Here is a 69209-nt window from a genome sequence, read left to right on the forward strand (position 1 = left end):
GGTGGCAGCTGTCAATTTGGAAGAGCCTCTTGCAGTCTTGAAAATCAAACTTTTTGTTTTCAGGCCAGAACCACAGCAGCAGTATGGGCTTGTCTTTCTGTTGTGTCTCTGCAGGGTTGGGTTTTTTTGTAACAACTGATGTAATGGAAAAATTCCCCTGCTTTGTCCGCCGCCCTATATGAGCTGGGTGAGGATGACATTTTGGAGATGGGAATGACTTATAGTACATTAAAAACAGAGTTATGAATCCAGCCAGCATGAGAGTCACTGCCAGGGTGACTCGTAGAAGACGATAAATGAATGCCATAAGTATATTTACTCAAGTGCTTTACTTTAAATCAACTTAAAAGGATAATACTGTAAACAAAAGTATGCATATATATATATATATATATATATATATATATATATATATATATTGTAGTCAACTGCATTTATTTGAAAGTTTGAGTTACTTTACAGATGTAGATTATAAACACAAAATATAAATCAACCAATAAATTATGATGAATTATTATAGGCTTAGATACACAGCAGGACATAAAGTAAGTGAGCTCAACCTTTATCTCTGTTTGTTATTGTTTTTAATCTGTTGTCTTGCGTTTTAATGTGTTGTCAAATTTTAATTGTCATTGTATTTTAATAAATTTTAATCTATCTATCTATCTATCTATCTATCTATCTATCTATCTATCTATCTATCTATCTATCTATCTATCAAAACATCATAACTCAGATCTAGTACATTATTCACAAACTGGCCACTGTAGTCAAGGAATACTTTTACTTTTGGTACTAAACATATTTTCATGTTAATACTTTTGTACTTTTATTTAATTGAAATAAAAACATTTACACTGTAGTATTGTTCCTTTTAATAAAATAAAATAGCGAAATACTTCCACCACTGGCCATATTAAACCTGCAAGGAAATAAGAAACCTGTATCAGAATCACTGGAAAAACATTCCCTCAATAATTATTAGCAATAAATCATTCAGGTATTCTTTTTAAAGGTATCACACAGAGTTCAAAATGGTCTTAATTGTTTAAGTTAAAGGCCATAATCAATTAGGAATTCATAATGTTGAGGTCATGCAATTCTCGTTCCACCAAAAAGTGGTGTCAATGATCATTTTCAAAGTAGCAAAGGTGGAAAGTTTGGTCAAAATACTTACTTTATTGTTTTGCTGCTTGGAAGGTAAGCGTGTGGATATTCTGCATAATCCTGACTGAAGCTGCACAGGTGTGACAAGTAAAACGCAGCCCAAGAATTTCTCTCATCCTTATGGGAGCCACTTCAAATGGGCCATTGGACTGACGCTCCACCTACTAATGAGTCTAACCAACCCTGTGTCAGAGCGGGCAGTCGAGCACTTGGAACTTGATTTGACTTTTAAATTATATTTATATAGAAGTTGTGTGTTTAGTTATGACGCATTTTAAAAAATCATGTTAAAACATTCATAATCCCTCTAAGATGAGACAGAGACAGTCTTTATTTGATAATAGTTTGAATATTTCAAAGTGTTGTTGACTTTAAAATCATTTAAATTAGCGGTATACACACAGGAGCATTAAATATGATCATTGTAATGCTATGAAGTAAACAGCGCAAAACTATTACATCTACAGAATTAAACAAATGTGAAATAATCAAAGTCACCTTACCCCTGTAAAATTCAAACAAGACATAAACTATCACTGCCACTATCAGACATAAACACTGATTTATTTATGTGGACGTTACATGTGTAACAGCACACAATCACAGAAAAGTGCTCCCTTATTAAACCTATAGCAAATCATGTTTAACCCGATATATTTGCATCCTCATTCATCCCTCTCAGCTCCCCAGCTAACCTTTCACCCACATTAAGGTGTGCCTATAGAAAACTTAAACAAAGCATGAATGACCAAACGACATGACAGATTACTCTGAGCAAAGACTGCACACAAACCAACAGAAGCATCTTTGTCTCCCTCTCAGGCGGACCTATACAGAACAATCTCTGCATCGCACAAACAGATAACAGGTGACAGGAAGATGGATGAACCTGAGTGAGATGGACTTATTTCTGCAAACACTTCTGAACATTTGAGTTGGAGTCGATTACTCTGACAGAGCTGAAAAACTTAAGAACCCTAAAATAACACTAAAAAAAAGGTGATCAAAACTGTTGTATATCCATAGTTACTGTTTGTGGAATGATTTAAATGCAGATGGCTGCACAATCCTTTATCCTTAAATTGAGCAGCGCTGTTCTGCGGCCACCTCTGCACAGCCTACAGCAGGAATGGGACAGCACCTCATATTCGCATGGACACACCAGTCCTTATTCACCGTAAAGCACTCAACTCCTCTCCTTCTCTCCCCAGAGTCCTCTGCTCTGTCAAATCAGCAAATGGAAAAAGAGCCTCCTGGTTAAATGATGCTCTCTAAGCCAAGTTTTAGTGAAACAAAGGATATTACTCTTCCTGATGCTGCACAGATGTCATTCAGTTTATATTCCAATGCCTATATATAATGGGCGGCAGGATGTTAGTTTGACTGGTGCTCATTCTTCTTCATGTTTACTTTTGAAAACCTCCACCTGGCTAGCTAGCAGAAGTAACAGGAGGAGAGTTTACAGACTGAGGAGTTGATTTCCTCATCCCGATGAGTGACTGGCAGCCACACGCCACCACCATCCAACACCAACCACAAAAAGCTTCACCAACACTTGCAGGGTAGACGTAAGAGCCTAAGTTTAGCACACATTTAGCAAAGCTTGCAGAGAGGTGACTGGAGACGTCTGTGCCCACGTCATTTCCTTTCTTAGCAAAGCATAAGATGAGAAAAACAATGGAACTACAGCCAGCAAACGTTAGCTTAGCATAAAGACTGGAAACGGGAAAACCTGTTAACCTGGCTCTGTCTCCTACCTACCTCTAAAGCTAACTAACTAATGTTACATCAAGTTTTAAAAAAGTACAAAACCTAAAGCATAAAAATAGGTTCATGTGTGCGACTATTTTTATTTATAGCCAACCACAGCTGTTTCTCCCCATTTCCTGTCTTCATGCTAAGGTAATGGCAGCATGGGTTAAATTTAGCTTTACTAAAATTGACACACCACCTTGGGGAATTTCACCCCCAGGAAATCTTTAGGAGGGTATACTCTACAAGGGATAAGGCCACACAGGCTCAAAATCACTTGGCCAAACAAACAGCAATTTTATTAATACTATATTATATTTTACTGTTACCTGCCATTTTTTAAAAAAAGTATTGTTAATAAAAAGTTTGTCTCTGGCAAAGTGTTTTTGAGCCTGTGTGGTCTCTCTGCTTGTAGAGTTTACCCTCTTTAAGATTCCCTGGGGGTGAAATTACCTTAGGTAGTGCTGATGATTTTAGTGATTTTAGTAAAACTAAATTTAACCCTTGCTGCCTTGCCACACTAAGCTTACTAGCTACTGGTTCTGTAGGGAGATCATATAGCGTAACAAAAAAAAAATCCCAAAATGTCTGAATGTTACAGTAACACTAAGAGGTTATTTTAACCATCTTGAAAGCTTTTAACAGAACACAGCATTCCTTTATGCCAAGTTATTGAATGAATATTAGTGTACTAGTGTGCATGTGTGATTAAAGGACATCCTCATTGATGTTTTCACATCGAGTACCACTTATAAAGGTCATGAACTACATTGAATTCCTTGTCTCTTGACATGTGTTTGCAGGCGAGGCAGACAGGTTGAAATAAATTCATTGCCGATTGACAGGAGATGAGGCGTGACTGTGTAGAACTTCCTCCACTCAAAGTAACGCCTGTACGCCTCGTCCTTCATGTTGAGCAGAAACGCTGCCAGCGACTTTGCATCAGGAAAATCATTTATGTGAATGAAGGCGTCAGGGGGCAGGAACTGCTCATAGTTTTCTCTTGGCGGACCCAAAACTACAGGGACCGTCCCTGCCACGAGGGGCCCGTTAACCTTCTCTGTGATGTAGTCTCTGTGGATCGAGTTCTCAAATGAAAGGTAAAATTTACAGCTAGCAATGGTTGAATAATATTCAGCATAACTCAAACGTTTCCCTGTATAGGCTGTACCAAAGACGTGGATCTTAATGTGTTTGGACAGTTCGTGATAATATCTTTCTCTCAAAGCTGTTCCAGTGGAGTGGTCTTTGTTGCTGACGATCCAGCACACCAGTTTGTCTTTCTTGGGCAGAGCAAAGTCATCTTTCAGTTCTGTCTTCCTGATAGTGAGCTCGTTCCTCACCGTGATGTCAGCATCTCTTCTGTAGCTCAGCGTTAAGTTGAACAGGTTGGCCAGACTCGGTTTCTTCACTGTGTTTGTTGGGGATTCCACATTGAACCAAATCCACTTCTGAAAAGCTGGACGTGGCCCCTGCGGCATGTTACGTAAATTCCAGTCTATGTTTTTATGGAAGAAAATAACTCCCTGTGCTTTGCTGTAGAGCGATCTGTCAGCTGTCAGAATACAGCTATCAATGTTGAAGTAGATAGAGCAAGCTTTAAGATCAAACTTCCCTCCAAGAGGCCAGAACCACAGCAGGACTATGGGCTTTGCATTTGGATCCATGCCTTCATAATACTCCTCAGATGTAGGTGGGCAAACAGGAGATGAAGTCTCAAAATACAGAAAGAATGCGAGAACAGCGCAAATGAGGCCAAGTGCAGCCATAATCGTTAAGTATAGTGTTTTCTTGGGAGCTGGTGTCATTATCTGTGGAAGCAAAAAATAATTATCACTTTGATAACTACACTGCACTTGGTTGCAGAAGTAAAGTGCCATTCATTTCTCCTGTAGTCAATGTTTCATGACTCACAGTTGGAGCAACTCTACAGCTTGGACAGGCAATAAACTCTTCTTGTTAGAAAGAGAAAGAGTTTATGAGTTTATTTCAGAGGAATTCAGCAACCCTGGCAACATTTTTTTTAATGTCAGCAAAACATAAGCATGAGAAGTTTCAGTTGGTTGCAATCTTTAATCTTACCACTAGATGCCACTAAAACCTGAACACTACACCTTTTAAGAAATACATTAAATAGAGTTATTGTAAGTAACTTGTGGAACAGCAGCCATAACTTGTAAAGAAATTGCAATTTCTCTCATTTAAAAAAACCAAGATGTCAATATTCTCATTCAGTAAAGCTTATCAAAGTTCATTCTGTTCTCACCTTTACACAGAGTATACTGGTCCTATGTCTCCTTCTGGTTGTCGGTAGACCAACTGTGGTAGGCGTTTGACACACTTGAATACTGAGATATATGACCTCCTGAGCCCAACGAGAGAAGCCAGTTTTATTTGCTTAGTGTTGACAATGCCTAGAAACGTTCTCACATGTTCCTGTAGACTGCCATTATGATCATCCCCTCCGTCATTCAGTATGATTATGGTCAAGGTGCTCCTTGACAGACAAACAGATAACATTGATAACACAGTTCACAAAATGACTATCTTGTGAAATTGTGCACTTTAAACATGAAAAACTGATGGTCAACAAAGCAGCGATGTGCACCTGCAGAGGCCACTCAACTTTGTTAGACAAATGAAGGGGCCCCACGGAAAGCATGTTTACATATTATGGGCACGTGCAATTTGTAGTTCAAGGTGGAAGTCCAGGGCACTTCTTTGCCAGCTATTGTGAGAAAACTTTTTCTATGACTTGTAGACAATTCAAGAGCAATGACTTGGGGGACACGGTGACTCCACACAGACCAAATAATAGATAGTCTTGTATGGATAAACCAAACCAACCCTACCTTAAAATACACAATGGTGAGCACACACCCTCTGAGACATGCTTTTGGAGAGGCTGCAGAAAATGTTGTTGATGCCAAATAAGATCTATAACCGATACCAATACAGCATATATATATATATATATATATATATATATATATATATATATATATATATATATATATATATATATAATATATATATATATATATAGAGTAAATCCTAATCTCTGATTGGCTGATCCTGCTCAGAGCACATGTGATTTATCATGTGATCCCCTGAGAGCAGCTCTAACAGTAAAGGTCACTTTTTCAACATGCTGTTAGTTAGAGCAAGTCTGATAAATGTGTCTTATTGTTTACACACACCAAAGAGCCCTTCGAGGACTTACAGTAATCGTAGCGTCTTTTCTCCGTATGGAGACACTGGATCTTAAATAAAGCTTTCCACTGTCAGCATGCATTTCCCAGCCCTGTCTAAGAAAAGATACAAATTTCAATAATTCCACGTATGGTAGGTTAGTCTCATCCTGAAATAAAATCAAAGCATTTGTGTGTGTGTGTGTGTGTGTGTGTGTGTGTGTGTGTGTGTGTGTGTGTGTGTGTGTGTGCATGTGGAGGGTTTTAAGAGATCAATGATCAGTCAACTTAATACAGAGTAAAAACGGCTACCGCAGTACACACTATAATCGAGCTGTGTGTTTCAGGGCTGTGTTTACATTTGGACTTCATGTTTTCAGCACCAGGATTATTAAAGTGGGCCACGACTAAGACGAAGATGATGACAGATGTAAGAGGTGTAAGAGGTGATTTTATGTTAGGCCATTTCATCACAGGGACATATGGACATAAAGCAACAATAAACTAGTCAGGGTATCCTATAGAAAGCTTAAGTGACACTGAAACACCAGAACCAGAAGTCCAGTATGCGAAGTACTTTCCTAAAACACAACTGGGCACTGCTAACATGGCATGTCCAACCTGTTCTCATCCCAAGTCATATATTGCAGCTTTGTAAGTGGACTTCCCCGTCTACATATTATGCTCCCTGTATCTGCTCTTTACATTTCATTGCTACTGTGATGCAAACAAATGCACATGGTGGGATTACGCTGCACGTGTTTATGTTTGGGCAACAACAGAACATGGCAGATACATCAGAAAATACACGTACTGGGATGGGTGGTTAGGATTAGCAAAATGAGGCACACAGTAAGGTGAAAAAGCATCACATTTGGACAGGAAGCAAACACCAGACTCCCACATTAAAGTCTGGGTTGTTTTGGACTCATCCACCCAACAGCTTCCCTCTTGCTCCTTATGTTATGTCGTAACTGGTAACTGATGCCATCCTGCTGGGTATCATGCGGACACAAAAGGTTCTGTCTGGCCACGTTCTCAAGTGACGCTGCCCGTCTGTGTATCGTCGTGCTGACGCTGCAGGTGCCCTCCAGTCGTCCGGTCTGCCAGCATATAATAAGACCATGCTGGGTCTGCCGGCTGTGTTTTCAGCTGATGATGTTCAGAGGCCTATCATGCCTTTCTGTTTAGCTTACACCAAAGACACTGCAAAAGCTGTGTATTTGGTGACTTCGGAATGAGAACAGGCTGGAAATATCACCAGACTTTTATATTTCTGTTTTTGATAGCCTTTACAAACATTTCTCACAAGCCCAATGCCGACCTAGACATTTTTTCTTGATAGATTACAGCAAAAAGTAGCAAAGATGAAGATGTAAGATTTATTTTTGTCTTAAACTATTGTTTTTTTTAATTAATAAAAAATTAAATTCCAATAGCAAGCATTGTAGTGGATACTCATTTATCTAGATGGATAATAAACCCCAGGAACATGTTTGACTTTGCCAAAAAACTAGATTAGAAATTGCACTGAGTTACTTCTGGCCAGCCTGGATGTGGCATCAGGACATTGGCTGTCTGTCACGTTTCTGGAATATTTGGTTACGTTTGCATGTTTTATAGCAGCGGCTTTGGGAGAAAGTCGCTGTTCATTTCACCAACAGACTTTTATTAGTCTGGGATAAGATGCAGCCTTTGGCCCATTGCCTGACCCGTACAGAAGCTTCTAATCAATGGCAGACTTGATGACACACTGAATTTCTCTCTCTCCCCCTTTACTGCCTTTCAAACAAACATACATTCACCTCCTCAGTCTCCAGCATCTCAGCCCCGATTTTTTTTTTTAACCCAAAACAGCAGAGTTTTGAGTTTTTTTGAGGTTTTTTTTAATGTTGGCAGTGTGGTAGGGCTGTAACCTTGCTGTCCTGAACACTGCAGTGCGTTAAAAATAAAAGTGCTTAATGTCAGGTCCTCTGTCCCCCTAATGATTTCATTGATGATAACAGCTCCAGATGGCTGGTTGTGTATTGGCCAGACAGGAACCTCCATGCTAAAACTAGAATATGTGAATAAAACAGTGCAGAGCTACTTTGGAGTGTATCTTAATTTCTGTGTGTTGGTGTGGGCGAGGATTCCCACATGCACTAAGGTTTAGGTTGCTGTGGGTTAAAAGTTCAAAATAAATGGCAAATTTCAACATGCTTTCCACATTGTTTTCCATCATTTGAGGTTTGACTGTTGCTCTTTTCGTCATGTCACCCAGTGTAGCCAGAAGGGAACTGCTGAACTAACAGCAGAGGCTTACAATTCTCATACTCAGAGAAAAATCATCGTATGCTAGTCCTAAGCAGGAGAACAAATAGGGGAAATGTTTAGTATTCCATTTGAATTTTAAGCTGAACAATGATTTTTTCTAAGCCTAACCATGTGCTTTTGTTACCTAAACCTAAGGAAATAAACCTAAAAATGATGTGTGTTTCACCTTCATTTAAAGTTTATTTTGAAAAAGACCGTATGCATGTTACAAGCAGAGACTGTGCATTTCCTGTGAAAATTAAAATGTGTTGTGAAAAAGACACAAAGCGTATAACAAAAGTAAACTGGCCGTCCCTGAGCATCCAAGACAGACACGGCCGAATACTAGTGCATCCTATTTGGACATTTAGGTCCACTGAAAAAGCAGCCATATTTGAGGACTTTGAATGAGAACGTGTTGCCTCATCGTCTGCAATTGTATTGTTTATCTTGATGAATGAACCAGTAGCATCCACATTATTGTGGTGGATGGAGATGTGCATTATTTTGCGTTTTCTTTTGCAGATAAAATCCATGCTACATTTGGATGAAAACCTGGCTAACATTTGCAGACCAAAAAAGCTAGCCATTCATTTTTACACTCTGGCTTTTGAGGGGGAAAAAGTGTTAATTATTGAACTTTGTTTTATTGAATTTTGTTACCTTTGGACAGAGCCAGGCTCGCTGTTTAATATTGGAAAATTATTTGATCTGCTAGGATATTATGAAGAAGTAATAGTGAGTGAGTGAGTAGTAGTGAGGAAAACTATTAAATATTTAAGTTTCATTCTTTTATAGCATAAAGTTTACTCATTTTATTATTCTCTACTTATTATTATTGTCTATTATTGCCCACTAGTCATAAACACAGAAAGGAAGTACAGTATGTTGTTGTGCTGAAGTCTGCTGTGTAAATAAATGAGCAGACGGCAAAGCAACATGGCTGTTTAACTGCTATCATTCCCATTTCCGTTCAACACATATGGCTTTTTCCCATTCATCCTTCAGATTTGGTTATTAATAGAAATTAGTGAGGATGAACAAAAGACCAATATGCTCTACAGATTGTACTAAAGCAGTATTGATCTTCCAATCTAATTCTCAGCAAGAGCGTGTATAAGTTTATTTCTCGAAATGTCAACTTTTTCCTTAAAAGCTATCATGCAAAAAGGTACACGGTGAAGAAAAAGAGGGCAGAATCGAAACATGTCACATTCAATTCATCAGAGACAACTCCCAAATGTTCCTTTTTTCTTACCCTTCACTCAGTGGATTATTTTTGATAAATTACCGGCAGTGTGTGTGTCTCTGACTGTGACTGGATCACAGGGGCGGGCATCTTTGTCACAGGTCAGGAGAAACAGGTTTGGAACCAAACGCAGAGGCAACAGAGGAGGCAGCAGGAGGAGTTCAGTGGTTTCATTAGAACAGGGCTGACCAGAGGGAGTGCCGAGGCAGGCAAGTAACAAGATTATCCAAATGCCAAGAACACAAAACACTTGAAGAAAACTAAACTAGCACCAAAAGCTGGAAAGCTCAAAACAGATGACTCAGAGCTCAAAACTCAAAAAAACAAACTTAAGACTGAGAAATGCAACTCACTGGGAAAACACGGAAAAATGAACTGACAAAGAACAGAAGAACTGGGCTGGTGTACATAGGGAATGAATGATTGGAAGTACAAACAGGTGAGCAGGAGGTGAGTGTGAAAAGTCGTTAGGGAAAGGTGAAGCAATCAGGGCGGGGGTAAAACAATCACTAAAGCAGGAAGACACATAGACAGTCAGTAAACCAGCGATGACACGTGTAGTGAAACTACAAAATAAAACAGAGAACGACCCGAACGTAAACTCAAAATCAACTTTAAATGGTCATATTTTGTATTTAGTTTAACTCTTTGAAACCTGGGCTTTCAAAAATGGAAGAAGGCAATAATCAAAATGGGGAACGTTTTTTCCCACAACACAACACACTCACTCATATTCTCATTTTAACACTGTAAAACAGCTTGAGTGAATTGCAGTACATGGCCATAAAAACCGAGAAAGTACAACAGAGAGGTGGAAACAGAGATAAAATTCTTCTTTAAAGTGAGACCTATTGGATACATCACCGTGACACTCTCATTCCTACTGGGTTGATTGAGGGGATTTTAGTCGCATGTTTCTTAAGATACAGTTTCTTTTTAAAATTAGTGTAAAAAACAATTCAATTTTTATTTTTCAATTATTAATTAATTAATTTATTATGATTGATATTATTATTATTATTACTTATTTATCCATTTTATATGTGTATTATTTATATAATTTTGATTTATTTATTTATTCACTTCATTCTTTTTATTTATTTATTATTTACTTTATTTGGTTATTATTATCATTATTACTACCAGTATTATCATTATCATGATTATTGTTATTGGTTATTGTCTTTTTGTTGCATTTATTTATTTATCCATTTATTCCTTTACAATATTACTGCGATTCTCCCTCTTGGAAATGTTGGCTCCCCCTGCTGGGATGTACTGGAGTTTGTTGCATGTGTGGATACAATTTATTACACATGAGATCTTCTTTGTGTTATTGCCAATGTACATACTGCAGAAGTGCATCCATCATGTGGCAATAATAAGAAACTCTATATCGGAGTGCTGCCCTATTTTGACTGCTCCCAGCTTTTTAAAAAAAATATTTTCTGAACCTACATATTTCTTGTAATTTGCAGGAAATTTCTGGCAAGTTGCTCATTGCCCTTGTTACCATGTTTTCGGAAAAAAAAAATCAACATAAATAAATCTTTTAAAAAAAGGTATCTGAAAGGGTTAATTACCCTCAGAACGCCAAAACCCTTAAGTGGGTTTAAAAGTTGGGCATTTTCTTTAAAAATCTCCATAATCACACCATTTCTCATATTCAGAAACTGTAAAATATGATTATTTATGGTGAATATAGGGTCATGCATTTCCCCACTCAGGGAGGCTCACGGAAAACTACTTGTAGCTCTGAGGAGGTCACAACCCAGCGACCCTCTACTCTGATAAATAAAGCACTGTGAGGCATATTGCTTTCTGTTCGGCTGTTGCCTCTTCCCTGCTGCACTCTGAAGCTCAAGGGGGTTGAAGAGAATGATTCAAATCTGCAACTCATTTGAGCAGGTTGTCATTTTAACTGTGGATTGTTATTCCTGCGCTTTTCAGAATTGTATTATTACAATGATGAAAGCTGAAACTCCTGGGAAAAAATGACACACACCACTGTGCGCTCTCCACATACATATCTGGCCCAAAGCAGCAGAGTTGAGATACATAAGATATATAAACTTCTATCCAGCTAAGTGGATAAAAAGAGCTGTTATCAGGAGGTGCCTGGAACTACGGTGTCCCCAGAGGCCCATTATAAGCTTCTCAGTGGTGCCATCCACTCTCAGTGTGGCTCTGAATCATTAGGAGATACAGTATATGGCTGCTGGCCCATAATGAGCGCAGCACCAGGCAAACGTCAATCTGTCATTGCTCCCGGGAGACGGGAGGAGTGAGGGAGATCGAAGGCGCCGTGGGCCACTTGGAGTTTGCCTTTGTATCTCAGATGCTCCGGTGTAGGTGTGACATGTGCATCAGGTTAGACAGGTGACTGCTGTTAAATTGTCTCCTAGAGGAATATCTGAAGTGGTCTGACACTGTTTTCTGACGCTGGATCGTTACATGTTTCGGTCTATTAGTAGATGGCACCAATTCCCCTCGTTGTTCTTGAGAAGGACAGAGATTAAACAGCCACTGCACTCCCACAGCACAAGTCTTTCTATCATAGTGATGCGAATTCCTGATAATCAGGGAAGAAAATCCCACAGTGTCTGCAGGCATGCTCAGGCTGACGCCTGGAACAGAGAAAATTGGTTTCACGTCTTGTTAATTGAAGAAAGGCAGTTAAAACAATTTCATTCTCTGTCAATTTTCAGATAGGTTTGTCAAATGCATACCACCATTCATCATTCATCTAAATATGTCCTCATCTCAAGTCAGCAATATCGCAGTTTTTTTCATTTTCACACTTAAACATAAGAAAGAGGTACATCTACATCTACATGTCTTATGTCTTCTTTTATTCTACGTGAAAATGACATAGATTCAATTATGTCCTCCTGCAGGGGAAGGCAGCTCTATTTGTATAGCACATTTCATACAACGGGGCAATTCAAAGTGCTTTACGGAGCAAAAAATATTTATTTATTCATTTGTTAATTTGTAAGGGAACATGTACAATGGACATTAATCTCAGATTGTGAAAAGATGTATTGTACCAGATACAGCTTTTATCTAATTTCCATCCGCAGTCCCTGTGGCAGGCAGACACAAGTACGACTTACATTAGGAAGGGTGGGTAAACATAAGGTGGTGCACATTAAGACATCATATAAAACATAATACAGGATACCGATTTACAACAAAAAAGTAAAGACATTAAATCAAAAAAAGGAAAAATTTGTTACCAAATAATTTGCAATTTTAAAAATAAAACTTAATAAGAATAGCAGAAGTAAAGTCTGACCTGCTACATCATGAAGCATCAAGACCTCTCAGGTGATGTGGGACAGGTCTGCTTTGTGTCCCCCGAGTCAAGACCCAAAATAGAGCACTGTTTCATTTTCATGCACCATATATCTGGAACAAACTCCAAGAAAACTGCAGGTCTCAGTTCTTCTAAATAAAGGCTGGAGACTTTTTTGTTTGACGCCGCATTTTTTAAAATCAAATATTTATTCATTTCTATCACTGCACAATAACTTTTATTCCTGCATTTTATACCTGCCTTAGTCTTGTATTTAATTCCTAATCCCCAATTCTTTAATGGCATTTTTAATTGTATTAAATGTCCATTTATAATGTGTTTCTTTTGCACTTTGTCTCGATGTTTTGATGTTTCATGGAAAACACTTTGAATTGCATTGTTGACGAAATGTGGTATATAAATAAACTTGCCTTGCTTCAAGTACTTCAGATTAGCTCAGACTTGACTGACTACTAAAGTAAAATGCTTGATGCACATGAATGGACAACAACATAACTTTTACCTTTTATACATTAAGTGCATTTTCACAGTCACACAGTCACACACACACACACACACACACACAGCAGAGAGAGAGTTATAAAATATAGCATAGACAGCAGTCTGCCACTTAAGTCAGCCATGTGAGAGGACCCTGTTACACACACATCATTAACTCATTGCATCAAACACACACACGCACATGCACACGCACACACGCACACACACACACAGCAGAAGTTCGATAGTGTGTAAATTGTAAGTGTTTGTCACACATCTGTCTGCCAGAGGCTCCAGATGGTGTGTGGCCACACCTCTTTCTGTTCCAGTCAGAGGGGATATGGCAAGCTGGTCATCCATCGCAATCCTGAGCTCCAGATGTTTCCACACACAAACACACACATGTCTACACACCCACACACTGTAACTGCTTTGCTGTCAGACAGGAGTTTGGATTATTCATGGCTTATATCCTGTTGCATTTTTTTAAACATTTCCTTTCTTCGGTCAAGGAGCGAGAGTAAAACAGGAGAGGTTGTATTTCACCTCCTGCTGATGACTTAGGGAAAGTGCCTGAACCTGAGAGGATGGTGTGCATCAGTGTGTGTCTGTGTATGTGTATGGGATGAGGCTGGGTTGGCAGGAAAAGGAGGCAAAGGGGGGGGGGTGAATAGAGAAGCAGTGTCGAGTCCCCTGTAGAGGAATGGAAGGACGAAGGAGGACATGGAGGAATGAAGGAGAGAGGAGCTGAGGGATGAAAGAAGATGGAGAGGAGGAGGAGATGAAGACAGATTATGCAATCAATCGATAGATTGTTACAGTGTGAGCTCTGACAAAGACAACCAATTCTAAAATCAATCCACCCTCTGGGGCTCACAGCAAAGCAGCACTCCAGTCCGCTCTCCCTTATTGTTTCTCTTATTCTGCTCTTCCTTCTTTCTTTTTTCCTTTTCAATGTCTTCTTCTTTTACCCTTAGAAACCTGAGCAAATTGGCTTGATTTCTTGAAAAAAAAAATACAATGAGCAACCAAAGAAGAAATTACCCCCAAACTAGCAAGAAATTATTAAAAAATAAAATAAGACAAAATAAAAAATAAATGTATAAAAAAGGTTTAATAATAATAAGGTAAACAAAACTTGGAAAAACTGCTTTAAAAATCATCATTTGTAACATAACTTTAAATATGTATTTATTACAAGTATAAAAATAGTTTTTCCCTACCTTGTTTTACTTTAAAAGAATATATATATAATTTTTTTTTTACATTTATGGAACATTTCTTACCAATTTGCTCAGGATTCGAAGGTTTAAATACTCGTGAAGGGTGTCTGGAAGCAGCAAAAAAAAACTGCAGGTTTAAAAGGGTTAAATTATGTGGTAGAAGCACACCCTCCAGCTCCCCTTTCACCCCCTGACTCAAAGCCAGCACTCCCTCTGTCAGCTCCTGACAGGATGCCAGACTTGCTAAGCAGACGATGAGACAGTGTTGGTCATGGAAGGTCAAAGGTCACATGGGTGGCTCACTTAATTAGTGCCTTTACTGTGAGAGAGGTTAACAAAAAGGCTTTAAGAAAAAGGGATGCTGTACGATTAATTGGCACTTGTTAGTGTCTGTTAGCGAGTGTGTGCAGAAGATGAGTGCACCTTCAATGCAATGTGTCTGAGCTTTTAATCACCTGTCACATCTGTCAAGAAGCATGAAGTAGAGTAATCATTTCCTATTTTGTAAGGCAAGCAAAGCACCGTGTGTGTGTGTTTGTTGGCTAAAGCGATGAGCATGCAGCGTGAAAATGTGCATTTCTTCCGACTGCTGGGCATGTTGCTGTAGTCGGAGCCAGGAGACTGGTGGAGGAATGCCCTTGAACTCAGGACAAAAACGACACACCAAACAAGCTGGCATCGCTCCCAGTCTCTCAAAAACACAACTGGAGTCACAGAGAGAGAAAGAGAGCGAGAAAGGCTCTGATGCCACTCAGCGTTAACTCTTACAGAATGGGGTAATTTGAGGGATTTCTTTTTGTTAATAATTTTCTCTCCTTATTTTCTGCTGGTGAACAAAGCACTGACAGAGAGTAACAGAAAAAAATAGACATGACCATGGCAGACTAGAGCAACCCAACAGCAAGAAAAAATGCTGGAATTGCATGTTTATGCAAACCACTGATATGTTACATTGCATGTTATTATTTAACGCAACTTTCAACAATGTGCTGGTTGACATATGGTTATGTTTATGAAAAAAAAGCAAACACCTAGTTACAGTCAGGAAAAAATCGTGCTTTGGCTTAAAATACCCAGTGTGTGGGGCACTATCCTTGCAGAAAAAGCAGCATTGTCACAGTAAAAAAACAACTACTTTTATTGCCAATATCCAAGCAGGAAAAAAAGCAATGTCTCAATAAAAAAACAAACACTTGGTACCCATTGCTCAGCAGGAAAAGCAGTGATGTCTCAATAAAAAACAACTACTTTTTGTGCCACTATCCCAGCAGGAAAAACAGTGACGTCTCCGTAAAAAAGAAAAAAATCACATTTTGTGCATTAAATTCCGCTGCAAATGCAGAGTCAAGTTGCTACAAAACATATACATTTAGTGCCCAAAGAGCAACTGGTAACACAGCAATGATTTGTTAAATTCCAACTGGTTTTGTTGTTTGTTGGTCTCAAAACGTTGCTTGCAGTGGTCTGCATCTCACCTCAGTGTGAGCTTTCCGGTATTTGTAGCAGGGATCTGCTATTCAGAAATAACAAACCGTAAAATGCCATAATCTACCAATATGAATTAAAAATTCAATAAAGCCGTGTAATTAACTGAGCTGACCAGCTTTTGTCTGCAGCTTCATATTACAGTAAGTGTTCATGAGTTGTGTCAATCTTCTTTAACTCTAAGCAGAAATAAAATCAAAGACTAAATGTAACAAACAAAATGTAAAACATTCCTTTAGTTTACTCTCCTGTACTCAGTGAGGAAGACTAAAATAAGCCTCCCACACACACACACACACACACACACAACTGAAATCATGAATAATAACATCTTTCCTCCCTGTGGACACACACACACTTAGACACGCAATTGAGCGGCTAACAACACACAGAGGTATAGATGAGATCATTATAGCAGAAATCAATGTGGTGTCTTTCATCACTGTATTCTCGCACTTATTAAGGTCATTAGTCAAGGACAAACGCGCTTGTTAGCAGTCAAATGTGTGTTACAAAGTCAAAGGTGGTGTTTAATGATGCTGCAGCACTTTGTTGGTGTCTGCTTATGGCACTATGGTTTCAGTACGAACAATGCAATAAGTAGAGACGGTTATTGACAAAAAGGGTGTGGATAGAAACAAATAAATACATTTCTAATATATCTAATATATCTAATATATCTATTCTGACATATCAAACCCAATATTTAGAAGAAAATAATCACACACACAAAATATCTAACAACTACTTTGTGAAACATCTTGATAATTTCATAACTCTGCTTTTCCCCCCACCAATCTAGATAACTTTAAATGAATTTGCTACTTCATAGGAAAAATGTTTCTTTAAAAATGCAATCATCAGGGACATAATTCATTATATGTTTCAACACAACTGCAGAGAGAAATATCAGCAGCAGCAGTAACTTATCAGCTGTCACCTTTTTTTTCCTCACTGCAGCTGTCTGAGATATGCACAGTTCAACAGGGAACCAAAACCAAACTGAAGCCTCTCACATTAGAAAAGATGCTTAAACATGACATCCATCATCTTATGAATGGGTATTATTAAAAGAGAATGTAGTTCAGGGAACGAGTACAACACTACACCTGCCTGTCTTTTAGCACGTCCTGCTGCCTGTCTGTCTGTGCACTTTTGTTCCTCACATTTTATTTGTTTGTTTGTCTCTCCCTCTTCCGTTCTCTCTTCTGATGTGAGCTCACCTGTCAGTAAGAGGTGATTGTTTTGTTGAGGTCACACTGTAACCTTTAAATATTAAACACTCATTCATGCATTATCCATCTCAACAAACCCTCAGGGTGCCATGAGGCTTTGCCCCCCACCTTATCCTTAAATGACCACACTGATGCTTTTCTTTGTGCTTTTACTGTTAAACTGATCTTTATGTTGGTCTTTGAGTTATAAAAAAGAGATAGATTAACATCTATAAATAATGGTTATTATGTGTCAAAGACAGATAATATGACTGAAAGGGTGTAGGCTGAGCCTAGAGCATATTGCACCAACCTTTGTAACAATACAAAAAATGTTTTCTTTCCTTTTTTGAATTTGTACAAACTGCAGTATCTATCTGACTACAAAGCACACTTTGTACATTACTGTTTGGATTTATTGTGTTTTCCTCCCATCTGAATGGAATGAAAATCAAGTTTAGATGCCTGTGTCTGGGATGTGTGTTGAGTCACAAGTTGGTTTTACTGAAATTGCATATTGAAATACATAAATAAATTTCGACGGAACCAGTTGCACAGTGCACATGATACAGACACATACACATTGTCCTTTGTGTAATATATTCAGGACATGAGCTGGAACATTTTAAACATGTCTGTTGCATTTACCATCAAAAAAGTTATTTTTGGCCAAAAACGGTGGCTAGAGCTAAAAACACATTTAAAGCCAACACAGCTTATTATTGATCTTTGCAGCATCTGTGGTGGAAGCAGACAAAGCTGTCCATGTACCATTTAATTTTCTTCTGAGATTTGTCCTTTTTGGATGATAATTTAAAAAAACACTATCATTAACACCGATACTAACATAAATTAAACTAAAAATAAAGATTTTTAAACAAAAAAACTGGCATCAACAAACTCACTCTGAAACTCAATTGAATTACAAAATAACAATAATAATAAGATATACAGCCAAGTGGTTGTATGTCTCCATGTACCAATCAAGTTGCACTTACGATTTACATCCATGTTTGTGAAAACATGGACACTTCACACACAGAAGATCTACACAATCAGCACAGTTTCAAGGTGGTTCTTGAGGGTTCTTGAGTTATGGCCAAATACATGTTGTATGAGGTCACCTTGACTTTGACCTTTGACTGCCAGATTCTAATCAGTTCATTCCTGAGTCCAGGTCGTTTCTGCCATATTTGAGGAAACTTCCTAAAAGCCATTGTCAGATAGTACATTCACAAAAATGAGACAGATGCAAGGTCACAGTGACCCTGACCTTTGAACACCAAATTCTAATCAGCTCATCATTGAATCCAAGTGAATGTTTTGGGAATTTGAAGTAATTCCCTTATGTTGTTTTTGAGATGTCGAGTTTACAGGAAGGAGACAAAAGCAAGGTCACCGTGACCTTGACCTTGGACATTCAGAGTCTTATCAGTTTGTGCCAAATTTGAAGAAATTCCCCCAAGGCATTCTTGAGATATCACGTTCACAAGAATGGGACAGGTATACGTGTGTACATACAGAAGGACAGATGGACAGATGGATGGACGGAGGGACAGACGGACAGAGGGACAACCCTGTTGCCAGCACAGAGGAATACTAATACTAAAAACTAATGAAAAATACAAAATATGTAACTAACAACATTGATTATTACAACTCAAAATATACTCAATTTCTGCAGAGTCCCCATAAAACAATATGTTCAAAGCATTAGAGGTTGCAATAAACACTGATTTTATAATATTAGAAAATTCAGTCAGAACAGTATTCCCCTTTTCTTTTCCTTACGACATTCAGGTGCTCCGTCTATTCCAATCGTTACTTTGGGGGTACAGAAACAAATCTTTCAAGCAATCTCTCTAACATTTTCCCACTTTTAGATTTAAAAACAACAACCACGTTTACTAAATTGTTCCAGTCTCTCAAACAAATCTAGTAGACTTTGTGTTGACACTGTTAAAACATCCAAACTTTGTTTTCAGTCTATTTCCTGTATTTCCTAACTTGTATCTCTCAGCAATTGAGCAGCATCTGCTGTGTGGGCAGCAGCCCTGCCAAGTAAACAAGGCTCTTATTAACTATTAAACACTTCGCAGCAAGGACCGCAAAACACACACACACACACACACACACACACACACACACACACACACACACACACGCATTTACACAAAGATGCAGCACAAATGCAAGTAAGTTGGAAGAGTGAGTGAGAGTCCCAGTGCAGAGTCAGTAGCCTCCTTTTTCCTCCACTCACAGTGAAATTGAATCTCGCTGTCTCCGTCCTCTGTAAGGAGGTTGTACACTTAAACACCAGCGGGACAGCATCCCTCTTGTCCTCTAATGGACGAACAGATGACTGACTTAGTAAGCAGAGTGCGAGCCAGTCTGATTCAGCTCCACTACAGACAGCTGAGACCTTGAAACATGCTCATGTACAATCATATGAGTGTTTACAAAAAAAACGTCTTTCAGCTGAGTTAAGGACAAGTGTTAAAGAAGAGCTGAATGCTGAATCTACAAGCTACAAAAGTCCTGGGACCTGACCTTTGACCTTTATCTGTATAGTCAGAGTATTTATTATGACATGATAATCAAATGCAAAAATGCACCTTCACCTCTTCCTGTTTGTGATTTCCTCTTCAGCTACTTTTCATTTGATAATATGTAAGTCTAAAGAGTGCAGAAAGGAGAAGAGGATGTGAGATCCAGCAATTTTTTTTGTTCACTTCCTTCTTGTTATGTCATTACGTCTGTTTGCAAGGTGGCACCACAAGAGGGCCCTGTCACACAGTCAGAACATGTCAATGTCCACAAGAAAAATATGAATATACAGCTGCCACAGAGCAAAGAGGACAAAGATTACAACGTGGAAGGTTGGCTCAGCTAATTTCCATTACAGTATCTAAGTTCAAAAACTGCATTTATTTTACTCCAGTCATTCATTGTATACATTTTATTCCTGTAAAGTGTTATAAAGCTGAATAATATGTGATTGGGTTATGCCTCAAGGCTGCAATTAGCAATAATTTCATTCAATAATCTGCAATTAAAATGCTAAATTAAATTATTTATTTATTTGTTTGTTTATTTATTTATTTATTTATTTAATTTAATTTAATTTATTATAGTAATGCTTAAAAAATCTGTTTTGGGGGGTTTTTGTGCAGTTATTGTACATACGACCAACAATTTTAAGGCGTTAAAAGCCAAACATTTGCTTACTCTGTACACACTGTTTTTATACGCCATCAACAACAACATGTTAATAAAACACCATTGTTGTAATGCCTTTCATGTGTTACAAAAGTTGCGCTTTTTTATGAACAGTAAAACCAACGTTCCAGTTTTAACAGATGCTTTGCTTATGCTAAAGAAAAGTATTTCATTATCACTGTAATCACTGTTTTTTCATACATGTATCTAATTCCACCATCTGACACTACAATATAAAAAATTAAAAAAACAGAAATAAAATAAACGTCTTTATCAAGTCAAGTCAGTTTTATTTATATAGCCCATTATCACAAAACAAGGTTTGCCTCAGAGGGCTTTACAGTGTACGACCTCCCTCTGCCCTTAGACCCTCACATCACCCGAGGAAAAACTCCCCAAAAAGAACCCCTGTAACGGGGAAAAAAAAAGAGGAAGAAACCTCAGGAAGAGCGGTAGAGGATAGTGAGGGATCCCTCTTCCAGGACGGACAGACGAGCAATAGATGTCGTAAATAGCAAGTGAAATACAATCATGGCAAAAAAGGAAAGAGAAAGAGAGGGGGGGAGAGGGGGGGAGAGAGGGGGGGGGGGGGGGCACAGAACAATAGAAACAGATGCATGTCATATGTTTGTTTATTTATTTTATTTATTTAATTTAATTTAATTTATTATAGTAATGCTTAAAAAATCTGTTTTGGGGGGTTTTTGTGCAGTTATTGTACATACGACCAACAATTTTAAGGCGTTAAAAGCCAAACATTTGCTCACTCTGTACACACTGTTTTTATACGCCATCAACAACAACATGTTAATAAACACCATTGTTGTAATGCCTTTCATGTGTTACAAAAGTTGCGCTTTTTTATGAACAGTAAAACCAACGTTCCAGTTTTAACAGATGCTTTGCTTATGCTAAAGAAAAGTATTTCATTATCACTGTAATCACTGTTTTTTCATACATGTATCTAATTCCACCATCTGACACTACAATATAAAAAATTAAAAAACAGAAATAAAATAGTCTTTATCATTCTTTACGCTATGTATTTACAAAATTGAAGACAAAAAAAGACACATTGATATGATACCTAATACTGTGTGTGCGTGTGCGTGTGCGTGTGTGCGTGTGTGTGTGTGTGTGTGTGTGTGAGAGTGTGAAAACCTTACTATTAAAAATGAACTGAAAGTGAAACATCTATGCTCTTCAAAGCCAGACCAGACATTGACAAAAACACTAATTTTACACAGGAGCTGCTGGTCTACCGCACCTGAGTGGGAAGTACCTAATAAGCATAAGACTGAATAATGAGACTTGAATTATACTGCAAGAGTGGTGTGAGAGTGTGATAACAGATGTTTTGATATAGTTTTGCTTCTGTTCAACGTGGTCCCCAATCAATCAACATGTCCTCCGTTTGGAGGTTTGCAAAACAGTTCTTTTTCACAAATTCAAGGTAACACAGCATGACCAACTGATTTAAAAATGGCCAGTTTGTCAGTGAAGTATTCCTTTAAAACTTCACCCACGTCGACCACCTAAAACAGCAAAATGCTGCTGGCATATTCATGAATCAGTATTAACCATCTTAAATCAGAGTTTGAATGCAGGAATTTAACTTATAATCAAGTGATGTCATGTTGTTGTATTTGTACTTCTACTTACATCAATTATTTGAGTACTTGTTCTGACAATGAGTTTCAGTTTACTTTTGGTGATTGTGTTATCATTTCAACCGACCAACTTTTTACTTTAGCTAATGGAGGATCGGTGTTTCATCTTAAATCTTAATCTGGTGGTTTTATTTTCACACTCACTGTGATGTTTTATAGACATTTTCCATAAAGGAAAAGCAGGATTTCATTTGTAAAGTCCTGTAACAGAGGCTGATTTTGGTGAAACTGATGACTGTGTGTGCGTTCACTCTGACGGTGAAAAGTTTGCCCTGATGTTTTTATTCTCCACCTCTCTCCTAGCCGAGCCCTGACCACAACAGCAGCCCACTGAATGACACAGAAACGAGTTCACCCAGGAAGGAAACTCCCTGCTTTCCCAGAGGATGTCAGTCCAAAGTGCACTCCGACAGCTGTGTGTTTGTGTGCATGTGTTTATGAGAGAGAGGAAAGGAGAGGTGGACTGAGTCAATAGACACGTTAGCTGACTCCCTCAAGTGTACCACACAGCATCAAAGGCTGTTTCATAGTGATACTGCCAGCAGTTTGTTTTAACAAAAACACTCCCCCCCTCCTTTCCTTTCTTAAAGCAGATTCTTTTGTATTTTCAGTTTGCAACCGGTGTGAAAGACATCAGTGAACTGCTGAAACGCAAACCATAGATGAGTAGTAAGGATGACATATCGATGACTGACGCATACAGAAGGGACACACACACAACCTCACACCATTAACCTTACTTGGACAAATACATTCACGGATAGACACACACACCCACACACAGTTGTAGAGGTGATGTAATAGCTTCCTGGAGCTGCGGTTTCCCAGAGTGAATATCCAAGTGTTGGCCTTAGCCAAATGTTGGACGGTACAGAGCAACAAAAGAAACACAACTATATCTACCACTCCTACTGCTCCCATTATACTCCCAACACTCAGATCAACCTCTCAGAGCTGACTGTTCGGATACTACCTTTTATGACACACATGAGCCTAATGCTGCAAGCTTAAAGTTAAATTATAAATAGATACATCCATCATGCATCCCTAAACCTTTTAAATTCACGTCAATGCTTCATGCTGTTTCACTCAAAATGTATCCCCATTTCCCATGAATGCTGATGCCTCCTGTCACACTTCTGAGATAAAAGATTTTTCTCTCAAATGACAGAGGGAGCTGCTTCTTTTGCTCCATTACTCTTTCCAACAACATCAGAGAAACCATGGCTGTGTTATGATTTTCCTGCCTAAGACTTGATGTCTAATAGAACTGAATATATTGTGTTAAAAGGTTTCTTTGATAAGCTTTTTTTGTGAGTGACATGGAATTGATATAATTGCTTGTTCGTTTCAAAACTTATCAAAACAGGAACTGAGACATGAATTTCAGAGGAGCCTGCTTCTGGGTGTTGATGGATCCCCGGGGCAGTGGGTTCATGCCCAGCAGGAGGAAGAAGAAGCATATCGTTGTGAGGGAACCTGTCTGTATGCATCTTGTCTCTTGTCTGCACTGATAGGCAGTTTTGCTTGGTGTTGATTTGAGATGCAGCACTGGAGCTTATTGGCTTTAATTAACATCACATAAGGAGATTAGCTCAGCTGAAAGTCAATCAGAAGAAGCTTAATATGAAGACTTACTTAACCGAAGGAAATCACTAACAGAATTCTGCGGGTGTGAAGCTGTGTTTCTGTTCGGTGACGAGCTGTTTGGGGGGCAGGGGTGAAAACAAGCATGTAAGGTAGCTTATCACGTTTTATCACCTCAAAGGGCATCCTAGAGGGCATTCATTAGGTTTTCTCTATTGGGATGGCATTAAAGAGAGCACTTTTCACATTTGTTCTACAAGATGCGTACCCTAAGGGGCACTTCATTGCATTTTCTCCATTGAAAGAGTATCCCAGAAGGCACAGTATCACTTTTTCTCCACTAAAAAGGCATCATACAGGGTACATCATTGAGTTTTCTCCACTGGAAGGGCACCCTAGAGGGGGCCTTATCATGTTTTCTCCTCTTGAAAGGAACACTTGAGGGAACATGATCACATTTTTTCCACTGGACAGGCATCCTGGAGGGCATTCATCAGGTTTTCTCTCATTGAATAGCATCGTAAAGGGCACTTTATCGCATTTTCTCTACTGAAAGAGTACCCTAAAGGTCACTTCATTGCGAATTCTCCACTGGAAGGGCACCCTAGAGGTCACTTCATCACATTTTCTTCACTGAAAATGCACAGTAGAGGGCACTTCATCATGTTTTATTAAACTGTAGGGGTACCCTGGATGGAACTGTATCACTTTTTCTTGACTGAGAGGGCAACCAAAAGGGTAAATCATTGAGTTTTCTCCACTGGAAGGGAACCTTGGAAGAAACATGATGTTATTTTCTCCACTGTAAGGGCACTTCATCATATGTTCAGAGTCAACCAGTGTTTGGGGTTTTAAAGGTACTCCTACTCTATGAATTATTCAGTCTGACCTGACATTTAATAACAGCCAGTAACAAATGCTTTTGAACCCGTTACCTGCACCATTAAAAACTAACTCTGCAGCTTATTTAATTCTACTGAAATATGAGAAACTGTCTGTATGAAATCACTATCTTTGTCGATACTCAGGTTATTGTTTACTGTGCGTCCTCTCTCTGGTATCAGCTTGCGACTGTGTGAATTAATTAGTATCGCTTGCTGGGAAGGACAAAGGAAAAGTGCTGGGAAGTGGAGCAGAAAACTGATGCAGGTGATAATTTGATGGATTTTTACAATAATTTCCCTGACAGTGACACTGCTGTCGAACAAGTAACAACTTTTGGGGCGATGATCAAATATGACTAGTTTGTTATAAATTACTTGAACCTTTTTCCACCCTCTTTCCATTTTTAACAAGGCTACAAAAATGTTGAACTTCGATCAACCATTACTGCTTTCCAAGACATTTGTCTCTTTAGGACTAGTGAAATGTGGGGACATTCATGAAGACAAGAGGCTTTAGCCAATGAGCTGAAAGTTGCACTTCTGGCTTCTTCTAAATAATCCACCTGAACAGGACAGGATTGTTTCCTTTTTTTTTAAAGTACAGAATTTTACTTATGTCCAAATTACCATAATACACACTAAAGGACTGTGTTTCCTTCTGGGAATAGTACCCGGTACTTCCTGGCCCTGGGGTGGGGGGGGGGGGGCCACAATGGTCCCATTGAGGCCAAATTAGTCATCTGCTGCAGAACTTTTGCCTCATTGGTAGTGGGTGCATTACCTGGAAATCAGAGCTTATTCTCCACGAGTTCTGGGTCACCTCACATCACCCACCGCAAAGTTGTGTCAGGGAAATCTAAGTTGGGTGGAGATTCAGAAGAGCCAGTGGTGAGTGTGGGTGTGTATGTGTGGACTGAACCACAGGATGGTATATCATTGTTACTCCTCCCTGCTGCAGCCCTGCAGTCCAAATGTGTTATTCCCCTGAATATAGACACTGTGGCTGAAAGTCCTTGAGACCAGTGCCCCCCCATCTCTTTCTCTCTTTCGTTCTTTCACTCTCTCTTTCTCGTGGCAAGGAGGGCACTGAGCTGGAGAGCAGCTCTGTCGGCCTTGATAGAATTACACTTGCAAAGTGAACAGCAGCTGGCACCCAGGATGTGGGTGAGAAAATCAGGGACTCTCCAAGACTCCCTGGTGAGCAGAAAAGGGCACAATGAGGAGAATGGATAACTAGGCCCCTCAGGCACTCTCATCTTGCATTTCACTTTCACATTTCAAGGACAAATGAGTGGTTTTTTCTGAAATGTGCCATGAAGATTACAGTAACAGGTGGTCATCCTAAATGGTTTTAATAGAAAGAATGCAGACTGTTTAACCCTTTGAAACCTGGGCAAACTGGCTTGATTTCTTTCAAAAAGGCAACAAGCGACTAATGAGGAAATGACAAAGAAATAAAGAAATTAGAAAGTATAGAACTACAATCAAATAATAACACGTAATCATTGGCCCTAACTCCTGTCTCTGTTCAAAGATGGTTTTTAGTGTTGGATGTGAATATCCACATTTATCTTTCTCTGCCCATCCACTGACTTGTGATCAATAACCTCTGACCTTTTCCCAGTCAGCAAAGATCTTGAGGTGTTGAATTGTTTGTGGTAGGAGCTAACCTCTTATGATTGAAAGATTGTAGCTATATATTCTGACTGCAGGACCACAAACAGGAGTAACTTAGGTCACAGGACGACATTTTCAGAGCAGAGGAACTTAAATTGTAAGAATGTAAGTAGAAAAAAAACCTTTTTCTAGTGAATACATACTCTCCAAGCACAAGAGGAATCTTAAGTGACGTAGGTGGTTAGTGATAGGTTAAACAAATAACCAATCTAGTACCCACAACCACAATTTCAAAGCAGTTAGCCATTTAAACAACCAACAAGACAAAACACAACAGTCCATAACAAAAAATGAATAAAAAATGGAAGAAAAAACAGACAAATGGACCAGCAGCAGTCAAGGAATTACTGAGCATAGCTATGTGACGGGGGAAAATAAATTTTGAATAGGCTATTAAATTAAAGGAGGGAAATTTTGTGAATCGTATGTCTTTGCAACTGCAAAATGATTTTTCATCCTTTCGCTTAATGTTATTGTTAAGAACGATATTCTAGCAAGCTTACTCATTAGCACAGACTGCCTAGTTAGGAAGCTACGTCACACCACGCCCAACAATGATTCTTAACCTAAACCCAACCAAACCAGTACAGGTGCTTTTTCATATACAAACCATTGTGTCTGTCAGAATCTGCATATTTTCCAAAATCTTAAACTTTTCCTTCAAGAACTTTCATTTTTTTACACTGCCCCTGTTTTGTTGTATCGAAAGTAACATTTCAGAGGTTTGAGTGTGAATGTCTGACATGTGGTAGTTTTATTAGAAAGTTTATCAAATCCTTGACAGAATTGAGTAATTCAGTCGACTACTGACTGAAATTGAATTTCCTTTGGACAAAGGCAGTAAAAATAAAACAAAAAACATGGGTCACTGTGGTCTTGGAATGCCTGTTATATGCTGAGTCATGCTGGTGGGGGAGTGAAACGTAGGTGTCTGGATGTATCTGTGCGTGCATGCATGACCACAAGGCCACTGATGGTCAACGTAAATGTCAGCACTGACATGATAAGAACCACGGGGTTTCCTTGGTTATGTTCAGTATGCAGTAAGCGGATGTTTTCCTGAAATTCAAGTGCATGCCATTATTCCAACCATGAAACCACAAAGGAACCACTTGATCCTGTTTGTTCTAAGTCTCAGATGTAAACCTCAATTCAAAAAACTTAAAGATATAGATTGATATGCATTGTAATGCTCTACAAAGCCATAGCTTCTTCTCATAATGGCAGACAGTAAAACAAATGAAATTTCTTTGGAAAAAAATAGTCACATGTTTGTCTTCAGGAATGTGAAGAAGAAGTTGCATCAATGTTTTTGCAGCATTGCGATTCGGGGTATTATGGGTATTGTGGTCTCAATATGGGGAAAAAAACTTACGCAAACAATTCCACTGGTTTGAGAGGGTGGGGAATTTTTTTATTATGATTCTATCAAAGTATCGCTGATATTTGATATTGGTATTTAGAGATGATACTTAAAAGAGGTCGCCCCATAAAGTCAGTGTTGCTCTCGCTGCCACTCATATTGCTATAATGGCTGAGGGATTTTGAGAAAGAATGAAAACTTGAGAGAGGACTGTGGTCAGTGACCTGTCTTTTCAGTTTTCGTATCAGCCTACAATGAATTGTCATTAATCATCAAACATTACTGTTTAGCTGTTACATTTTAAAGTGAATAAAAACATATGCACAACTGTGTTCTGGTTCAACAGATGGTGTTAATTAAAACTCTTTGTCTGTGTAATTACAAAATACATCTCTTTGTCTTGTAGTTTTCTTTGCCAAGGGAGAACCTTGCAGTATTTCGTACATTTGCTTTCCATATTTGTGTTTTCTGTAGTCACCATGCTTTGCTGAAGGTCAACAAATACATTATTCATGAAGAACAGATGCACATTCATTTCCCAATGCACACAGCAAACAGCACAGATACACGTAATGTATATAAAATAAGGAGCTCAAATCTCATATGGATCAGAGAGAATCTCCGCTGTTCTTATCACTGGATTTCTCCAACAAAACAAAAACAAACACAGGTGAATGTAAAGCATTCTGACGCGCTCCTTCACAAGATGAAGATGAGCAGCCTTCAATCTGAGTAGGACTGATACACAGAGTTCTTGTACCAGAAATGCTAACTTGCTCACCAACTGCTCTTGAAAATCATTTTTCTAATTCATTATTCACTCTTGTTTGAGTAAATTTTGCTAAAAACTAGTGTCCTGCTGTTTTTTACTTTTTTTAATTAAAGTACTTTTTGACCTATTTTTAAAAGGACAGTTCAGCCCTACACCAAAAATACACAGTGTAGATTTCTTAAGTGCTATTTATCAGTCTAGATTGTTATAGTATACGCTGTTGAGTGCTGGAGAGCCATTGAGACGTCTGCTTTCTCTCACATACAATGGAACTAGATGGCACTCTGCTAGTGGAGCTTAAAGACCCAAAAACACGTTTGAAAAACACAGCAGCAATGTCCTTTTCAAGAAATCATGACCCGGTTACTCAAGATAATCTACAGACCTTGTTGTAAACAGTCTTATGTAGGAACTTGTTTCTTTCCAGTAAACTACACCAACTGTATATCATCACTGCGTGGAAGGAACATCTACTCATAGAGAAGAAGCTCAGTGCTCGTGACAGTGTGAGATGGAAACGCTGTTGACGTCTGCACTGTAATATGGTTAGCTGGTGTAGTTCGGTAGAGAGAAAACAGTCCTGACTCACAACAAAGTCTGTGGATTATTTTTAGAGATCAGGTCATGATTTCTGAAAAGAGACATCGCTGTAAGTTTTTCAAATGTATTTTTTTTGGCATTTCAAGCACCAGCCAGGTGCCATTTAGTTCTATTACACTGAAGAGAAAGCAGACTTCTTAACAGATGATATCTCATCAATCTGCACAAACAACAAAGCAATTATAGATAAATAAATAGCCCTACAAGAGGAAATGTATGTATCTTTGATTTGAGGGGAACTGTTCATTTAAAGATTTCTGTAATAAATGAGTGCCAAAGAGTCAGAGAGCACTGAGAGACGGGCTACATTATCCTTATTAGTGGTTTGTGAAATCACAGAAAATTGCTATATATCACAAGTTGACATTTTCTTAAATAAGAAATTAACTTAACATGTGTTTATATCTGCAAACATACAGTCTAGACATTTATTTTATAATACATTATTTGGAGAACAAGGATCAAAAACAAATCACCACCCCACTGGGAATTCCTGTAGTCAAGCAGTTGGGATGTAGCTCACACAATAACTTGGTGATTGTTCCCATTGTGACATTCAAAATAGTGAAGTGGTAACAACAGAAACACAAGGTTTCAGACCAGACAGTGTGACTGTCTATCCCACCAAAGGGGGCTTCTACTGTCATCTCAAAGATCTCAGTTCTACATTTCGTTTCCGTTCAAATTAGTAGAAATGTATGAATACTCACATGCACAAAAAAGAGGAACATAGAAAGGTTCCTCTGTGCTATTTTTGGACTTTCATGTCATGAAGTGAAATACGTCTATTGGTGGGTGGGTAGACTCTGAATAATAGCAGTAGCCAAATTTAAATTTCTATTGCCTCATACGTGATTTAGGATGTGCAGCTTTGACAGAAGCGTCACATACACTTAAACCACTTTAAACAAACAAGACTATTCAGTGCGTGTGTGTATGTAAATGTTCTGTGTGGGATGGAAATACACCGCCAAGGGGGAATTCAGTTCATTAAATGTCAGATCTTGAAATATAGAGGGGAAATCAGATTGATGTGTTTTTAAGTGCATGGCTATTCTTTAGAAGGGAAATAAGTGAAATGATATATCTTTCCAGAGTCACTCACTTTGTGCACTTGTGGTGGTGAGTTTTGGTCTGTGCATGGGAATCCCCACTTGTCTCATCACCTTTGACCCCTAATTCGTCCTCACAGCAACTGAGCCAAAGAATCTGTGGCAGAAAGTCGAGTGTGGGAGAGCAAAATCAGTGCACACGATGACTGTTAAACAGGCGCTTTGGAAAGAAAATTGTGCAGGTGTGAGAGGGGGAGTTGTGGTTCAAACGTGGACCTGGATTGGGTGTTTGTGTGTGGTTGGAGCGTGATGAGACCAGACCAGCGTGATGGAAAGCCCAGCCGACTGCTAACACAAACACACCATGGGAAGAAAAGAGAGGGGGGAGGGCAGGGAGGTTAAAAAGGTGGGGGAGGAATGATAGAGAAGAGGAGTGTTTTGTGTCAGCGTTTCAATGATGACATTAAGATGCTGACGTTGACCAGTATTGACAGGGTCGAGGGAGTGTTTACACTAGCGTCCATTATCAAGTTTGTTAAGCTGAGAGCAGATCCATATTTTGTCCCCCAAACCCTCCTGCCACCCTGAGCCCAGAGGGAAGAGACTCTGGAGGGGGTGATGATGATAATTATCTCAATAAGATTTTCCTAAATAGTGATCGAACAAATGTTTGATCAAGTCTCTATATAATTAAACCACCCAAATGCCTGTAAAAAGGGGCTGTAATGCACCTTAAAGGCCAATTAACACCCGCCATTTACCTGAAGAAGAAGACTGAGCAGCAGCACAAGAAAAAGACCGGGGGACCAGGGACAAGGGACCAAGGGACCGGTCACCTTAGAATTAGAAAAGCATAGAATATTTTATCATAATAACATTTTTAACCATATGACCCAGGCCTAGGAGGGACTCTGGAGAGTCTAGATTTCAGAGATGTTTCACACAGTTAAAAACAGTGTGAGGTGTGTGTTTGCATCATTACCATAATTGAGAGGGTACAGACGGGAGGATCTTGGCACTCTCCCTCCATAATTCCCATTTGACAAATAATGTGAATGAATGAAAGGAGAGGCTGGCGCGGCCCCGGCTCCTGAGCGACAGATGGGGTCAAACAGAGTAGATAAGGGACTTGTGTGCTGGGTGAGCTTCATGCTGTGCATTGCTTGGCATGCTCACAATCACAGTTTAGGCTGTGCGCCAAGCAAAACATGTCCACTTTATCTTGCAGACGTCTACTGGAGACAAGCGCAGGATCATGCCAAAGATGGTAGACCATTGTGTCTTTTGTCCTTCCACGGCTGTGTTTTCCTCCAGCTTAAAATGTTGAGTTGTTTAGTAAGGTTTTGGCTCCTGCTCAGCAGAGCAGCCGGCGAGGCGAGGTTACTCCATGTCATTGGAATCTGTGCACAATGGACTTAACCCCCCCTCCGCCTCCTCCTCCTCCTCCTTAGCACCAGCTTGTGAACCCCTCTGCAAGAGCTCTGGTTTTATTGACCCCCACCTCCTCACTCCCAACTCCTTTACCCCATCATCTGTCCAGCCATCCCCCAAACACACACACACACACACACACACACACACACACACACACACACACACACACACACACACAGGAGCCCCCAGTGTTAAATGGCTCCCTGAAGAAGCAATATAAACATCAGTGTTCAATTCAAGGCCTCGATTGACTTGGAATGCACCCTACCACGAGTATTCAGGTATTTTACTTAAGTATTCAGATATATTACTCAAGTTCTAATACCACACGGTGAAAATACTCTGTTCCAAATGGATGTCCAGCATTGAAAATGTTTCTTAAATACGAGTAAGTCATTATAATCAAGAAAATATACCTTAATATCAATAAAGTATTAAAAATTAAACAGCCCAAGGCAGAAAAATCTTTAAAAAAAACAAACAAAATATGCCAAAACCTTAGAATCAGACAAATAACACCCCAAAAATCTTCAAAATTATAAAACAAAAACCACCTAAAACCTCATAATTATTAAAAAGAAAAAAACAAAAATTAAAATCAATTTTAAAAAATGTGGAAAAAAACACCAAAATCAAACTTAAAAAAAAAAATAAACTAAATAAATATTATTTTAAAAAAATTTAAAAAAAAAAAACAAAAATAAGAAACAAGAAAAGAAAAACACAAAAGAAAAAAAATAATTATAAAAAAAACACCTAAAACAACCTCAAAATAACATTTTTTTTTAAAGAAAAAACTTTGTTTATCAAAACAGTGGCAATGAATTTTCTGTCAACAGACAGATTAATCAACTAATTGTTGCAGCTGTACTTGCATAAACTGTTTCGTATTGTAATTTATTAGAAAACAGCATATTTTTAAAACTCTTCTGTTTGTTTTTATTCAAATATCTTAATTTATAATGTAACTAAAGTTTTAAGTTAAATGTAGTGAAGTAAAAAATACAATATGTTCTTCTGAAATGTAGTGGGGTAAAAGTTGCATGAAAAGAAAATACTCCAGTAAAGTGGGCTACAGGTACCTCAAATTTGTGCATAAGTACAGTAATTGAGTAATTGTACTTGGTAACATTCCACCACTGACCACAACTCCTTGTAATAAGCACTTCATGTCTCTGCCTCTCTCTCTCCTTATTTGACTCTCTCCTCCCTCCTTCCCTCCTCCCCTCCCTCTCTCTCTCTCTCTCTCTCTCTGATACCTCGCGGACGGAGCGTCGTTGCCATGGCACCGCCTGCCTTCAGCACAGCGGTTAAAACACGGTCACTCTCTTGGCTCTCGCGTGGGATGTTCAGTTACCATGTTGGTGCGCGCCGGCTGAACGCTGCGCTCGTGTGTGTAACTCCGCTCTGTCCCGGGATGAGACTTCACGATCAGCTGCTGTGAGGTCCACAGTAAAAGCACGCGGGGACACGTCGTGCACACCTGCGGCTGGATGGAGGGACTCGCGCCGCAGCCGCTGTCGCCGCACTCCACCGATTATTACTTCACCTCCTCTCGTGGTCCACGGGGGAGCGCGCTTGTAAGCTGATTTAACCCGGGGGATGTGAATACCTCTCCGGGATTAGTATCGGGTGAACGACAATGCCCCGCGTCTCGGTCCGGCACTCCCGGCTATTGTTGGTGCGGCGGCGGACGCACGGTGCCCGGTCTCGCCCGGTTCATCTCCAGTAAGCTGTTCCAGCTCCTGCGCCTCCCTCCCCTCGCTGCTTCGCTCAGGTCGCCCTCCCGGTGTGGATAGGATAATATGACTTCCTGGCTCCGCGTATACGGCAGCGTCCCTCTGTGTCTCGTGCTCTGCTGCTCGGTGGTCGCTGTCTGCGCAGGAGCCTCCAGCGCTGGTGAGTGGAGGCTCATTAGGGCCAATTACATCATCCAGCAATTAGCAGACATCATGTATCAATGTCAGGACATCACTGCGCAACAACTGTGCTCTCTGCAGGGGGTCGATGCTTCTCCAAATGTTTCATTTAAAGACCCCCCGTTTGATCTTTCTCCCCCAAAGACGTTTTTTTTTATGTCTTCACTGTCATTATGGCAAGTTTTAGGAACATGTAAACCAAGCAGTCTTTCAAAAACATGGTGAGTAAGCAATGGGCAACTAAACAAGACATTACTCGACAGATTATTCGCCTGGCCAATTATCAGGTCGATAATTGGCATTTTGCTGAATATGTGTATCAGCATTTTATTCTAATGATCACCAAAAAAAAAAAAACTTAATTAAAAAGTGCAAAGAAGTGTCAGAATTGGAGGAACCTTCACTTTATAAAACCCCAGGAGCTATTTGTATTTATTCATTTTTTATTCAAGCTGTCACTTGACTTTATAAAAATAAGTTGCTGAAAACTTGCCATTTTAAAACAAAGGCGTTAAAACAAAGTTTTGTTTTTATTAATCTGTATCATCCCTGAAAGACCAATATCGGTCAATCCCTACAGGGCATTACCCAAACATCAGCATGAAGAATTTTTTTTTTAATTCCAAGAAAATTCCCTGAAAATAAGCCAAAAAAACCAAAACAAAAAAACAAGAAAATTATCCATAAAAGGGCTGAAATTTGAGGGAAAAAAAACATGTATACAATTTTTTTCCTGTAATATAATTTGAAATATATAATTACAATAATATTAAAATGTGCGTTCTGGACATTTTTTTTTCCCTTTTTAAAGTTTTTGCCCTTTTTAAAAAACTTTTTTTCAGGTCATTTTCTTGTCACCTTTTACTAATTTCCTGCAGTTTTTGGGATATTTCTTTACAAGTTGTTTACTGCATTTTTCTCCATGTTTTAAAAGACATCAAATCATTTTCAAAGGGTTAAATAGCTTGTGAAAGGTGCCTGTACCATGGAGTTCCACACTTCAAAGGTAACAAACTATTCCTGCCGGAAACCCACAACCAGGCGACCCACTGGAATACCTTATACCACATCTACCTCTTGTTTCAGCCCGTATTGATCAGTTATAATTAGAAGTTAAACGATTCACCTATTCTGAGGTTTGCCAGAGGCCAGGAGTGCTAATTGTGTCAGAGCTGCTTGTTAATCATGCTAGGACCTGCAGCATTTTCCCTGTCCTACATTCCAACCCTGTAGCTCACCAAAAATGCTCTGGAAAATTACAACAGATACATCACTTCAATGAATCATTAATGCCGATACAGTGAGCTCGAGGTTAATTTTGTCACCCTGTAAAATCCTCAGTGTCTACGTCATGCTGTGGCTTTTCTGCTAATGTTGCACAAAAGTATCTTGCATATGCGATTTGTCACCATGTCACTCCATTACTTGCGCACATGTAGCATTTACAGATTGACTCATGATAGTTAGTCCTGTGTGTGTTTCTGTGTGAGTGTGGGAAATGATCCACTGCACCACTCCAACGACTCAAGCACCTGTTCCCACACTCCCAGCCGTTTTCCCACTACACGGCTGGCTGATGCGCGCTGAATAGCCTTATATGAGATGCTAAGTGGTGCTTCCATCATCAAAAGTGTGTATGAGATCTCTAAATATCCACAGGGGCTCGGCTGCATGGCTAATGAGTGTTGACACACACATTCTTTCATATGCTAATCACAGACTCTTCTCTTTGCATCCCATTTCTGTCTCCTTTCCCCCCATCGCTCTCTCTCTTTGCAGGTGACAGTGTGTGTTGGTCTCCTAGTGTCGCTTCTTGTACAGAGTGTCTCAGACGTGGACCACAGTGCGCCTGGTGCTTCAAGGAGGTAGGAATGTGCATAAAAAGTGAGTGTTTGAGGGAGGAAAAAGAGAGAGCGAGCAGCATTCCTCAGATGACACACACCAAAGCTTTGATGCTATCCGCAAATGCGAATATAATGTGTGTGTTCGGGCTTTGTGGCCTGCCCTATGGCCTGTATGAGCGCGTGTGCGTGAATGTCTCCTTGCATGTTTTCTCAGGGACGGAGCCACTTTCTATTCATGTGTTTAGTCTAGTCGCTCACACATATCACTGCATGGGTCTCAAAGTGTGCATCCGCCTGTGTGTTTGTCTGTATCTGCTTTGGGTGTCAGTCTGTCTCGTAAAGAGCCCACCCCGAATCAGCCTTGAGAGACTTTAAAGCCTCAAAGAGCCACACCAGTCTCAACACACAAACCTCACCGTCTAGACCACACTGACAACATGTGTATGTTTACAGACTTCAGGTGCTTTCCCATCCTGGGAACCTTAACTGACATCATTAAGTAGGGCCGGGCTCACTGGTGTGTGAAAGTGTTTAAACACCAACTAAGCTCCTACACACACACACAACGTCACAGAGAGCCATGCTTTCACAAGCACTGAAAAGTAAGCTGCCTTTGTAAACATGCATGCTCATATTTTGACTCTCAGTGTCAGGCGAAAGGGGCAAATTCTGCAAGGAAAGTCCGGGGAAGTCGCTGTGAAACTTTCTGGTATTCAGAGTCAGTACAGGATAAATTATAGCCGCGGTGACAGCCATAATTTAATTCAGTCGAGCTTTCAAGTTGTATGGTCACGTATAAAGCTGCAGTTTCAGCTTTTACTGAACACTTCTTTCTGCTTTCCCCTTGTATTATTCCTATGTAAAAAGAAGTCTCAAGTAATTGTGCTGTATAATTCCCTACCTGCGTGATCACTCTCATACCTATCAGACCCATGTCATGCAATAAATACACACACTTAATGGTCTAGTTGTGTTTCCACTGCTTGTCACTGTGATTATAAGCAAAGTTCTCACAGACGCAAGTACCAAAGGTCACTAATCCACGCCAAAGCTTCAATGCATGACATTGTTGTGCTGTATTACTGAACCAAGTAGCCATTAAGCAGCAGAGAGGTTAGTCACAGCAAGATTCACTCAATTAAATCATTTCCTAAACAGGAAAAAAGCAAAAATGGATCCTATTCCATCAGAACTGCTGCTTTTATTTCACTCTTTTCCTGTGTAATCAGATACGGAGAGATTAGATCTGGACATGGTTGAGTAAACACAGAGACTTCTTCCTGATACACTAAACTGATGAGTAACTTCAGAGTCACATAATAACACAGCAATGGCTCTGATGAAAGTGTAACTAAATCACAGATCAATACAAACGTCATGAAAATGGCAGAAATGAAACTAATGTGAATAATTTGGAAACCGGTTTCAATGTGGGCAGCTAAAGCAACGTGTTTAAAGGTGTAACTGCGCAAATAGGCTTGAATTCTTTCAAAAACACGGGAAGAAGGAAATGAGTAACGAAAGAAGAAATGTCCCAGAAATTAGCAAGAAATTAGTAAAAAGTACAAGAAATTACCCGAAAAGTAGTTTAAAATACGTAAATATGACAAATTAAGAATACCCCCCCCCCCCCCCCCATTTTTCCTAGACATTTCCCTATCTTTTTCAATTATTTTTATAAATCTGTTAATTTCTTGCAATTTCTGGAATGTTTCTTTCCAAGTTGCTCATTGCCTTTTTCCCATGTTTTTTTTTTGTTTTTTTTTTAAAAAGAAATCACACCAATGCACTCAGTTAAAGGGTTTAAATATGTGTGAAAGCAGCTCAAGAAAAGTGATGTCTATCCAGGTTTCAAAGGGTTAATACACTGATCTTTTTAGAAAGATCGGTAAATTCAGAGGGTGAAAGACCATTAGTCTTGAGTGTTCGTGTGTGCACTACTACATTTGTGAATGGGCGTAGCGGACAACGATATAAGAGGAAGTCTTCTACGTCAGTTACAGCAGCAATAACCCAACATACAGCATGGACATGACAGAGTAGTCTGTATATTCATGAGTGTCATATATTTGGCAGCAGTAGAGTGCCTTGCCTGTGGGTTCACAGAAGATAATGTGGTATTCAACCTGACCTACTTGTTTGTGTCACTTGTTCCCTTTCCTGAAATGCGATTATCATGATAAAATCTTAAAAGACGGCTTAGTTGTATTATCTTTACAACTGTCTGGAAGCTTTTTCTCCTGTGTCTTATTTAAATCTTTGTTTCATTTTCTACATTTTGTTATAAAACACTGCAAATAAAATTAAAAGGAGATTCGAAGGAAGAAATGGGTTTTCAAAAGTAACCATTTCCACTGTTAACCTTGTGCGACCTCTAGGACTTTCTGGATGGGGCGGGGCCAAACCAGCGCTGCGACCTGCCAGTGAAGCTGCTCAGGAGAGGCTGTGGACCGGAGTTCATGGAGCAAGCAGAGATCAAGGTGGAGGTCAACACCACTGTCAGCAGCACACAAGTGTCCCCACGAGACATCAGTGTCACCCTCAGACCAGGTACAGGCACATCTGTATTAGCGCCTAAAATGCATCTGTAAGTCTCTTTAAGTTTTCTTCTTGTCTTAATAGCCGCTAAGGTAAAGTTTAAAGCAGAGCTATTATAGATCTGGAGGTTTCATTAGTTTTAATTTTTGTTTGCTTTGTTTGTTTTTGTTTCAGTTTGTTTTTCACTGTTAAAAATTGTTAACTTATGTTTATAAGTTTCAGTATTACTTTTCGGGAGTTTTTTCTTAAGATTGTTTGTATTTGAGGGTCTTTGTCAGGGGCAAGACTAATAAAGTTCAGAGTAGGTATTACAATACAAACACAACACTTTATGAAGGCAGTTGACTCACAGTCATGTCGACATCCTGGTCACAACTAACATTAACCACCTGTTCCTTCTCATGCTTGTTGTGTTGACAAATTTGACCAATTTGACAAAGACTTAAACTAAAAACAATACGTATGTACGTAACAGTACATAATATAGTTTGTTAGTTTTAATTTTTTAAGTCTATCTTTTATTTTTATTTCTGTTAACTGGAATGTTTATTTCACAGTTTAGTTTTAGTTTACTGTAAAAAAAATGTGGTTTATGAATAAAGATTTGATTTGATGATTTGATTTGTGTGTATGTCATAGGCTCAGAGGCCAGCGTCGTGGTGGCCGTGAAGCAGCTGGAGCGTTATCCTGTGGATTTGTACTATCTGGTTGATGTGTCAGCATCTATGCAGGAAAACCTTGATCATGTAGGTACTCATGGTGTTTGTCAGGGCTGAAGCATTTCCTTTACAGTCTTGAAGGAGCTGAATATGACATTTAGAGCATATCTAAAGCCCCTTTTACACAGAGAGCATGCTACAGAGCCACAATAAAGTACTTTCTTTGCTCCCCCTTTGCATTTTTACACAGAACTCAACAATAGTGGGATAAGGCCACTCTAATGTGCTATTATGGATAGCATGCCGGCATCCCGGAAATAAAACTAGCATGACAGGTGTGACATTTAACGCAACAGCATTGGCCTACAATGTGACATATAACATAGGTGTCAGGCACCTCTTTATAAACAATAACAACAGCATAATAATAATGGCGATAGCAAGCATCTGCCGTCCCTACTATATGATCTCGTCCTCTGCAAGACTTAAAAACTCAGATAAACGTTACATCACTGGGGCTATTGTCTTTATATTTGGCATGCAATGAACTGTTGAATGAACTGTTAAACTACATGAGCTCAAACTAATTTACTTAAATTAGCAGCCCCTTTGAAACAACTGAAACGTGTTTCCTACTCTTGGCTTTATCCATTCTGTCTCACCCTCTACCTCTTCATCCTTTCCTACTTCTCCCTCTCATGTCCTTTATCCTCCCCCTGGTTTCCCATTCTGCTTCTACCTCCCCCTGCCTGTTTTCTGTGGTCCAGCTAAAGACAGTGGGCGTGGCGCTGTCTCTTCGTATGACGGAGCACTCCTCGGACCTTTGGCTGGGTTTCGGCTCGTTTGTGGACAAACCTGTCTCCCCTTATATCAATGTCCATCCCTCAAAGATCAACAACCCCTGCAGGTAAGACTCACAATTTATTGGTTGGACTATTGACCACTGGATTAAAAAAAATGGGAGTAATTCTCTCTATAGAGCTGGTTTTATGTTTGTTTTTTTTTCTCTCGCTATGAAGAAAATATATTTTAAAAACCTTAAAAGTTTGCTTTGTTATATTATATATACACTAACTTTTTGTGCTTTTAATGAGACAAGAAGTATTTAAAAATACATCCAAGCAAGCTTCTCCCATTAGTTTCTCATAATTCTGTGACTCAGAGAGAGATTAGTCAGTTGTTGTGGGGCAACATTGTTGTGATGATGAGCTGTGCTGGGAGACGGAAACAACTGACAGGCTTTTGACATAAATTTTTCCTGAGATCTGCATCTTCAAATGTTGCTATTTTAAAAAAAAAACTGTCTGGATCACATCTGTCTCTTACTAGTGATTATGAGATCCGCTGTCGTCCTGCCCACGGCTTCCACCACGTCCTCAGTATGACTGGAAATATGAGTGAGTTCACGCGTGTAATCAAACGCCAGCGCATCTCCGGAAACATGGACACACCTGAGGGAGGACTGGATGCTATGTTGCAAGCTGCTGTATGCCAGGTGTGTATGCTGGAAAGTCGGACTCACAGGAGCTACTTGTGTGTGCCACAAAGAGAAAGGGAGTCAGAAAGGCTGCACCCAAATCAGAATTGCATGACTTGAATTGGATTCGGCCCTTAAATACGAATATTTGACAATTCATTTTGTTTTCCATTCAAAGTTTAAAAGTTTGAATGGGCTCCCCGGGTTGTTTAGTGTGACAGCTGCTTTCACATAATATAGCGACCAAGATAACATCGCTAACACCGGGACGCAAATGTGCAGCATTGTTTAATATGACTGCGTCATATTAAGTTGCTGTGAGATGTTAAGTCACCACTTCTATGCAGAAGAGAGAAGATAATGTTATCTCAGAGCCTTAAAGTGCAAAGAGTCTCTTCCTCTGTGCCACTGCATCATGTAAGCTGCAGGCTGAACCGAAGAGTAGCGTGAAAGTCAAGAGCACAAACTCCGCAGCTGAGTCCGGGGACCAAAACGTTGCCAGAAGCACACTACACAGCACACTAAATAACAAAAAAAATACAAAAAAACACTGTTCGACTTGAAGCAATCTCAGTCAACTGAGGGGTCTCACACTAATGATTTAAATCACTGACTATCAGGGGGCCACCCTAGGAGTCAGCAAGAGATTTTTTTAAGGGCGGGTCATTTTCATTTTTCTTATATGTTTTGAATATGTTCAGAAAAATGAGGCATAACCCCAAATTTGGTAGTAAGTCTGCATGCGGATGAAAGAGGCACTTATTCTGGGAGAATGGTGGCACTCTGACTCAGCATTGGATATCACCACTAGAATCCCACTAAGTAATGACACCAGTGCTGGGGTATGGCAGACACACACACAGAGCTGCTTATACTATGGCTGCAGGAGGGCAGTGAGTCACAACACACAGGGGGCCCCTGAGTAACCAGCCCGCAGGAGAACACCACGGTGGTCATCACTCTAGAAATAGACTCTCCATTATGTCAGACCTACTTATAAACTCACTGGGTTTCCTTAAATACACACGTGTGCACACACACACTAACATAAACCCATTTTTTCTCACACTGTCTATGACAAGTCACAGACATAAAGGGGGTGGGGGAGTGACTGGTGGCGGAATTTCTGCTGCGTTTTCTTTAATTGCGCATAACAGAGGGAGATGATCACCATGGGAGCTAATGTAGGTCAGATGAGTAAAATGTTTGAATTTGCAGTTTCTTACCACATGCGTAAAACAATCTAAAGCATGCACAGATTTTCCACATCACTCTGTGTAAAAGGAATTGACTAGTGGGGATAAAAATGAGGGAATCTATAAAACTTCCCCCCAGAAAGACACATTACACAATGTCTTGATTTTCTTCCGTCTGTCTTTTAGAGATCAGTGGGTTGGCGAGCAGAGGCCAAGCGTCTGCTGCTCCTTATGACCGACCAGCCGTCTCATCTTGCCCTAGACAGTCGGCTGGCAGGAATTGTGACACCACATGACGGCCTGTGTCACCTGGAAAACAATGTCTACACGGGGAGCACAAGGATGGTAAGAAAAGGAGACTTGCTTGCAAGTTGGACTTACAGAGCTGAATTTTTTTAACTGGGTGTTTAATGCATCTTAAAGCTCATATGGTCTTAATATGGACTGTGTAAATTACAACATGAGCTGCAGGGGAAATGAGTGTAGCACCCTGACACTCTTTATTATGCATAATATGCTATCACTCAGCCACGTCCAAGGTCTGACCCCGGGGCCAAAAGTGGCCTGCAGACCAATTTTTTATATAATATTTTAATAATATACTATATATGGCCCAACACACAATATTGATTAATCGTTAAAGATCACATGCATTTTTTCCCTTCATCTCACAGTATCAGAACTCAATCATACCATTTTTAGACATGCATCACGTAGGAACTACATAGGATTTCATAAACCAATGGTAAAAAATCAAATGGATCAGTTATCTAATGCAGACATTTCCTGCTAGGTAGCAGACATGGCCACAACAAAAAAGTGTTAAGTCACCAGCGAGGATCACCACTTTCAGGAGTGGAAGAAAGTTGAATACATTCTCAGAAAAATGAAACACTTGTGTTTTGTCTCATTGGTGATTTTTTTGATTTTTTTTAATAACCCATTTAATGCAAGAAGCTGCTGGTCTCCACGTGTTTTCACATGATCTTATCTGGTCCCCATTTAAAAAATTAAGAAACCCTTGCTGTAATAATTTAACACTGGGATGATGGAGTGTTTGGGTTCCATTTCCTAAGAAATCTACCATGGAGGTTTACCTGTTTAGGGTGAAAAGTATATTACCCTCCTCCTATAGAAAGAAACATTTATACTTAGCAGTATATATGCACACTGACTACTGCATATTACTGCATACTACTGTATTTCAAATAACTGGCTCCACACAACTCTTTGGACTTAAGGGAAAAAACAGCGTACTGTCTGTGTTATGGTGTTTGGACTGTAAAAATGATAAATTACAACAAGAAGTTCCGACCAAGCTATCCGATTGGTCAACAAGACATTTAGAGGCTCAAACCAGCATGACAGCAAACCTTCCTCATCACTAATAATAATACTCCACCAGTTATGAACCACTGTTCTTTCAGATCATTTACATTCATGTTCGTGTTGATGAGGCAGAGGACAAGAAGCCTTTCAGAGCAGAATTAGAGGACACTAACTACACAATGCCAAAGATCAATAAACCAACATAATTCAAACAGCTGAAAGTATAAAAGTAACAGCTAACTTACTAATGTGGTCAACTATAAACTGACACAAAGATGACAATGACCAGCAATAACCACCATGTTCTGAACATGCACATTATAAACACTTACAGAAAGTGAGATTTGCGTTTTGAAACATAAAATAGCAAACTGAATTACAAACTAAAAAACTACTCAGTCCAGATCTAGGTATGATGGGAAATATGGACGTCGCTACAATAATTATATAGTATGTGATTGTGACCGCAGAGAAAACATTGTTTTTGAAAGGCTAAACACCACCAAATATGGAATGAAGCAGAATATTTTGTTATATAACATATTGAATTTTGGAAATGATTACATCTTCATCTCTATGTCTTTTTTCTTTCATTTTGACCTCTGAACTTGGCAATGGTTGACCACTGTTCATCATGGTCATCTGCTTAATTTGCTAATATTCATATATAAAAGGAAAAACAAACAAAATCGCAACACAAAATAGACCCTTTAAAATGACAAATATGCACTTTTGAAATAATAATCAACACAATTACCTGCACAAAAATTAGTATGTCAATAATTTAACTACTTTGAACTACTTTTACCAAAATATCACCAAAAAATCACACATTTCTCATGCAAAATCTGTATTTCTCTATAGCAGACTCAGAAAATAAAAAACTAAAACCAACTATGGTTTCATACACACAAAAACACACACTTACACCCAGGCAAAATGTTGAAAAAGTTGCAAGCAGTGCGATAGTATAGTTACAACAGGGCCCGGTGCACACTGTTATGATGGGCCCTGGTGCCAGATTTTGCACCTCAAGTAACAGCCGTGTCTCGTATCATTTTGTCACATGATCATGAGACTTCACAATGGACAGCATCAACTTACATAGGACTTCAACCAAGCAATCGTCTTTGCGTGAACAAAAATACCAAGTAAAATAAGAAATTATTAATTTAATTGAATAGATACTTTCATTTTTTTCATTTCCAGCTTTTGTAGTTTATATAGAATAAGCATATCATTTTATCACAGACTGCTACTTGACAAAAAACCCCAAAAAAAACCAATGAAGGACATGAGTTTACGATGTCAAGGGCATAAAAAGCAAATGGCACCACCTTTAGTTCAACATGAGTTCCTCTTTTATCAAAACTGTAAATTTTAGGTGGCAATGTGAATTACTCATTATGGCCATTATGCCCCCCCCCCGTGCGGGCACCAGTGTAATCACAAATCCTCCTACCTGCACTCTCTATGTTTACGCCCCTGTTTGCAGGCCTGAAAGTCACTCAGCGCGATGTGATTGATAAAACAATTTCCCTCAGCAGCGACATAAAACACATTAAATTGAAAACACGAAGTTTAACTCACAGTTCGGCGTCAGTCCAGGAGAAACAGTCGTGGCGGTGAATCGTTGCCCCGGAAGCCCAAAAACAAACAGTCCTCTCCGGTCAGAAGTACCATCCTCTCGTCCTGCGACTCACGGCGTTAGCTTTAGCTCTGAACCGGCGCACTCGCACACAACTTCTGATTTGATACACTGAAATTAAGTAACAAATGTGCAGTGTTGTTAACAGTTGCAGGCTCCGTTTGTTTGCGCAAACGTCCACCAAAAATATCCAGTGTTTCTTTGTATTTATCCTGCTCCGCGTCTTCTTCTCTCTTCCCGACATGCGTCTCCTCCTGCTGCCTCTTCCCGTGTTTTCTTGTTTTTTGTTTGCGCACGACTTTCTCCCCGCCCTCTCACCTTCTTTTTCTAACATGCAGCTTCATTAGCCAATCAGATGAAGAATCTTAAAATAAAGGAAAAATCCGTATTTTTTTAAAACGTAGTTTGACCCAAGCTGCGCTTACAATGTCATTTAATACTGTTTAGTTTATAACTCTTTGAAATCTGAGCAAATTGGCTTGATTTGATTTGATTTTTTGAAACATGGGAACAATGGCATTGGCATTAACTTTACGAGAAATTACCCCAAAATTAGCAAGAAATTAGTAAACATTTACAAGAAAATCACCTGAAATTAGCACAAAAATAAAAGTTTAAAAAAAAAAACAAGAATTGACCTAAAAAGGTAATACAATTAAATAAAATAATACATAAATAAATAATAATAATACATTATCTCTGTAACCTCATTTAAATATAGCCTGTGGTTATATTGGTGAAAGCTTCATATTGTGTTTCACACTTGTAGGGACTGTGTACACTACATGGGATGCAGTTGCACTGTGGACCATCCAGACTCTAAAGTTTATAGAAAAATTACTGTTTCTTTTCTGTACTTAGTCCGTTGTTTGTCTCTTTTTCAGGATCATCCCAGTGTGGGTCAGTTGTCTGATAAGCTGCTTGAAAACCATATTTACTCCATCTTTGCTGTGGAAAAACAGCAGTACCAGTGGTACGAGGTAATCTCCCCCACACAAATGCACACAATATATGAGTAAGAAAACAAAACTTCTAAAAGGGGATGTCAACTTAAAAGCATGATTTCTTTACCCTTTGCTTCTCTAGGAGTTGGTACGTTTGCTGCCTGGCTCTTTCCTGGGAAAGTTAGGCCTCTTCCAGGCTCCAAACCTAATTGAGCTGGTGGTGGATGCATACAAGGTACAGAGCCTACTTCCTCTGTAACTTCTCTCATGTTTGTCCCCCCTCTTTTGGTGTATTATTCATCTTTTAGACAACAAAGAGATGAATAGGAAAAAGTGAAAGGTCAGAGAGAGGAAAGCAGCTGCACAGCAGGAGAACAGCAGGAGCTGAATTCATGAGCCTACGCAGTATCAGTTCAGAAGTGTTGAGGCATTAGTCCACCAATCTCCTGAGGCAACATGAAGTCAGCTCATAGGACTAATAGCATATTCCAGTTTGCAGGAAAAAACCCAGGAGAATTAGATTTGACCACCCAGAGAGCAGGAAAATGACACTTTTAATGCAAACCTAAATTCAGAAGTTTGAGATCATTGGAGATGTTTTTGGTCACTGCTGGCCTACTGAAACAGAAAAACATGGATGAGAACAGGAGGCTAAGGAGGGGTAAGACCTTGTGTGTTTGTGTGTGTGTGCGTGTGTGTGTGTGTGTGAGAGAGAGAGAGTGAGAGAGAGAGAGAGAGAGACTAGGGGTTTGTTCAGTTGGCAGCAGTCTAGGCTATAATCTTGCCTCAGGCACAGTGTTCCATTGTTTGCCTCGAGAATCTGCCGAATCCACAGATCTGGGTGCACAGCCATGCATACGTGCAGACACACACACACACACACACACACACACACACACACACACACACACACACACACACACACGCACATGCACCCGCATACACAAGCAGTCGAACCCGAACAGAAGCTGGCATTATAATAGCTATCAGATCCCCACGGAAACCATGTGTCCTAATCATGGCCGAATACAAAGATGCTATTTTTGGCCCCACCTCCTTGTTCCCGTAAACCCCCCCCCGTATTTCAAAAAAGAAAGAAAGGAGGGCTTTTGGGGGACATGTGACAACTTTAATTAATCACACATCTCCCTTTCTGTCTCTGTCTCTGTCTCTCTCGCCTCATTACTTTTCACTCACACAGATTATATTCATTAAATTTTTAAACTGTCACTGTTCTCCCCACTCTCTTTCATCGCAACCCACATTCTCTTGCAACCAGCAAAATACTTTGGATTTGTTGATATCAGGGAGGGAAATTAATGTTGCTTTTTTCTCTCTCCGCACTCGTTCCATCCAGAGGTTATTGTCAGAGGTGGCAGTATCAGTGTCAGTGGAGGACAAGGCAGTCAGCAGGTACTGGGTGTCTGTGTCTCCTCTCTGTCCCAATGGATCCACAGCAAAGGACCAGAGCTGCTCGGGGGTGCAGCCAGACCAGACGGTAAACACACAAGCATTTCTCTTTAGTCCTTATTCTTCCAATACATTTACAATATGGAGCCTCTACCAAAGAGTAGCGTGACAGTCAAGAGCACCCACTCCGCAGCAAAGTCTGGGGACCAAAAAATTCCCCACAAGTAAACTGCACAGCACACTTACTAGCAAAACAAAAAATAACAGCTCGACTTGAAGCAGTCGCAGTCAACTAAGGGATTGGTCCAGGGCACCAAATCTGCTAGGTCTGGCACTGTCAGTACACAAGAGTATCAAAGCTCATATGTGATTAAAACTGTGCAGAAACTTAGCCAAATGTTACTTGTATTTACACAGAAGATCTTTGATTTAAGCTGCTCCAGATGTCACAAAACATTTATTGGATGTATTGGATTACTTTGACATATACAAACATGCTCGCTCACACACATCACTGAGAGCTGAAGATTTGGCACATAATCCGAGTTGAGCGGATTACAGGCTGTGTTTAACAGGAAAACATTTCCATGTGATTCCATGACCTATTCGTCCCCAAACCCTTACCTTGCTCAGTATGAGAGGCTTCATGCCCACAAATAGGACATTTATATTTAGAAATAGGTCGTTGGACTCTCATACCTGTTCCATTTATTCACAGAAAAAAAAGTCTGCACCACTGCAGAGAAGCTCTGCCGCAGTCATAATGTTATACAGGAGGCTGCTGTCCAAAAAATGTTCAACTGTAGCAACCAAAGAAACCCTCCTTTTGGTACTAATTATAACATTTTCAGTACATTTGTTCTTCCTGTTCACTCCCTAAACTGCTGATGAGACTCCTCTGTAACCTTTAGGGCCTCTTAACTTTGTCGAACACTAAGATCCTTAATGACTGCTCTATAGTTACTCCATTGTGCAGATAGACTAAAGTTCAGCAGTTTAATCCAGGGGTGGATTAAAATGAATTATGGAAAGTACCCACATTTACCAGAAAGACGATAAAAATCAAGTGCAAAGTCTGGCTGTAGAATCAAAGCTTTGGCATGCCCAATTTTCCAACCACATGAACAGAATAATTACTCACATTAACAATCGCAGAATCTAGTTCTTGGTTACTAATGTTGGATAAATGACCTGGAAGTATTTAAGTCTTATCAGAGATTGCCATGATTATGCAATGAGAGATGGCTCATTTCATGGTATTCCTTTTTAGATTTACGAGATTGTCACGGAGAAAATACATTTTTTTACACGCTGCTGCATTTCTGTGGAACTGTGGAGGATCTCAAGCGCAACAGAAAAAAAGGGTTGTTAGTCAATCATTAATCAGTTTTGTTGGTGTATCTTTTAACCTTGCCTTACACGAATATTTGTTAAATATTAACCTATCTAAAGGGGGCATAAGCATGGAAATAAGCAATATGGCTTATTTATGGTCACTGTTAGAAACATATATGGACATGGAAGGATCCCTCTGTCTGTACTCTCCATTAATTTCACCTTTTTTGTGTGACTTTCATGAAAGCTCACCGATATGAATGAAATGGAGCAGTGCCTCCAGAAATTGTGGGGGCAATGTAGTGAAATTAAAGCGAGACACAACCATAAGGCATTACGAAGACGTTTAAAAAAATGGCGGAACATACAGATTCTCAGCCCACATGTTGCAAGTATTCAATGGCCTTTAAGACTACTACCATCTAAAAGCTGCTTTTGTTTAAAGGTAAATTATTACGACCTCCTGCGCTGTTGCCATGTCTGTTGTCAGAAACATTTGACTCTGCCCTCAAGTGCCATCTTGTGGATGTATCTATGCCAACATAAAGAACGCATGGAAGTATGTGGACAAGTGACGGTAAAATCTGAAATGAACCGATCTGTTATTGAACATAAAGAGAGTATAAATGAACCATTAATCTTCAGCAGTGTCCTCATTTAGGATCCTAGTGGCCTGAGGGTATAGGCTTTTGCTGAGCCTTTCATTGCTGGTCTGGTGTAACTGCTGCCTTCTTCTCAACTTCAAAAGGGAGAAAAGGTTGTTGGTTGGGATCCTTAATGATGCTCCTCGCTTTATGTTTGCAGCACATTGTGTAAACTTTCTTTAGGGAGGGTAGAGCTGCAACTGTAACATCGCTGCTTAACGAATCACTCTTTGCAGGGCTTTGCAGTCCTCTTGTGTGCCATTTCCATACCAGGCAGTGATGTTCCCGTCAGGATGCTCTATATGGTGTAGGAGTAGAAATTCCTTAGTATTTAAGGGGGTACCCAAAATTTTCTCAAGCATCTAAGGTGAAACAGTCTCTGCCTTGCCTTTCTCACCACTGACTCAGAAACCATGTCAAACTGTCCAATAGTTGCTAAGATATTTCATTCTGGACCAATGTGGTGATGATTAATTTGTTTGTATTCCCAGGTGTACTTCAATATCACCATTGGAATGCGCTCTTGTCCCGACGACGGTGAAGATGAAGATGTAACAGTGCTGGTTCGACCTGTGGGATACAACGAATCCACAGTCGTTAGGATCCACTCAAAGTGCCGCTGCAGTTGTGGACCAACGAGGCGCTGCAGTGATGACAGCCAATTGCCATGTAGAGGAACACAGGACAGCTCCAGTCAGGAGCAGAGGCTGAATCACGGACTAATGAAGTACTCAGACGGAGATTCAAACTGGAATTGCAGAGCGCAGGGGTCCGATGTGGACTGCAGTGGTCGGGGAGTGTGTGAGTGTGGGAGGTGTGTGTGTGACCAGACCAGGCTGGGGACAGTATACGGGAAATACTGCGAGATAGATGACTTTTCCTGCCCATACGAAGGGGGACAGCTGTGTGGGGGTAAGAAGGGAACTCTTCATAAATTATGCATAAAAAATTTGAGATATCACACACACACACACACACACACACACACACACACACAGTCACGTATTTTTTGTTTGCTTCTAAATCACTCTCTCCTCCTGTTTCTGTCCCTCTCAGGGCGTGGTGTGTGTGTGTCAGGTGAGTGTGTGTGCGAGGACGGCTGGACAGGTGATAGCTGTGCTTGTCCCATCTCCACTGCAACCTGCCAATCAGCCAACGGCTTGCTTTGCAGCGGGCAGGGCAAATGTGTGTGTGGAAAGTGTGTGTGCGACGACCCCCGAAGCTCTGGAGACTTCTGTGAGCAATGTCCTGCTTGCCAAAGCACCTGCCAATCATACTGGTACTTGTCAGTTTCTGTTCGCTCTCACAAAGCATGATGGGAGCTCTTATAGAGCTATTTATAGCTGATGCTGACATTGTTGTTCTCTCTCTTTCTCTTAGGAAGTGTGTAGGCTGCCACCTGTCTCATGGTCTCACACAAAAAGAGGCGGGACTCTGCAACAACACCTGCGCCCCACTGGTGGGCTACACAGATGACGTATCAGGTACAGCCAATTTAGCAAAAATAATCTGCCCTGAGTGCAATTTTGGGCTTTACTCCATTTGCATTTTTTGTGAATCTGAAGAAAGTTGGTTTTATATAAGATTATAGACTATGATGGGTTTGAATTTAATGGCTGGGCTTCCTACTTGTCAGAAAGATTCAGCCTCTTATAATAAGCTGTGATCACAGCACTTTTACCATTTTTCCACCAAAATTACCATGTGTATGCAGGTTTTATAAAAACCTGCAAGAAAAGAAAAACAGCTAAAAATAGCTGATACTCCTTTCCCATTGTCCAAAGGACCTAACCAGGTTTATGTTTCTTATTTTCTGGTGTATCACATTCAACGTCACGGACAGGCCAGAAAACTGGTTAGTAAACAGTCGACAGCAGCATAGAGCTGTAGCCAGTAGTCGAAACACCCCTGACTACTGCAGAGTCATTTGTTTCTGGACTGAATGTCGATTGGAAATTTTCCTATTAAAACTGTTAGGATCCCCAGACTGGCTCTTAACTAAGGGGTATAAAATAATTAGAGAGTCAGGATCAACAAAAATCAACATTCATTTTACACCCAGACCAACCCACAAGGGGTCTTAGGATCTGGGCTCTTCCTATTAACCTAAAACACTAATACCACTATACCTAACAGAAACAAAGTTGCAAAAAACAGGACCGGTCCCACCAAAAAACAGAAATATAACAAAGGCTGAAAACTCATCATAATCACCATGCTGCTGCTGCTGAAGGTTCTCCTCAGTCAAGTTAAGCAACTCCACCTGAGAGGTACACACACACACACACAATAGTCAGAGTCATATGCAATGCACAACACAAGGGGAGTATGTAACAAATACAAAAACCATTTGTCAGTGGGTGTTAGTGGGGGTTTTTGTCTAGTGGGAAAATGGCTTTACAATTTTTTTAAACACCTTTTAAAGCTATTAAATCAAACAACTTAACAAACATGCCTATTTACAGATTTACAGCATATAACAACATTAGCATTTTTTTATTTCTTGAGTAATGCAACTCCAAAAGGCACTCCCCTTTTAGCTCTTTTTCTGGTCTCCACCAACACCTGAAAGACATATTTGACTTAAATGCTTCACTATTTTCCCAGCTAATGACTAAATTTGTCTGCTGTTTGGTGCTGGTCAGGTAGTTTATAGTGGGTTAATCAGTGCCCTAAACACCCGCTAACATCTGGCTTAATACTCTGCAGTAGTCAACGGGTTTGTATCATCTCCAGCTCTGATCGCCATTGATGGGAACAGCACCAAGGATTTCAGCCTCTGAACAGGCGAGATGCAATGCTATGCCACTGCTAATTAACGTCTGTTTCCTCCAAAGCAGCGCTTAAACATCAATCCAGATAAGTTTACATCGAGTTTAAAAGTGAGACTGAATAAGCATGAGATGTATAAAGAGAAGTAACCACTGTAAAGTTTTCACAGACCTCTGTCCATACTGCTTTCTACTGTTTGCCTGTTCTCCGGTCTGTCTGTGACGCTGCACGGACACACCAAAACAACCCCCTGCCACACAAAAGACCCACTTGTCTGCTGCAGAGCTGTACACAAGCTCTGCTCTGCTGGCAATGGGAAAGCAGCCTATAGCCTGTTTTTAGCAGGTTTACCCATGTTTGAAAACAAAGCAAGCACTAATTTTGGTGGGAAAGTGGTATAAGAAAACCAAAACAAGGAGTTATAAGAGATAAAAAGGTGCAGTAGAGCTGAAAGGACATTGGACAGTTGGAGACAATTTGTGGATTTGTCACTATGAGTGATAAATTTAACATTACACAATGTAATTTGATCCATTGTTACAGTGGTATAAAATATTGATTGGTGCAGCTTCACAGTGAAAACTGACGAGCTGTAAAACACAGCAGCTCTCTTGTAATGCTGCTCTCATTGATCTTTCTGTTTTTAGTAATCCTGAAGGATTTTCACCAGGGCTTGGAGCTTAACATGTCTGGACTGAATAACATCTCATTTCAACTCTTTCTCTCTCTCTCTCTCCATTTTCAGGCCAAGCAGGAGCAAAGTGGATTCAGTGTATGTACATCAGCAAAGACAGCTGTCGCTATCGCTTTCAGACAAGCTCAGAGTCTGGTCAGACCCAGTTGCACATAAGCACAAGACCAGGTATGATGTCAACACACGCACACACACGCACAAACATGCATGTCTTCATTTGAGGTCACTTCCGTTGCTACTATTGCTACACTACGGCACCCTGGTGTATTTGAGTCAGCAAGCTTGCTGTCAGTGTTACAGCTGTGTTTTATATTTCCCCTTAGTTCCCATCTCACCTTTTCACACACACACACACACACACACACACACAATTTAAAACCCACAAATCTACACATGCCCTGGGTTACACACACACATTATTGCACATCCAAGTGCTACAGTTCAACCTCGCCTTCCCAATTTTTGGAACAGCACTGCTCATTGTGCGTCCCCCCCATCCCTCTCCACCTCCCCCTATCCCCTCATCCCCACCCCTCCACCCTACGGGACACTCTCTTCCGGCTCACACCCACTCCTCCCGGGTGAAGCATGAGCCAGGTCTCCATGGTAACCATGTTACAAAATGTCAGAGCACTCTTTGGGCTCTTTGTTTTGAGCGATGAACCCGTCATCCACACATGCTCTCCAGCAGATACACAGCCAGCTGATTATTCAGTGCAGCACCACTGGCACAGCTGCCAATGACCAAGCTGTGTGTGTGTGTGTTTGTATGGAAAGTACTCTCTCAAGTACAATTGAGTATTTCCATTTTATGAAACTTTATACTTCCTCTTCACTACATTTCAGAGGTGGAATGTGGCAGTATGTGAATTTTTTGTTCATCACATTGAAAGGCACCCTGTCCAAGTTTTCCTCAATGAAAGTTTATGTGTGTTTGTCCACAGACTGTGCCAGCAGCAGTCGGCTGGTTGGAACATTTCTGAGTGTGTGTGCTCTAACGGTGCTGTGCGGGCTGGTGGTGGTGGCTGTGTCCCGCCTGCTGCTACAGAAGAGAGACTTGACACCAGGGGGCACTGCTGAGGACAGAGGCTATCACTGCACTGGAAAGGTTAGCTCTCAAAAGTCATCTATGTTTGAGGCGGCTGTCAGCACGGCAAGGTTTAAAAGGGGCGGGGGGCTCAGAAGCATTAGGGACCCCTTATTGCTCAATATTTTTGTTCATGTGTACTGTCCGCTGAAATCAAGAATGGGAAATTTGTGTCTGCTTTTAGAGGTACAGCTGTATTTTACATTTCCTCTCAACTCCCAGTTCACCATCTACAGTGTCCAGATTTGTGACCTTATAATGATGTATGGCACCTCTGAGAAGACGGAAATTTAAATCGAGGGGGCCTTCTGGAAATATGTGTGCCTAAAGTGGTGTGAAAATATTTGGAACCACCTCATTTATTGTCCATCATTGAACACAGATCATCCTAATGGCACTAATGACCGTGTGAATTCTTTCAATGAGTACAATTCCCAGTTGATGTTGCAGACTCTCAGGGGGAAATCTAGGTCATATTTACATTAGCTGGGAGTTTTACAAGTGTTGTAAATCTGCACATACTTCCTCAAAGACTTTGTGATATAACAAATGCTTACTGTCCACTTCTTAGGTTGAATATTTATGAAATCTACCTATAAGGAGTTGCCAATATTATATATTATATTAACGTGACAAGGAAGGACAAGAGGCCTGTGCTCGTGACACTTCAAGATGTAAACATTAACCCTTTGAAATCTCAGCAAACTAGCTTGCTATCTTTCACAAACATGGGAAGAAGGCAATGAGAAACAAAACAAGAAATTACCCCAAAATTGGCAATAAATTAGTAAGAAGTACAAGAAAATTACCTGAAAATTATATATTTATTTTCACAACAAACAACAAACAAAAAAAAAACTAGTCAACCAAGACTTTGTAAAAAGAGGTTTAAATAGTATAATAATTCTGTAGCGTAATTTTAAAAACCCTAGGTAAAAGATTTTCCCTAGCTTTTTCTTCTTCTTTCCCATATATTTCCTCTGGCTTTTTTTAAAAAATTAATTTCCTAAATCTAGTAATTTCTTGCAATTTGTAGATCATTTCTTAACCAGGTTACTCATTGCCTTGTTTCCCATGTTTTTCAAAGAAATTGTACCATTTTCCTCAGGGTTCAAATGGTTAAATACTTATAAAAAGGTGTCAAAAAGCAGCACAAGAAAAGTGATGTTGCAGAGTTTTAAAGGGTTAATGTCGTCCTCCTCGGCAGAGCTGTAACATTAGCTTGCTCAGTGGTGCTACGTCAGCCTGCAGTAGATGCATGCTTACTTCTGCATGGTGATACAATCTGTAGTTCTGTAAAAAGAGAAGTTGCTCCAAAATTAAACTTTTCACAACAAGGTCTGTGGGTTAACTTTAGTAACTGGGTCATGGTTTCTGGAAAGAGACATTGCTGTTGAGTTCTTCATGTTTTTTTATTCGTTTTTTTGGCAGTTTGAGCACCTCAACTCAAGTGCCATCTAGTTCCATTATATTCAAGAGAATGCAGACATCTCTGCCAGCGAAATCTCCAAAACTTAGCAACTTATTCAATTTATTTGTCACATGGACAACAACACAGCCTGTGAAAAAAGTTGTAGGTCTGTAACATGGATTGTGTGTGTTTGTGTATACCCATGGATGCATGCATGTGTGTGTGTGTGTGTGTGTGTGTGTGTGTGTGTGTGTGTGTGTGTGTGTGTGTGTGTGTGTGTGGCGGCTACTGACTGAATATTTCTGTCACCCTTCAGGACCTGTCATACATCCCAACAAGCAATGAGAAGACAGTTACCTACAGGAGGGACCGGCCCCCTGACCGGCCCGTGGAGATGCACATCCAGGTTCCCAAGATGGCCCTCGGTGAAGCCTGGCAGTGCTAGGCAAAAGTCAAAGGTCAGAGGGATATCAATATAGAAGGAGAGTCAACTAAAGGCTTTTTCTTGCCTCTAAACCTTCATACAACTACAACTAGCTGCATGTGGAGACTCTGATCATGATAACTAAACTATGAAACCTCCATGGGATCACATTTTGAAAATATGACCAAACTCTCATCGACTGTGTGACTAATGAGGCCAGTATCCTGGAAGTCAAGATGAAACAAAGAGCACATGTTCCCCACCTGTTTTTCCTTTGTAGCAGCTTCTTCTACAAGGTAAAGGGTGATCATTCCTCACTTTTTAGCCATGCAGCAATTACTGCTCTAACTTATGTGAGTGTGCGTGTGTGTGTGTGAGAGAGAGAGAGAGAGATCGGTGCAGGTAGATGCATTTATGCTCTACCTAGGCTTTCTATTTATGATTTCATATTAAAAACACTACATGTTTTAGGTTAATGTGACTATGTGGCACTCCATTGCTCCAACTGAACTCTCTCCCTGTCTTAGTCTGCCCCCTTGTGACCAGCTTGAGGTACGCCATTTTTTTCTCCAAAAAAACTGTCAACACATTATAGACCTCAGCTGTTCTGCCTTGGGATATAATTCATGAAGCACACCAGTGACTCTGTATGCCTTTTTTGTTTCTCAATTTGATCAGATTTTCAGTTGTTTTTGGCATACCCTGTCTTTTAGTTTCTTTGTTGTTTTATTTTGTTTTCGTTATCTGCAATTAGTGTTACTTTCTGACATTTTTCTATCATGATAAGTGATAGTATAGTTTTATGTGATTGTCAGTCTTTGATGATCTGGTTAGACTTGCACTAAAACAATTGTTTTTGCATTATACTACTGAAAACTGTGGGATTTGGGGGGCAGGAGAGCTGTGATGTGGGTTTGAATCGATTAGTTTGCTAAATGTTGGGCATTAGAGGGCATCAGTCTACGCATTAAGTGCATTTGAAGCTAATGTAACAAATCCGCAACACTGGAATAACTATGGAATGAAAAATCTATTTAAAAAAGCGACATACTGACAAGTAATGGCAACGGCATCATTAATAAACGCCAACACATGTAGCCTCAGAAACAGAAAGAGCACCAGAACTATGTCTGCATGCATCTGCTGATCATCCCAAAGCCATTACTGATGAGTGGGCAGAGGCACAAATCAGCTCTGAAGGTACTGAGGTGGGAGGTGGAATTACACCCCTCATGCACTATCCTAAGGATCCAGAGTTTCAGTTGCATGGCATCTTGTAAGACTTTGCCCAATCCTGTTCCTCTTTTTGAATTCTATTTAACACAATGTTGTTTACAGCAATAGCTGCTCTCTTTTACTGTAAGTCAGGAACACTAATTATTATTTATTGTGATTTTTTTCCCTTTTTATTTATGTTCATTGTACTATTTTATGAGAAGGGTACGTGGGTTGCAGGTAGTTTGTGTTCATGAAGAGCAGTCTCTATCTCTAACCATGAGAATAATTCAGCAATAAGGTTATAATCATCTCATCTAACCGGGCAATGAGTCCAGAGTAACAACAGCACTTTTCTGTGTAGTTTTGCTGTCAATTAATGTGACTAGTTGTGTAGCATGAATATTTTCATCACAATAAAATGTGCAAGACTTTTTTTATTTGAATTTCTTGAGATATTTTACTTATCTGGACCAACAGGTTGTGTTTGGATCTATTTTTATTTGAAATATGGCAAATTAGTGATGCACATTGCATATTAGCGTGGTGAAACATTTAACAGATAATCATTACTAGGGCAGTAGTTATCTGTTAAATTGTGATGCAACAAAATGTGCAAAAACTTCAAGGTGTGACCAACCCATGTGGTCCAAAAAAATAGTGGCTGTATAAACTGAACACTAGGTGGAGATGCACACTAAGGCATGACTGGGATGAGTGTTTCTGGTCATTGCTGGTAAATATGGAAGCAATAAACAGTTATAAAAGGTGTTCAAAATACAGTTCTTAACACAACAATTACAGTTCTTAATATAATTTTCTTTGTCAAAAATGCAGAATTAAAATCCTTTCAAATGAAAAAAAATGCTATTTTAATTATAAGCTTGCTGTTCATAGGCCTCCATTATACCCCAACTTAATGAAATATTACATTAAGTTCACAGTTACTTGATTTAATGGTGCATGTCTGTATTTACATTGTGTGATCTAAGGTACAGCTAAGGCTTCAAAAAGCAATAAATCAAATTCAAACAGTGAATTTTAGAAATACCCTAAACAAACATCAGGTGCCTCATGTACAGTGTGATTAATCAGCCTGGTTTAATTCTAGTAGTAGATATTTAGATTATCAAATGTATTTTTTGTTATTTGGAAAAGTCAAGATGAATAATAAAAATATGTAATACACTGTTTTATATTTGTAATTCTCAGGAAATAAAAAACTCTCTTGTCATAAATTATAATTTGCAAAAAATACATATGGGTAAATCATAGGCCTAGCCGTTCTAACAAGGAAGAAAATATGTCCAAAAATGACCCTTTTAATGATAACCATTTATAATCATGACTTACAAGCAGAGACCCATCATAACAATCTTGTATTTCATCCAGACACCTTCTGAAATAAGCTATAATGATGTGGATTTACCTTATATTGAAATTTAGCATGATTGTGTCAAGAAATAACCCAGATAATAATATGACAGGAAACTTGTTTAATTGTAGAATAAATTATGCACTCATAACATGTCTTCTAATAACACAAGTCTGATAAACTGTAGAGTAAAAATTTATTTTTAAAGAAGTTTACAAATAACATATTTGAGGTATAAGGACACAGTGTTCATCCATAGCTGCAGTTTATCATAAAGTGCCATTTCAGTTTTTTAAGTGTCCAAAAAAACACACTCCACACAGTCTGGTACAGTGTCATCAAATGCCCACACTGTAAAATTTGAAAAGTTGATTTTACTTTAAAGATAGGAGACTGGTTGCCTTGAAAAATGTACATAAATATAACTTTTAGTCTTAACTTATGTGTAGTTTATATCTAAATCCTTAAGTTTAATTAAATCAATCGTTTTACTTTTTAGATACTTCAGTAACCCAACTTTACTAAGCTATACGTCTGTATTCTGCTGGTTGCGAACTAGTCAATCATATTTGTATTTTCTTAAAAATGTCAACAAAACAGAACACGCAAATAATTTTCATTTGATTGTTGGCAAAACCGTCCATGTCAAAATCAGGTTAAATCAGACTAACTGGGTTCACTTAAAGCACAAAGTAATTCCAATTATCACTTTAATTTGCAACAGCTTACGTAAATACGTAAAAACAGCTGAAATGTGAGCAAACAACATTTAGATATGAAGTACACATAAATTAAGATTTATAGTTATATTTACTTTCCTTTCTGAAGGCAATCTGTTTCCATTATTGTATTAAGTCGGGTCAACCTGTCAGATTTTGCAGCGCACCTGTTGCTTGGTTCGTGTTATTCCACCGCACTCTGTCCCTTAGTGGTTTGGACAGTCTCACGCACGTGCACCCCGGGAGACTGTCTCGGGCTCCCAGAGAGGCTATTGTCCGTGTCACTGCTCACTTTCGCGACGCCATCCTCTGAACCCTCCGCGCTGTGCGTCCGCGCGTGCTTGCTGAGGTGGTCGGAGCGCATGAACCGTTTGTGACAAATGGAGCACTCGAATCTCTTCTCCCCGGTGTGCGTGCGCAAATGTCGCTGGAGCTCGTCGGAGCGCGTAAAGCGTTTCCCGCAGAAGAGCCAGTTGCAGACAAACGGCCTCTCCCCGGTGTGCCAGCGCAGGTGTGCCTTCAGGTGAGAGGTCTTGCCGTACACTTTGCCACAACCCGGGATGTGGCAGCTGTGTAAGCCCCTGCGCCGCGGGCTCGTGCCCCCCTGGCCAAGGCTCTCCGCTTCCTGGCAGTTCGGGCAGTCGCATGTGGCTCTGCCAGAGTACCTCCTCGAGGAGGAGCGGGAGGATGCGGGCAAAGAAACGACGGGGACTCCTGTCAGCGCAGGTGTCGTTGTAGACTCCGTGTAGGGAGTCGGGACAGGTGGCCTGAAGCCGTCAAATAGGTGCTGTGTGGCGGGGAGCACGTGCTGGGAGGCACCGGGGCCGAAGGCGGAGCTGTAGTCAGTGCTGTAGCCACTCAGATGAGAGGGTAACCCGGCCGGGCTCTGTGTGTCCACCCAGGCAGTCCCCATGTCCCACCAAGCAGTAGACCCGTTACTCACATCTCCTACTGGCTTGAACCAGGATTCATATGGGTGCGTGTGCATCCTCGGATATATCCCCGTGATTCCCTCAACCGAGGAGGGGAACTTGGTCAGAAACACAGACCGTTGTGCGTGCGCAGGGTCGGGAACACTGTTGTCTGATGGCACAGAGGTCTGGTACATGGAATAATCATTTCCAAAGGGAGAGTTGGTCACTGAGAAAGCGCTGGAGGTCTCCGTCAGTCCGGTCCCGTTACTCCTGCCGGCTCCAGAGGGAGCACCGAGAGAGGTGAAGCTGGCTCCCGGGGCGCCCCTTTTCCAAGGGTGAAAGCCCTTCACGAGTCCCGGGGCGCCATCGGAGAGAACCGGGGAGCAAGAGGGGCTGGGCTCACCGATCCTGCTGCAGGTGGCGGCCAGCATAGCGAGGGGTGCGCTGCCGAGCCGGGGCTCCTCCTGTGGGGAACACAGACACATTTAGGGCCGTCACACTCCAGAGTGATGGCTAAACACGGTGTGCGTAAAGACGCGCAAAGTGTAGGATAAGCTAGAAATATGGAGTAAATCTCGCGATCTGCGCAACGTTTTAGGGCCCCACAACATAAATGAAGTGATGAAAAGTAATAACTTGACATGGTTTAAGTGTTACAAACAGTGGGACTCTGATTTGGATCAATCGAAGACAATGGAGAGCATCACCAAGTGCTTGTCAGCAAACAGCACCAATAAACTACTAAACCTTTTAACACTCTAAGTTCACATTTTTTATTAGATTAATCCCATAAGTGACCGAACCTCTAAAATCATGTAGTTCACTTTGTCTCTCCCATTCACGTTAACAAGCGATTTTTCTAGCTCGACATGATAGGTGCAAAAAAAAAACAAAAAACAAAAAACAACAACAACAAAAAAATAAACACGTAAAAACTGACGAGTGATTATAGGGTATCTGCTGTGGGCTTGATCAAATGCATTGTATTATCATGTGAATATTATTGGTTATCGCAGCGACACTACAGGAGTTTACACCTTGAAGTACTAAGTTAACTGTATTTCCTGAATGCCATAAACACGCATATCCTTTAAGTATATTATAACAAAAAAACTCTGATAAATATGTTTAAGAATAAGAAGAAACACACAAAAATATAAACTTACCCCGAGCAGTGTAGCAGCCATGGTCTGTGCTGTGATGTCTTCGTCCGAGTGTGTGTGTCTGTGTGTGTGCGCGCGGTGACTGGCCGTGATGAGTCCGTGTTTCCCCTCTGAAGGCTTTAGTAGTTGTAGCGTCTTCGTGGCTTTGAAGTACCGCTGAGAGCGCAAGGACCAATCAGAGAGCAGCTCAGACTGTCCGACTGAATGTTTGCGCTCGAGGTCGTCGTAAATCTTAAAAGTGAGGTCTCGCGAGTTGCGCGCTCCGCATTGCAACAGGTTGGAGAAAATATGAAGCTGAAGAAGACAATGCATTGAGAGGAGCTATTTACATATTCTATCTGCTATATTACATATTTACAGTGCTTAAACACCACAAGGTTCCTTTATAGGCAAAGTGGGCAAAATGCAAAGACCCAGGTCACTGTGGTAACTAAAAAGGCAAGTTGTCTCTGTCAATACTTTTGTACCTTAAAATCTTAGACTTACCAAGTGAGTAATTAAAGTGAGATTAGAGACTTGCATGTCTATAAAAGTCTTCGAAAACAGCACAACAATGCATGATATTCAGCAGGACTTAACAATAAATAAATAATTAAACCTGGGATAAAATAAGTGATGGTGTTGGCTGCATATGGAGGAGACCTACACTTTAATACACTTTCCTGTAAAACTATGGTAAACTACAAGCTGCTTGCCAGCATCCTACTGTTATTTTAAGGTGTCACTTCCATAATTTACTTCAACAGTGTATTACCGTTTAATTTATTAAAGTATTCCACAGTAGAATTTCAGGTTTACAAAGTAATACTTTAGTTAACCTGCCAATAATATACTGTATCTCCACAGTGTTGCTATTGCAGTATACACTAACAAGTTTTACCTGTACATGTTACATTAACAGGCCCTTATTGAATCGGTTAAATTGCTACATTTAAAATTTGTTAAATTTGTGTGAAAATGTGAACAATTTACCCAACAAAAGGTTAACATTTGAAAAATTCAAAAGTAATGGCAGCTTCCAGATAAAGGGGCAACCTGCAGTTTAGACAACTGTGTTTAAAGATCAACACTAAGACAGTGAGACTCAATTCATAGCCCATGGGCCAAATGTAGCCCCCGTTAGGGTGTCAGGAGGTCCGCCAACCATTTACTAATTCACAGTAAAAAGAAACTGATTAATACTGTTTTACTTGTTTTCTTTTGTTTGTATTTTCGTAATTTATATTTTAAATCTAAACAAGGTGCCAGGGTGCATACAAGCATCACAATAGAGGTTGTTTATTTTAGGTTTTTTTTAAGTGCCAGGCCAAGCCTCGAATGTCCTCAAATCCTAGAGACACCCCTGCGTACACCTGACCTGTGCGAGACTGTCATGACGGGATTTTCTTCTGAGGACAGCAAATGTTGAAAAATTGAAAATAGGAAATTCATTGACAGTATATACTGATACATAGGCTATTATCAACATTTGTTTATGAACTGCCCCTCTGACTTCCTGTCATTTTGGCCATGGCAAGTTGAATTTCCCTGCTCTAAGGTCTTAAATGTTTCAGACAGAAAAGCTTTGTTTTAATGACACAACCCGATGTTGTTTTTTTACTGTTGTGACGCCATGCAGATGGAGAGGCTGATGAATGAGAGGCAGGCCCGGACCGTCCCATCCTGTCCCTAGGGCGTTTTCAGTCAGCCCTGGGGCAGGGAGGGGAGGACACCACCACTGCCTCCGCAATTTCATCTCATTCAACTCAAAACAAATGTTGTCTTTCGAAAAACACCTCTTCCTGTGCTGTCCTCAGTTTTATGGATCATTCAAATACTCGTCTAAGCTCAGACTTGAGCTGAGAGGGAAAACTTTTATCACTTGAATGTAAACAGGTAAATATGTAATCCTATTCTTAAATTACAGATGGTTAGCGAATGTGATGACGCACAAGCTCGAAATAACCAAGGATGATCTTCACCCTCTTAATATACGAGCAAAACCACAGAGGGAGCATTTCATTTGAATTTCAAATTTAATAAAACAGCCAGATTTAATTCATTTCCTTCATTTGTTTGGTATTAAATGCTTCCCTGCCCTGTCTTCATCTCTCTTGCTTGATCGCCAGCCTGAATGAAGTCAGCTGGACACACAGACAGAAAAGTTAATCACATTCTTCATCCAGTCAACCCCCCCCCCCCAACACTCACACTCACGCTCACACACACACCGTTTACACTGAGTGATTGATGGTGCGCAAGATTAATTTTTGTGATGCTATGCAAAGACAAGTAGTTCACTCCATGGTGAGCTTACAGTTCACATGGTCTTTTCTTGATAAACGTTTTAGGAAAAAAAAATTCAAAATGTAAAACCACGAGTAAAAGTGTGGGTCATGAACATTATTCTACATTGCGTTAAGTGGCTAAAACAAGGAACACAAGGCTACATTTTCACTTTGGGACCAATTTTGACCAGATCTCTGTGCAGGTGTATAATCTGTTGAAAGGGTTTTTATGGTTTTGTTCATCTTAATCTTTGGTCCTCAAAAGCCACCATGGCACTTCCTGCATTTTGTGCCACAGACAGCTAAAACAAGAGCTATATAAATGAAAAATAACAATAATGCATTGTTATTTCACCAAAACAAACGAGGCTCTAGCTTTTAGCGATGATGATGGGAAAAAAGCATCTTGCTAACTAGTTAGCTAAGGCTAATTAACTTAGCTAAATTAGCTCCAATTTTAGTGGACAGCATGCGATTTGATGTGGTTAAGCTTCCGTTAAATAGTGTAATCAAATGTAGCCCATTAAGTTGTAAATTTATATATTACATTGATTTTACACAAACAGACATGCAGCAAAAAAACAAAAGAGACAGAGAGATTATAAATTGTAGCAGTCCTGTCTTCTGGAAATTATGTTTATATACAAGTCATTGCTGAAATCCGCTGCAACCAACTGAATTCGAGTTGAGCGGAACCTTAATGTGTAAAGTAAAAAACATTTAAAATTTTCCCAATCTATAGTGGATTAGAGTCTCTCTTTGCACCAAACCGACAACAGAGAACTAACAACTACGAAAGCATGCTGCGATGTCATCTCATACCGCCAAGTCACAGCCAAAAGGTTGCACATGAACACACTGAACCAACGACCAGTTAGCCAGTAAGCACATTATCAACACCGTGCATTTTACCGTGCAGCCGTGAACAACAACACAAACCACCCGGAAACGATTCAATGGCAAAAGAAAAGCAATCTTATGTCATATAACAAGTTAGTTTCGATCTCAGTCCCCCTAGCCCGTCGCCCCAATGTGGGCAGATGGCAAAATTTCAAGCAGCTGCTGAGGAAATGACCACTAGAGGCCTCACAATATCAATTCAACAAAATAAAGATAAGAAAAATTAAAAGGCAATAAAGCAATGAGAAAGACAGAGTAATGTTTTAGTTTGTTTTTTATCTGTGTAAAACTAATAAGAGAAAGCACCAACATCATTGTCAAAAATGCACTGCAGGACTTCACAGAATTTGGAAACTCTTTGCTTTGTTTTTCTTTCTTTTACACAAATTGGTTGGCTAACCCCTCTGGTTGTGATGAATATTTTTTTGTGTCCTGATTAGCAGCTTGTCTTTTGACTCTCCGATTCTCCTGCTAATTGTCTCAGCAGGGCAGCTGACCAAGATGGCCACCCTGCCCTCTGGATCACTGTGACTATACTCCGCAAACAAAAGAGGAGTTGAGGAAAACACCAAGGAGAAATAAAATACTTCACCCATCCCTCTCCCTGAGAGGTGCCAGATCTTTTTTTCACTCTTTTCTCTCGCCTTTTTCTGTCTCAGTGCCCACAAACTGATTGGAAAGCACACGACAATCTTTTTTTGTTGACGTTCGATGGCGCGAGATAATGTGGTCATTATCATTGCTAAAGGAACAGGTTGGGGCTCAGACAGGGTTTCACTGGGGGCCTTTAAAGCACACACACACTCATACAAACACACACACTTTCAGTGTGGGAAAAGAATGCACTTAAAAGAGGGACAGCTGTTTGGGTGGCTCGAGAGGATGGCAAGATGGCCTACTGTAAACTCCACCTGTGCACACGGCCGTGCCTTAGGCTGTGGGGGAAAGCGAAGGTCAGTGTGGGAGCCTGTGATTTTGTCCGGTCCACTGTGAGATGTGCATTAGTGTGACACCCAAATAGTTTCAAAGAAACCACATTCAATGTGATTTTATCATTAGGAATTCTCATAAGCAGGATTTCCCACACATTCTCATGGATAAAATTTCTAAACTTTTTCATGACTTTTTTAGGACTCCTAATTTTTTGTTTGTTTGTTTTCGTGCCTGGCATTTTTCAAGGATATCAGATTCAAACTGTATTCTAACATAATTTCAGCTCTCTGGCATTCATGGAGGGAAAAAGGAAATGTACAAAGAAAATTAAGAAATGAAAGTGATAAACAAAACTTTTCCACACAGACAGACACATTAGAGCAACGTTACATCTACAGCTAACAATTTCAAAACAAACCGCAAAACTCCATGACTTTTTCTAATCTTTCACTGAATTCTACTACTTCCATGACTTTTCCAGGCCTGGAAAATATGATCATGAAATTCCATGACTTTTATAGGCTTTCCATGACCATGGGAACCTTGCATAAGTGATTTTTAAACAAATGTTTTAAAAAGGTTTTCTGGCTGAAAAACTGCGTAACAGATAAAAAAGGTTGTAATGCCTTCATTTCATGCCATTTTAGGCTGATTAGGCTCTTTCAGGTTTTTCAAAAAGAAAAAAGGTTTTGTTTTTTTTTTAAATTATAATTTACAGTCAATAGCCAACTCTGTCCCCTCAAAATTATTTAAAAAATATAAATAGACACCCAAAACCTCAAAATTAAAAGAAAATAGAAACAAAACAACCCCCAAAAAATTACACTCTAAAATATAAAAAATAATAATTAAAAAAATAGAAATAAATAATTACATAAATAAAAAGATAAATAATAAGCTGGAAAACACCCCCAAAAACTCAAAATTCAGCAAAGTTCAAGTACCTCAAATTTGTACTCAACTACAGTACTTCAGAAAATTTACTTAGTTACATTCCACCACTGGTCCTGAGTAGAAAAAGTACAGGAGCAAAACATGCTACAGACTGGCCTGACTTTGTCTTTTTATGCCCTTTAAACTCAAACCCTAAAACAAATTGCAAGAGGAAAAAGTTATCCAGGTGAGCCGAGTGCCAGGATGTGCCTGAAGCGGCTCCTCCTTGGCTTCCTGTAATTACTGCGTGGAGAGGGCACGTCCGCCGTCTGTCAGCACGGGGTTGATGGACGACTGTGGCAGCGGTGCAGGGAAAACGTGTTCGGGTTGCCGTGATGAAAACTTTCACAAAAAGCGATTTACAACATCCTGTTTCATCTGCACTTACAATACAGGATCAATAAGCCCCTGAAACTCCTCTTTTTCTCATGCAAACACACAAAAACTCACTTTCTTTATCTCACTCTCCATCTCTTTTGCTATATGCATCTCGTGCACGCTGTCTTGCAAGCCAGACTTTCCTGCACGCACACACACACATGCAGGGGTCAGAAAGGTCATCTCTCATCAGTCTCTCTTTGCAGCAGACTGAGGGAATCCTGGCCAATGTAATTACTCTGTTGAAGCACTTCATTCACATTCATGTATACAGCACATCTACATACAGCAGCAGATGAGCTCATTCATGAAATGAGGGAGGAAAGAAGTGGAGGAGGATGGATTCATGGGTGAGGAGAGGCCTCAACTGTGTGTTTGTCAGGCACAAGTTTGCACTGAAGGTGAATTGAAATTGTACTTTATGAGTAGCATCTCTCTCTCTTTGTCTCACGCACACACACACACACACAAACATGAACACACTCTTAGGTTAGGGTTGATGGATGCCTGTGGTTTGTTAAGTCATACATCACAGAGGTCATTTAAGCTGCCAACACATCTGCTGTCTCTGCCCTCAGAAAGAGAGGAAGAGGTGGAGAGAGGGGAAAGATTTATAAAGACGAGGGGGAGAATTATGCAGGGGGAGAGAGAATGAGACCGTGATTAGTAACTGGAGTGGATGAAAAGCCCTCACACACACTCCTGCTGTAAAGTGGTATCTTTGCCCAAGCTGCTTGCGTTATGAGTTTCTCCGCTCCTTCGTCAACTTTTCGTCTTGTCTCTGTTAACTACGGACAATAAAGTTGCTGATTTATGCCAAGCAGCCGTTCCGCGCGCCAACGTATTAATGAGATGCGTCTGAAGGAGGAGTCTTTATTGATTTTCTAAAATGCTGTTGACGTTTGTGAGGTGGCTTTATCTCGGACGTTGCAGTGTGCCCGCGTTGATTGCAGATCAATAGCTTTTATCCACTCATGCTGCGCCCTGTCGACTTACTATAGCTGCATCTCAGACAGTGTTATCTCTTCTTTTACTAAACTTGCAGCTACCATGAAGTCACCACCAAGATGAGAAATGTTCTACTCTTATTCATCAAATAGATTGCTAGCACAGAGAGATAACATGAATCAAGACTATAGCTAAAATTGTCAGTCAAAGATCAGACTAAAGTTCTGTATTTTATCACATCTAACAACAAAAATATTTGGGTAACGTGGTAAATGTGACGTTGTCTTTTTAAACAGCAGCCTGTAAATTATGAGAATCCGCCTACTATGGTGCGAGACATTTCACCTCCTGTCACTGACACTTCCATTCTGTCACCTGCTATAAATGTATTTACTCATTTTTTTATTTTTCAGATTTTTTATTCATTTTCTAATATTGTAAAAGACTAAGGCCAAATGTAAAAAGATTACTTTCCTTTTCATGTTGCCTTTTTCTCCCACTGTCTCTAGACTTGTCTCTCTCTCTGGTCCTAAATTAAACTGTTGCACTTCACTGTCATTGTTCCAAAGCTGTCTGAATCACCGAAACTGCCTTTTTCCACATTTAAAATCACCATTAAAAATAGCAACGTGCAGAAAAGAGCTCCAAAGATAAAAATAAAAAGATTAAAGATGAATTTGCAGGCATTACCAGGTGGAGTAGGCAGTGTAAAAAACGTTTTAGATTTGACTTAAAAATGGTCAGAATATGGGCTTGTGTAACATAATTCAAGTTTGTGCTGCATGATAACAAAATGCTGCTTCATCATGTTCTTGTTCTTGGAACGGTCAGTACTATTACTAAATGAATAACTGATAATGAGGTAACAGTTTTTTCTTTGTCAGAATAACCATCCCGCTATGGAAGTTAACTCTTCAGTTCTTTGTTTAACTTGAAAACAGAGGATCTTCTTTAATCTGATACAAGTTCTCCTGTATTACATACAGATGAACAGAGAAAAGAGCAGCACTTTTTTATGTAGCTTGGTGACTGTTGTAGGGGTTAAAATGAACAGTAGGATCGGATGTGGCATTTAAAGTCTGTTATTATGGTCTACTTGCCACAGCTGGCTCTGACACACAAATTGGGACAAATCCAACATACACATCCCCATTTCTGAATTACACACACTCCGATAACGCCGTGTTTCACACACCAGGGAGGAAGGGAGATGAGAGGGAGAGAAGAAGAAGACGAGGAGCGAGGCATGAAGACATAAGAACAGAAAGCCTGGTGATTCCACACGTCACACATGTTTTGATTTCTCTAATCTCTCTTAAAGCCCGTGTGAGATTTTATTTTTCCTCGACTGAAGCTGATGATGTTTTTCAGCATCGACCAGTGAAGAGATAAACCTAACCACACTCACTCACACACAAACTTGTTTTCACTCCCTCCTTGATTAAATCCTGCTCTGACCGTGATCTCTGTACTCTTTACCAATAACACTGTTCATCCCTCTTTCTGCTCTTCACCAACACACAAACACTGACACACACCTCTCAGACAAGGAGATTAATTTACTCTCGTTCATTTTTCAAGTTCTGCGTCTTCTTTCTGTTTAATGTGTGGTCGAGTGTGTGTGTGTGTGTGTGTGTGTGTGTGTGTGTGTGTGTGTGTCTGATTGATGCGTAGAAGCCCAAGAGCATAATCATACACTTCCAGACGTCATTTTTCACTTTCAGTGTTGATGGATGGACTTGATGCATCTGATCACTGCTACCTCAGCGTGGGGGGTCTAGGTCATCTTCGAGGTGTGTGTCTGTGTGTGTGTGTCTGTGTGTGTGCGTGTGCTTGTGTGCATGTCTCTGTGTGTGTGTGCATGTGCATGTGTGTGTATTTGTGTGCTTATGTGTCTCATTGGCCAGCAGTCCATCTGTCTGTCTGAGGCAAGTAGTGATTGAGTAAACTCCCCCATCCCCACCAGAAGGCCTATTTGTGGGGTCTCTTCTCCCTTGGCTATGCCGAGGACAACCAGCCATGAAAGCCAACTGCGTGCGGACTTAAATGTGAGTACGTATATTTTAAAGGGATATTCCACTATTTTACTCACCCCCCTCTGTTGCAAAGATTTGGGAATTGTGGCTCCTAGCAAGTTTTCCAAAAGTACTTCCCAACAAGTGAGCCGAGACCTGTGGAAATCCCCTTAGCTGACTGTTTCAACTGAGCTTTACATAGTAAAAGTTCCTCCCATGCTGACACTTTCTTTGCACTTTTTAATTGATTCATTTTATCGGAGATCATTAATATAAAATGCCAACACGGATAATCGGCAAAATGCCAAATATCGGTTCTCATAATCTGCAAGGCCAATAATCTGTTGACCCCTACAAATAATTACAATTTTAAAAGTTTTTAACCTGTGAAAACGCGAAAGAATCATAAGCTTCGTATATAAATTTTCCAGTTTCTCTTTTACATGAGAGTCAAAAGTCAAAATTAATGTCCCTTAGAAAGGTCT

The 69209-nt window shown here is 40.0% G+C and overlaps 4 protein-coding genes across 4 annotated transcripts in view; 1 reads left to right on the forward strand and 3 right to left on the reverse strand.

Moving 5' to 3' along the window:
* LOC121958173 (4-galactosyl-N-acetylglucosaminide 3-alpha-L-fucosyltransferase 9-like) overlaps positions 1 to 307 on the reverse strand; it is a 1143-nt gene extending 836 nt beyond the window's left edge. Inside the window, exon 1 of the mRNA XM_042507044.1 lies at positions 1 to 307. This exon is cut by the window's left edge and continues 836 nt beyond it. Coding sequence (XP_042362978.1) covers positions 1 to 307 — 307 coding nt within the window.
* Positions 308 to 3677: 3370 nt separating this feature from the next.
* On the reverse strand, positions 3678 to 4688 carry LOC121958066 (4-galactosyl-N-acetylglucosaminide 3-alpha-L-fucosyltransferase 9-like). Its single transcript, XM_042506923.1, has one exon. It carries the CDS (start codon positions 4686 to 4688, stop codon positions 3678 to 3680), a length of 1011 nt encoding a protein of 336 aa, XP_042362857.1.
* Positions 4689 to 32951: 28263 nt separating this feature from the next.
* Positions 32952 to 56625, forward strand: itgb8 (integrin, beta 8). The gene is made up of 16 exons (XM_042506491.1): positions 32952 to 33532; positions 35332 to 35417; positions 37775 to 37946; positions 38574 to 38680; positions 39361 to 39500; positions 39923 to 40088; positions 41453 to 41611; positions 45128 to 45223; positions 45330 to 45422; positions 46545 to 46685; positions 49068 to 49488; positions 49633 to 49855; positions 49957 to 50060; positions 52094 to 52210; positions 52987 to 53150; positions 54857 to 56625. The coding sequence occupies exons 1-16, from the start codon at positions 33439 to 33441 to the stop codon at positions 54983 to 54985; spliced, it is 2412 nt and encodes an 803-aa protein (XP_042362425.1). The 5' UTR covers positions 32952 to 33438; the 3' UTR covers positions 54986 to 56625.
* Positions 56626 to 57485: 860 nt separating this feature from the next.
* On the reverse strand, positions 57486 to 60562 carry sp8a (sp8 transcription factor a). The gene is made up of 2 exons (XM_042506492.1): positions 60354 to 60562; positions 57486 to 59651 (listed from the first exon to the last, which is right to left on the reverse strand). Exons 1-2 carry the CDS (start codon positions 60372 to 60374, stop codon positions 58458 to 58460), a joined length of 1215 nt encoding a protein of 404 aa, XP_042362426.1. The 5' UTR covers positions 60375 to 60562; the 3' UTR covers positions 57486 to 58457.
* Positions 60563 to 69209: the final 8647 nt, after the last annotated feature.

The sequence above is a fragment of the Plectropomus leopardus genome, chromosome 18 (assembly GCF_008729295.1).
Source record: "Plectropomus leopardus isolate mb chromosome 18, YSFRI_Pleo_2.0, whole genome shotgun sequence".
Classification (NCBI taxonomy): domain Eukaryota; kingdom Metazoa; phylum Chordata; class Actinopteri; order Perciformes; family Serranidae; genus Plectropomus; species Plectropomus leopardus.

Excerpts from the sequence above, each read along its gene's own strand:
- LOC121958066 (XM_042506923.1), bottom strand. The coding sequence starts at position 4,688 with ATGGCTGCACTTGGCCTCATTTGCGCTGTTCTCGCATTCTTTCTGTAT.
- itgb8 (XM_042506491.1), top strand. The coding sequence starts at position 33,439 with ATGACTTCCTGGCTCCGCGTATACGGCAGCGTCCCTCTGTGTCTCGTG. Across the intron at positions 40,089-41,452 it reads TGCAAGCTGCTGTATGCCAG|AGATCAGTGGGTTGGCGAGC; the intron begins GTGTGTATGCTG and ends TCTGTCTTTTAG. Across the intron at positions 52,211-52,986 it reads GCACATAAGCACAAGACCAG|ACTGTGCCAGCAGCAGTCGG; the intron begins GTATGATGTCAA and ends GTTTGTCCACAG.
- sp8a (XM_042506492.1), bottom strand. The coding sequence starts at position 60,374 with ATGGCTGCTACACTGCTCGGG. Across the intron at positions 59,652-60,353 it reads TGGCTGCTACACTGCTCGGG|GAGGAGCCCCGGCTCGGCAG; the intron begins GTAAGTTTATAT and ends TGTTCCCCACAG.